The sequence below is a fragment of the Ornithorhynchus anatinus genome, chromosome 8 (genome assembly GCF_004115215.2).
Source record: "Ornithorhynchus anatinus isolate Pmale09 chromosome 8, mOrnAna1.pri.v4, whole genome shotgun sequence".
Taxonomy (NCBI): domain Eukaryota; kingdom Metazoa; phylum Chordata; class Mammalia; order Monotremata; family Ornithorhynchidae; genus Ornithorhynchus; species Ornithorhynchus anatinus.
The window spans coordinates 30,355,490-30,426,945 of NC_041735.1; the positions used below are offsets into that span (position 1 = coordinate 30,355,490).

A 71,456-nucleotide genomic window follows, 5' to 3' on the forward strand; every position below is an offset into this window, starting at 1 on the left:
TCCCCCTCTCCCTTCCCATCCCCTCAGCACCGTACTCGTCCGCTCAACTGTATATATTTTCATTACCCTATTTATTTTGTTAATGAAATGTACATCGCCTTGATTCTATTTAGTTGCCATTGTTTTTACAAGATGTTCTTTCCCTCGACTCTATTTATTGCCATTGTTCTTGTCTGTCCATCTCCCCCAATTAGACTGTAAGCCCGTCTAACAGCAGGGACTCTATCTGCTGCCGACTTGTTCATTCCAAGCGCTTAGTACAGTGCTCTGCACATAGTAAGCGCTCAATAAATACTATTGAATGAATGAATGAATCCCCAGCACTTAGAACAGTGCTTGGCACATCGTAAGCGCTTAACAAATGCTATCATTATTATTGTGTCTTGACCATCACAGTAACCAACAGGCATGATTTTACACATGACACTGAGTAAATTTCATTGATTAAGATGGGTAATACAAATTCATTCATTCATTCAATAGTATTTATTGAGCACTTACTATGTGCAGAGCATTGTATTAAGCACTTGGAATGTACAATTTGGTAACGTACAGAGACCATCCCTGCCCAATGACGGGCTCACCGTCTAAACAGAGGAGACAGACAGCAAAGCAGAACAGAACAAAACAAGACAACACCATCAAGAGCAATAGAATCAAGGAGATATAGACTTCATTAACAAAATAAATAGGGTAATAAATAATATAGACAAATGAGCACAGTGCTGAGTGGAGGGGAAGGGGAAAGAGCAGAGGGTGGGGAGGAGGGGGAGCAGAGAGAAAGGGGGAACTCAGCCTGGGAAGGGCTCCTGGAGGAGGTGAGCTCTCAATAGGGCAAATGATTAGGAAGCAGTGTGGCTCAGTGGAAAGTGCCCGGGCTTGGGAGTCAGGGTTCATGGGTTCAAATCCCAGCTCTGCAACTTGTCAGCTATGTGACTGTGGGCAAGTCACTTCACTTCTTTGTGCCTCAGTTCCCTCATCTGTAAAATGGGGATTAACTGTGAGCCTCACGTGGGACAACCTGATTACCCTGTATCTACCCCAGCGCTTAGAACAGTGCTTTGCATATATTAAGTGCTTAACAAATACCAACATTATTATTATTATTTTAAGGGAAGGGCTGAGAAAAGTGTGCGGTATAAAGTAAGCCCTCAACAGATCCGATGGACTGACTGATTGGAGACTAAGTGTAGATAAGTAGGCAGAGAGGACAAGGGAATTGGTGTCTTTTCCCCATGATCCCCTTTCAGTCCCACAGCCCCGAGGCCCAGGCTGGGGAGTGGTGGGAAGCAGGAGCCTCCGTTCCCGACTGGCCCCGCGGCGGGGCGCCAAAGAAAGAGCGGAGCGGCTGGAGAGGTCGCTGGCGCTGAGCCCCGGCCGCCAGGGGGCCCCACGGCTCCTCCGCAGCGAGGCCCCGTCTGCGGCCGCCCCATCTACCACCGAGACCGACGAAGCCTCCGGAAGCCTAGAGGGGAACCGGAAGTGTGGCTCTCCGGGGCGAAGGGGGCCCCTGGGCGGCCATGTTGGGTGTGGCTGCCACCGGTCTCCCGCACGCGATGCCTCCTTTGCGCACGGCCCTGCCGCCGGGCCCGCCGGGCTGATAGGTAAGGGAAGGCTCTGCCGGTCCTGGGCGGAGGTGGAGAGGGACGGAGGCCTCCTGCCAACCCGCTGGGCCGCCCCATCCTGGGGGGTGACATGGGGCGACTTTGGGGAGACCCCCCCCGCCCCCCCTGCCCCCGGGGGGAGGCCCCTCTTCGCCTTCCTCCCCCTCCCTGCCGTCCCTCCCCCTCCTCTCACTGCCCACCCCACCCTTCAGTTCCACCCATTTTGGTGGCTCATGAACTTTTTTTTTCTTTTTCCCGGTGGGAGAGGAGGATGGCAATAATAATAATGGTGATGATGGTAGCATTTGTTAAGCGCTATGTGCCAAGCACTGTTCTAAGCGCTGGAGAGGTTACCAGAGAAGCAGCGGGGCTCAGTGGAAAGAGTCCGGGCTTGGGAATCGGAGGTCGTGGGTTCTAATGCCGGCTCCGCCACTTGTCTGCTCTGTGACCTTGGGTAAATCACTTCTCTGTGCCTCAGTTAATAATAATGTTGGTATTTGTTAAGCGCTTACTATGTGCAAAGCACTGTTCTAAGCGCTGGGGGATACAAGGTGATCAGGTTGTCCCACGTGAGGCTCACAGTTAATCCCCATTTTACAGATGAGGTAACTGAGGCACAGAGAAGTGAAGTGACTTGCCCACAGTCACCCAGCTGACAAGTGGCAGAGCCGGGAGTCGAACCCATGACCTCTGACTCCGAAGCCCAGGCTCTTTCCACTAAGCCACGCTGATCTCATCGGTAAAATGGGGATTAAAATTGTGAGCCCCACGTGGGACAAGGTGTTTACCTTGTATCTACCCAGCGTTTAGAACAGTGCTTGGCACATAGTAGGTGCTTAACAAATACCAAAATTGTATACAAGGTGATCAAGTTGTCCTGCGTGGGGCTCACAGTCTTCACCCCCATTTTCCAGATGAGGTAACCGAGGCAGAGAGAATAATAATAATGCTGGTATTTGTTAAGCACTTACTATGTGCCAAGCACTGCTCTAAGCGCTGGGGGGGATGCAAGGTCATCAGGTTGCCCCCACGTGGGCTCATAGTCTTCATCCCCATTTTCCAGATGAGGTACCTGAGTCACAGAGAAGTGAAGCCCAAAGTCCCACAGCTGACAAGCGGCTGAACCGGAATTTGAACCCATGACTTCTCATTCCCAAGCCCGTGCTCTTTCCACTGAGCCACACTGGTAGATTCCTGGCATTTTCAGGGGCAGGGGCCCGCTGTTTGAGGAGCATCTGGGAGCCTGCAAGGTGCAGGAGAATATGCCTTGTTTTCTTTTGAATGTGGCCTTCTGTGTTTCTGTGAGAGGAACTGTGTGGTATCCATTCTAATCCCAAACCTCCTATTCCTGGGGCAAAAAGGTCTCTCTAACCATCCCATGCTTTATAGTAGTTTTTGAGAGAATCAGCATGGCATAGTGGATAGACCACGGGCTTGGGAGTCCGAATGACGTGTGTGCTAATCCTGGCCCCGCCACGTGTCTGCTGGATGACCTTGGGCAAGTCACTTAACCTTTCTGGCCTCCAGTTACCTCATATGTCCATGTGGGACAGGGAATGTGTCCCACCTAACTTGCATTAACCCCAGTTTTTAGAACACGTAGTAATGTAATGGTAGTAAGGTCTCCCCCTTTAGACTGTAAACTTGTTGTGGGTAGGAAAAGTGTCTGCCAACTCTGTTTTAGTGTACTCTCCGAAACGCTTAGTACAGTACTTTGCATTTAGTAAGCCGTCAGTAAATTCCGCTGATAGATCACTTCTTGTGTGCCTTAGTGTCCTCAGCCACAAAATTTGGATTAAATGCATGTTCTCCTTTCCCTTAAGGCTCTCATTCACTTTGCCCCCTCCTACGTTCGTTCATTCATTCAATCTTATTTATTGAGCAAAGCACTGTACTAGGCTTTTGGAAAGTACAGTTCATCAATAGAGATAATCCCTGCCCACACCAGGTTTACAGTCTAGAAGAGGGGAGACAGACATCAAAACAAGTAATTAGGCATTAATATAAATAGACTTGTAGATATGTACATATATAATAATAATAATTTTGGTGTTTAAGTGCTTACTTTGTACCAAGCACTGTTCTAAGCCTTGGGGTAGATACAAGGTAATCAGGTTGTCCCACATGGGGCTCACAGTCTTAATCCCCATTTTCCAGATGTGGTAAATGAGGCACAGAGAAGTGAATTGACTTGCCCAAAGTCACGCAGCTGTTAAGTGGCGGAGTCAGGATTAGAACCCACGACCGCTGACTCACAAGCCTGTGCTCTTTCTACTGAGCCACGCTGCTACACACAAGTGCTGTGGGGTGGGGAGAGGGTGGGAGAGCAAAGGGAGCGAGTCAGGTTGACGTGGAAGGGAGGGGAGCCGAGGAAAAGGGGGGCTGAGTCTGGGAAGGCCTTTTGGAGGAGGTGAGTCTTCAGTGGAGCTTTGAAGGGGGGAAAGTGTGATTGGTGGATTTGAGGAGGGAGGGTGTTCTAGACCATTCGTTCATTCATTCAATAGTATTTATTGAGCGCTTACTATGTGCAGATCACTGTACTAAGCGCTTGGAATGTACAAATCGGTAACAGAGACAGTCCCTGCCCTTTGACGGGCTTACAGTCTATCTGGGGGGAGACAGACAAAAACAATAACAATAAATAGAATCAAGGAGATGAACATCTCATTAAAACAATAGCAAATAAATAGAATCAAGGTGATGTACTTCTCATTAACAAAATAAATAGGGTAATGTTTATTACCCTATTATATACAGTTGAGTGGACAAGTACAGTACTGAGGGGAGGGGAAGGGAGAGGGGGAGGAGCAGAGGGAAAGGGGGGAAAAGAGGGCTTAGCTGAGGGGAGGTGAAGGGGGGTTAGCTCAGAGGGAAAAGGGGAAGCTCAGACTGGGAAGGCCTCTTGGAGGAGGTGAGCTTTAAGTAGGGTTTTGAAGAGGGGAAGAGAATCAATTTGGCGGAGGTGAGGAGGGAGGGTATTCCAGGACCACGGGGGGATGTGGCCCAGGGGTCGACGGCGGGGTAGACTAGAACGGGGGACGGTGAGGAGGTGGGCGGCAGAGGAGCGGTGTGTGCGGGATGGGGAGTAGAAAGACAGAAGGGAGGAGAGGTAGGAGGGGGCAAGGTGATGGAGAGCCTTGAAGCCTAGAGTGAGAAGTTTTTGTTTCATGCGGAGGTTGATAGGCAACCACTGAAGGTTTTTAAGAAGGGGAGTGACATGCCCAGAGCGTTTCTGCAGGAAGATGAGCCGGGCAGTGGAGTGAAGAATAGACTGCAGCGGGGAGAGATAGGAGGAAAGGAGATCAGAGAGAAGGCTGACACAGTAATCCAGCCGGGATATTATGAGAGCCTGTAACAGTAAGATAGCCATTTGGGTGGAGAGGAAAGGGCCAGACATACGACGTGGGTCAGGGGTCGACCACAGGACAGGTGAGAATGAGGCACAGTGAGAAGATTTGCTCCAGTGGAGCAGTGCTACTCTTCTAATACAACCCAGGCTGCACATTTCATTTTTCTAATGCTAACCTCCTCACTTGTACTTGACCTCAGTCTCATCTGTCGTGCCACCAACTTCATCACATCCTGCTTCTGGCCTGGAATACCCTCTCTCTTTTTATCGGTTAGACAATTACTCTCCCTAACTTCAAAGCCTTATTGAAGGTAGGTCTCCAAGCGGCCTTCCCTGATTAAGCCCTCCTTTCCTCTTCTCTCACTCCCTTCTGTGTCGTTCTGACTTGCTTGCTCCCTTTATTCTTCCCCCATCCCAATCCCACAATACTTATTTACATATCTGTAATTTATTTATCTATATTAATGTCTGCCTGTCTGCCTTCCCCTGTTGACTGTCAGCTCATTGTGGGCGGAGAATGTGTTATATTGTACTCTCCCAAGCAATTAGTAGAGTGCTCTACACACAGTAAGCACTCAGTAAATGTGATTGACTGATTGCCTGACTGACCCTTATGGAGGACAGGAACTGTGCCTGATCTGATTGTATAGTATCTGCCTCACTGTTTAATACTGTGCTTGGCACAAAGAGCTTAACAAGTACCACAATCATTATGGTAATTTCCTCTGACTTTTCTGTGGTTCTTTCCACCCCTTAGTGATCCATTTGTCTTTGGCTTCAGAGCACAGCCCTCCCCTTACCTCTCTCCTTCAGCATTGGCTCAGGTAACTTTCCCTTTTCATTAATAATAATAATAATAATAATAGTAAGAAGAAGAAGAAGAAGAAATGTCATTTACAAAGTGCTATTACTACTACTAGAGTGGATATAAGGGATAGATAGAAGATTACAGTCCCTGCTCCCCAAAGGGCTCACAATCTTTTATCCCCATTTTATAGATAAGGAAACAGGCGCAGGGGGGTTATTTGTCTTGCTCAAGGTAACCCATTAGACCAATAGAGCTGGGACTTGAACCTAGATCTTGTGATTCCCAGCCCCCTGCTCTGTTCTCTAGGCCACACATTTTCAAAGAATGCTCCAGGGTAAGACTCACCAATCACTTGAAATGAAAAATTGTGGCAGAATGAATTACAGAGATTTTCATTCTTTCTGCTAGGTGAGGCTTATGTTTTGTTCGTTTGTTTTTCCATTTTGAAACTTCTCTGGGCAACTCATGGGTTGATAAATGTGGCCCCTTTTTGTGAGCCTGTGCACTGGATTTAACTTGCCATCATCTGGATTGGCTGGCCATTCGCTTTGCTGAAATCAGTTTCTTAGCTTCCTGTTTTTCCCATATTGTAACACTGTTTTTCAGTAATACCCAAACCGTGTATTCTGAATAGGCATTAGTTTCTCTTCAGTGATCACATCCCCCATTTAATGAAAATACAGCTGATGTAAACATTTTCTCATTATTGAATCATCTTGTGGAGCAAATCTGAGAACATAGAATCAGTTTGTAAGGCAATATTGCAATGGAGGGTAGAATTATCCAGGGAAATCTGAGTTTGGGGGAGACTAGGAACATGAGGGTATGTGAGAGGCCGCAGGGAAACCTCACAGAAAAGAGGCAGGCCAGGCTTTGCCCTCTGCACAAAACTCAACCCTCTTATCCCCTTAGCTGTCTTTCACCACCAACTTCTACACCTGGATCACCCTCACAACCCACTTCCTCCACTTCTGCATTCATTTGGCTGAAGACAGTTGCCAAAAACCCACGCTGACTTTTCTCCTGCTTAAATGGACTCTGTCTTCATATAGTTTCTTTCTGCTTGGCAACTTTTCTATTCTTTACCAACTCTCATGAGCACAATCAGTCAATCTATCAGTCAAATTTATTGAGTGCTTATTGCATGCAGAGCACTATACCAAGCCCTTGGGAGAGTACAATATAACCGCATGTTTCCTGCCCACAAAGACCTTTCAGTCTCCCTAATTCCTGAATTCCTCATTACACTCACCACCTTCCTCCCTAATCCCTGATGGTACCTTCATTTATTTTGTAGGTAGAATAGGTAAGAACTTTCCAAAGTTCCTCCTCCTCCTTGCTTCTTTGCTATCTCTCTTTTTTTCCTCCTTCCCAGTTGTTTCTCAAGAGGAGGTTTCCCACCTGCTTTCTATATCTACCCTGTCTACCTCTAATAGGAGAAGTAGTATTTAAGCTCTGCTCTGGGAATAAACACATGGGAGGAAATCAGACCAGTTGGGCTCATCATCTAAGAATATAAGGCTGAGGGAGGGGACAGGCTACAGACACAAGGAGAAAGGAAGCAATAAAATACTGAAACAACATAAAGAGCAGGGACAAATCCACCAAATGCAACCACGGTACAGTAGGGTGCTGTGGCTAGAGGAACAGACCTACAGTCTCCAGCGCTTCAGAGCCCACAGCCACAGGGACCCGCTAGATTCTGTAACCTGCTATATTCTTCGTTAGGTTTTTTAAAGGCTTGCTGGGGTTGGCTTTCTCCTTCCTCCAGAGCGATGCGAGGCAGGATGGGATGGAGGCTCCAAGTTGACACACTGAGGACCTGACCCTGGTTCTCTGGGGAGGCAGCATGGCGGTCTGCCCCATTTCACTTCTATAACACTTGAAGCGCTCATCATTCATTCATTCAGTCGTATTTATTGAGCGCTTACTGCATGCAGAGTACTATACTAAGCACTTGGAAAGTACAATTTGGCAAAAAAATAGAGACAATCCCTACCAACAATGGGCTCACAGTCTAGAAGGGGGGAAAACAGTGCTCTGACACAGTGAGCGCTCAAATACTATTGATTGATTGATCCCTTCTCTCCCTTGCAACAACCTTCAGTCTCTCACTCTTGGATGCTCAAATGTGCTTACCCCTACTAAACAAAGCCTTCTCGGGATCCCACAGCCCCTCCAGTTGTCACCCCATCTCCTGCTCTCATTGCTCTCCAAACTTCTCGACTGGATTTTATGAAACTACTCTCTTCACACCTCTCAACCAACTCTTAATTTGGCCCACTACAATCAGGTTTCAACCCTGTAACTTGGAGAGGCAACACCCTCTAACTCATCAGCTACCTCCTCATAGCCAAGACCCACAGGGTCTCTGCTTATTCCCTTTTCCTTTAAATATGTGAAGCATTCTCTGTTCCTTGAAATGCTTTCAGACCTCAGTTTACTTGACAGTTACTTACCTGGTCTTTCTCCTTCCTCACTGATGACTTTCTTAGCTTTGTTCCCTGGTGATCTTTTTCTGCCTTCATTTGGGTCCTTTTCACATGCTGTCTGTCACTGCTCCTGTCAGTTCTAACTTCACAACAGCTCTAGAATTTGTCCTTTGCTCTCCCTCAAAACTGACGTGCTGAGCCAAGCACTTATCATATCCCATTTTGATTACTGCATCAGCCTCCTCATTGACCTCTATTGTCTCTTCCCCTCTAACATTCATACTTCACTTTGCTGCGCAGATCATTTTGCTAAAGAAAATGCTCAAACCACATCTTCCCAAGCCTCAAAAAATCTCCAGTGGTTGTTCATCCTTCTCCACATCAAACAGAAACTCTTTATCATTGGCTTTAAGGCACTCAGTTGGATCTCCCCCTCCATTTTTTTAAATGGTATTTAAGCACTTCACTAGTGTGTGAAGCACAAGTCTGAATGATGAGGTAGATATAAATTAATCAGGTCAAGCACAGTGCCTGTCCCACACGTGACTCACAGTCTAAGCAGGAGGGAGAGCAGATATTGAATCCCCATTTTACAGTTGTCAGGAGATGTCATTTTAAGATCCTGCTGGGACAGGTGGGGGAGTCAGAGATGGAGCAGGAAGAGGGAGGAACTGGTGGGAAGTGGGAATTTTAGGGAGATCACTCATGATGGTTTCAATTTTATCAATAATGTAAGTGATGAGGTCATTGGGGCAAGAACTGGTGGTGATGACGGGACAGGGAGTTTGAGGAGGGATTTAGTTGAATGTCTGAAAAAACTGGTGAGGGCACTGGGCATGGGAACCAATAAAGATGAGAAATAATGGTGCCAGGTGGATTGCAGGCAGAGTTAAAGCTAGCAAGGATGGATTTCAGTTGGACAAGGTTGGCCTGATATCTGGATTTCCAGTAGCAGCACTCGGTGGTTCATGCATAAGTGTGAAAGAAGCATACTGTGAAGGTGATACAGGACCTTTGGTTAGTAGTATGAGATCAGTGAAGGGGTAGGTAGTGAGTGAGGTTAGTTCAGGTGAGGAGTGGTGTTGAGAGTGTCAGTTTGGTCATCAAGGGAAGGTAGTCTTGGATGTGGAAGCTAAATGGGACACGATGACTTGAAAATTGGTTGTGGTCAAAAGATCGGTGGTCTTTGTTGGGGAACAGGACAGTTTTATGGGTAGGGAAACATAGGAGAAAAGGCAGGTGAGGAAGCTGTGGTTGGATGGAGGGATTTCAGAGCTGGTGAGGCTAGAGATGTTGAGATCATGTGTGTCTGAGTAAGTGAAAGGGTGAGGTGGGGTGGAGTGGGAGGTCAGTGGAGCTGAGGAGTGGTAGGAAGAGGGCAGCAGAAGCGTTGTTGGGAGCATCATCTTTATACCAAACTTAGTGGCCCAAAGGTGCTTTTTATGGATGAAAGAGAGTATTAGATACAAGACACTTTGGGGTGATCTTTTTGGTAGTGGTAATTGCATTGAGTAAGATCTTATCATATGTAGAGTACTATACAAAGGGCTGGGAAATAATTAACAGGGGAAATTAGGCCTGGGCTGATTGCAAACCTTTTCTAGTACACTGCTGCTTTTAGTCCAGCAAGAGCACATCTTTCTTCTTACCTAAACTCATCCTTTCCTTGCTCTTCTGTCTCTTCTTTATTCCCTCTTGTTGCTCACCCCTCTTTGTCCCTGATCTATTTCTCCTTTAGGGGTCACCTGGTGTTAAAACTGGGGTCAAGGGCCAGCCTCAGGGTGGGGGTGCCTACAGCGTATCTGCAAGCAGCAGGGGAATGTTTTTGTTTTCCCTTTGGTGTGTGGCTATAAGTCTCGATCTGGGGATATTTATCTGTGCAGAACTGTGCAAGCGTTTCAGTTCCACCTCCAGATCTCCTTACATCTGGGGGGAGAAAAAAACATCTCTCCTATTCATATCCTGTTTTCTTCAGGACATTGTGTGGTTCTTTCTGCTCCCTATCAATTGTTCCTCCTTGCTTCTGATGCACAGCTTTCTTCATTGTCCCTGCTCCTTCACCACTGGCCATCTTTTTGCAACATGGTGTAGTGGATAGAGAATGGGTCTGGGAGTTAGAAGGTCATGGGTTCTAATCCTGACTCAGCCACTTGTCTGTTGTATGACCTTGGACCACTCACTTCACTTCTCTGTGCCTCAGTTACTGCATCTGTAAAATGGGGAATGAGGCTGTAAGCCTGTCTTGAAATAGTGGTCTAAGTCCCCAGATTACTTGGATTCTGAAGTACCGTTCATGTGAGGTGGAGATGCAAAAATCATAATACCTGCAATAGGTTAAGCAAGCATTTGAACTTTGTAATATTACAGTTGCAAGAATGAAAGAGGGATTTGTTAGGATAATTGCAGTCATTTTGTATACACATAGGAGAATAGGTCATAATGATATACAAGAGGAATAATACAATAGCAGCCTCCTCCTAGTTTGAGGGATTCCCCAGATTCTCAAGTGACTCTCATACTGTTTCGGGTTGCCTGGCATCAGCTGTAACATTTCTAGACCCAAGGCTGAGGTTCAATATCGCCAAGATCTGCCCTTTCCTCTCCACCCAAACGGCTATCTTACTGGTACAGGCTCTCATAATATCCCGGCTGGATTATTGTGTCAGCCTTCTCTCTGATCTCCTTTCCTCCTATCTCTCCCCGCTGCAGTCTATTCTTCACTCCACTGCCCGGCTCATCTTCCTGCAGAAACGCTCTGGGCATGTCACTCCCCTTAAAAACCTCCAGTGGTTGCCTATCGACCTCTGCACGAAACAAAAACTTCTCACTCTAGGCTTCAAGGGTCTCCATCACCTTGCCCCCTCCTACCTCTCCTCCCTTCTGTCTTTCCAATGCCCACCTCGCACGTTCCGCTCCTCTGCCGCCCACCTCCTCACCTCCCCCGTTCTCGCCTAACCCGCCATTGAGCCCTGGGCCACGTCCTCCTGTGGTCCTGGAATGCCCTCCCTCCTCACCTCCGCCAAATTGATTCTCTTCCCCTCTTCAAAACCCTACTTAAAGCTCACGTCCTCCAAGAGGCCTTCCCAGACTGAGCTCCCCCTTTTCCCTCTTCTCCCTCTACCCCCCCTTCACCTCTCCACAGCTAAACCCTCTTCTCCCCCCTTTCCCTCTGCTCCTCCCCCTCTCCCATCCCATCCCCTCAGCACTGTACTCGTCTCCTCAACTGTATATATTTTCATTACCCTATTTATTTTGTTAATTTTGTTAACCCTAATTCTATTTATTTGCTATTGTTTTAATGAGATGTTCTTCCCCTTGATTCTATTTATTGCTATTGTAAGCAGCGTGGGTCAGTGGAAAGAGCACGGGCTTTGGAGTCAGGGCTCATGAGTTCGAATCCCAGCTCTGCCACTTGTCGGCTGTGTGACTGTGGGCAAGTCACTTAACTTCTCTGTGCCTCAATTCCCTCATCTGTAAAATGGGGATTAAGACTGTGAGCCCCACGTGGGACAACCTGATTCCCCTATGTCTACCCCAGCGCTTAGAACAGTGCTCGGCACATAGTAAGCGCTTAACAAATACCAACATTATTATTATTATTATTCTTGTCTGCCTGTCTCCCCCAGTTAGACTGTAAGCCCATCAAAGGGCAGGGACTGTCGCTATCTGTTACCGATTTGTACATTCCAAGCGCTTAGTACAGTGCTCTGCACATAGTAAGTACTCAGTTAATGCTACTGAATGAATGAATGAACTCCCTGTATCTTCGCAAGGTCTTATAGACCATTTGGCTGTCCAGCCTTCATGTGCAGCTGGGCCTCCAAGTCTTATCAGCCTGTTACCTCTCTGTGCCTCATATCAATTACTTTCTGTCCTGGGTCCATTCATCTGTCTGCAAGACTGCTCTGTGACTTTGTGTAAGACCATAAATCAAAGTGTTACATAAACTACATGTTGGGCCCCCAGAATGTGTGGTCAGCACTCAAACAGACCTCACATTCCTTTGGTTAACCCTGTGTTTTCCTCCTCAAGTACAGTGTTCTTGCACAGGGCTGACCCTGCAAACATTTCACCCATTGGCATTTACACAAAACAGAAGAGCAGTGTAAGTCTATAAAGTCTGTTATGAGCGCCCCCCCCCTCGCCGCACCTACAAGCCATATATAGTGCATTACAGATAATAGGCTAGAACTGAAATCACATTCCCAGTTTACCTGCAGAAGGAGAATTTGTTAGAACATGGCCATGAGGCCAGTCTCACCTAGTTCTTCTCTACTTAAAACTTTGCCTGGCAGCAGCAGGCAATATGAACTCCTTAGGGCTACATAAAGAACTTTCTGGTGGCAGCAGGCTGCATGGACACCCTGGTCAAAGAGAAGTCTACATACATAAAAGCAATGACCAGCAAGTTGTCCCTTCTTCCTGGCAGTGCCACTGCAGAGTGGACATCCTAATAGTAATAATAATGGTATTTGTTAGCACTTATTATGTGGCAGGAACTGTACTAAGCACTGGGGTGGATACAAGTAAATAGGGTTAGATACAGTCCCTGTCCCATGTGGGACTCACAATCTCAATCCCCATTTTACAGTCCTTGTAAAGACTCCTTTTTTCTTAGGGTGGGAAAGTGGAGGATCCATGTAACAAAACTCAAAACAACTCCCATGCAAGTGTGGAGGGAGGGATATGGGGTGGAGACTGCATGTGTGATGGTTATCTCAGAAAGGGGTGTGCTACAAAGTGCTGCCTTGAATGCCTCAACTGATGGCCACCTTGAGAGGGGTGAGAAGAACAAGGTCCACCCCCAGTGCATGCCATCCAGATGTGCCTGCTTACCTGGCTCTGTCTGAAGCCAGCCTTGATTCCTGTTGGAATCTGCTTAAGGTTGTAGAAAATTACTCTCTGATGGGGCATGAATGGTAATTCTAAGTCCCCTTTGTCTGTGTCTGTGATTTCTTTGAGGAAGTTACATTTTCTCCTCTGTGTTCCTGGAGGGAAACATCAGGAAAATGTCCAGCCATTGAGGGCAGCGAGTGGTCAACGTATACAAAACAGTCCCTAGCTGGAGTGACCCGAACCAAGGACCACAGACAATGACTGCAAAATTGAGGAGAGTTGCGGCTCTCAAGCCCCAGGTCCGGGCTCCCAAGGAGCGGGAGAGGTTTCGGGCAGCGAACGTGGAGGAGGACTGGGCCCCAAGGACCGAATCCGGCCAACATGTGAATGGAGAGTTCTGCCAGTGGAACTTCTGGCGCTTCCGCTACCAGGATGCATCCGGACCCCAGGAGGCTCTGAGCCAACTCCGCAAGCTCTGCCATCAGTGGCTGAAGCCGGAGAAACACACAAAGGAGCAGATCCTGGAAATGTTGGTGCTGGAGCAGTTCCTGACCATCTTGCCTGGAGAGATCCAGACCTGGGTGCGGATACATCAACCTCAAAGTGGAGAGGAGGCAGTGACCCTGGTGGAGGATTTGCAGAGCGATCTGGATGGACCGGACCAATTAGTAAGGGAGGACAAGTTCATATAGGAGAAACTGAAGTTTCGAAAGATTTGGTGGCATGGCTAAGGGAAGGTTAGGGGGTTACATTGCCCCACTCATCTGTTTATGACATTTATTGAGCACTTGATGTGGGTACAGCAGTGCTTGGGTGAGTATAGTACAGTATAATTGGTAGATCCAATTTCTGCCCAGTCTTACAGTCTAGAGGGAGCTTACAAATGTGCCCTTTCTGGTTGGGCTGGAGCCCTGCTTTGGGGATCAAAGGGTACTTTCCTGCTGTTAATCAAGTCCAGTGATTGGCTTTGGCTCTCCCTCTCTGGTTAATATAATTTTTCTGCCATTGGTCAAGAGGGCCTCTGGAGGAGATAGGTGCAGATGCAGGAGAAGGATAGATTAGAAGCAGGAGCAAGGGAAAATGCCAGGGAAAAGGCTCCTTGTCTTTGGTCTCCAGTCATTCCTAGTCATGTCCCTCTGCCACCTTCTCTGTCCTTCTGATCAATGAGTGAGTCTTTGGTTGTCCCTCCTGCTGATCTGGGTTTGGAATTGCTGGGTGTGATTTTTGTGTATGATTTCATACATCGAGAGACCTTTTCTCACCATCTAAGCCCTTCTGTGGTATTCTCTGCCCCCAGATTCCAGAGTGTGTGTTTGGTTGGGAAGTGCTTCCAGAAAATGCAGTTTCCATGGGAGTGGCGCAAGAATTTCCTCCTCATGTTGGCTCCTCACCAGAAGGTACAGAGTTTTGATTCCTTTCAGCTCAAGGTGTCGAAATCCACTTTATGACTAGACTGTAAGCCTGTCCCTCTAGACTCTAAGCTTGTTGTGGGCAGAGAATGTGTCTTGTTATATTGTACTCTTCCAAGTGCTTAATACAGTGCTTGCCTACAGTAAGTGTTCAGTAAATACTATTGAATGAATGGTCAATACTGGGTACAGTACCTGCTACAATGGTCTCCTGTTTGACTACTGTCTCCTATTTCGTCCCTCATTCAAAGCCAGCTGCATGTTCCATTGTCATCTCCAAATTCTCCATTTCATCCATTTAACTGGGGCAGTAATCTTCTTTTCCCCCTAATAATGGTCCTCGCATGGGAGGAAACTATCCTAATCTCTTCAATCTGTGTTTATACAGAAGCTGTGCCTTGTCCCTGAACATTTCAGGTGCCCTTCTTTGTACCCTTTTCAGATCCAATATGTCATTTCTAAAATGGGATTACGTGAACTTTCTCCAGGATTACAGGTATGGATCTAATATGGTATTTTTGAGTGGAAAAATTGTATTTTAATTTTTTTGGGTGGCATTTGAGTGTTTATCGTGTGTCAAGTACCATTCTAAGTATTGGGGTAGATTCAAGTTAATCACACTGGACACAGTTCTTCTCCCATTTAGGACTCACAGTTTAAATAGAAGGGGATGAATCCCCATTTTACAGATGAGGAAAGGGAGGCATAGAGAATCTACAGTCCCGGCCATAGCGTAGACATTCGGTTGTATTTTTTGAGCTCATAGTGTGTGCAGAGCACTGTAGTAAGTGCTTGAGAGAATTCAGGACTACAATAATCAGATGCGTTCCCTGCCCACAACGAGCTTACAGTCTATGCATAAAAAGGTTGTCCCTATAATGTACTTTTTAAACCTCCAGTGGTTGCCTATCAACCTTCACACGAAGCAAAAACTCCTCACTCTTGGCTTCAAAGCTCTCCATTACCTAGCCCCCTCCTACCTCACCTCCCTTCTCTCCTTCTACAGCCCGCCCGTACACTCCGCTCCTCTGCTGCTAACCTCCTCACTGTGCCTCGTTCTCGCCTGTCCCACCTTCGACCCCTAGCCCACGTCCTACCACTGACCTGGAATGCCCTCCCTCCTCTCACATCTGCCAAACTAACTCTCTTCCTCTCTTCAAAGCCCTATTGAGAGCTCACCTCCTTCTGGAAGCCTTCCCAGACTGAGCCCTCCTTTTCCCTCTGCCCCTCCTCCCCTCCCCATTCCCCTTACTCTCTCCCTCTGCTCTACCCCCTTCCCCTCCCCACAGCACTTGTGCATATTTGTATATATTATTTATTACTCTATTTCATTAATGATGTGTATATATCTATGATTCTATTATCTATTTTGATGGTATTGATGCCTAACTACTTGTTTTGTTTTGCTGTCTGTCTCCCCCTTTTAGACTGTGAGCCCATTGTTGGGCAGGGATTGTCTCTATCTGTTGCCGAATTGTACATTCCAAGTGCTTAGTACAGTGCTCTGCACACAGTAAGCACTCAATAAATATGATTGAATGAATGAATGAAGTGAAGTGACTTGCCCATACTCACACAGCTGACAGTTGGCAGCATTGAGATTGAAACCCAAGTCCTCTACCTTCCAGGCCCCTACTCTTTCCGTTAAGTCAAGCTGTTTCTTTATTTCTGCACTTCCTTCCCATATCCTCACTTGTGCAGGAGTTTTGTGGGGTCTGCCAGTCTACCTGCTTCTGGAAGCTCCTGTTCCCATGGGTTATTCATTTTCTCTAACTGGGAGATCACATTGGGTTTGACAAGTGGAAATCCCTGTGAAGTATTTTGTTTTTATTTGGCAAACCTTACTGACAGTAATTTATATTTAATTGGGCTATTGGCTTCTTTGACACATTGTATTGATGTATGAGGAAACAGTGTCTCAAAGTCTTTGTCCTGAGGCATAACTAATAGCACAGAATCCTCCTTCTCTCCAAGTCTTATTCTTTAGTTGCATTCTTTACACTTACTCTCCACAAACTCAGTCAGTGAGATCCCACAATTTAGCTTCTTATTTATGGTATTTATTAATCACTTACTGTGTGCTAGGCACTATCCTGAGTGCTGAAGTAGGTAGAAGATAGGTTGGACACAGTCCATGTCCCACTTGGGCGTCACCATCTTAATCCCCACTTTGCAGATGAGATGACTGAGACACAGAGAAGGTAAGTGACTTGCCCAAGATCACACAGCAGATGATCGGTGGAGCAGGGTTAAAACCCAGGTCCTTCTGACCCCTGGCCCATGCTGCATCCACTAAATCACACTGCTCCAGTGAGCAGGGATCAATAAACTTTTATCATTACTGGTCTATAAAATCAGCTTTCTCTAAATTCACCAATCAGTGGTTTATTCATTCATTTAGTCGTATTTATGAGCAAAACAATAATAATAATAATAATGTTGGTATTTGTTAAGCGCTTACTATGTGCCGAGCACTGTTCTAAGCGCTGGGGTAGACATAGGGGAAGCAGGTTGTCCCACGTGGGGCTCACAGTCTTAATCCCCATTTTACAGATGAGGGAATTGAGGCACAGAGAAGTTAAGTGACTTGCCCACAGTCACACAGCCGACAAGTGGCAGAGCTGGGATTCGAACTCATGAACCCTGACTCCAAAGCCCATGCTCTTTCCACTGAGCCACGCTGCTTCCCCAAAACACTGTACTAAATGCTTGGAAAATATAATACAGCAATAAAGAGAGACAATCCCTGCCCAAACGAGCTCACAATCTAGATGAGGGAAGAGAGGCATCTATACAAGTAAGCCGGCATTAATATAAATAAATGAAATTGTAATTATATGCATATATACACAAGTGCTGTGGGGCAGGGAGAGGTGGGAAGAGCAAAGGGGGTAAGTGGTTGGCCAAAGCCTTTCCTCACCCCCCAAATGGTATTTTTAGTATTTTCTCATTCTTACCCATCTGGACTGCTCTGCTACCATTGATGTTTTTGAGTACCACCCCCCCTTTTCATATTCTTTATGGTGGACTTGCCCTCAGACACAGATTTCTCTTGGTACTGTTAATACTTCTCTTATGACTTCCTGTATATCTGCTTCCCCTTCCTTTAGTGGGGAATGTGGAGAGTAGGGCCCAGAGGGGAGTCCAAGGTTCAGTTCTGGGTCCTCAACTTTTCTGCTTGTGCACTCACTCCCTGGAGAGCTCTTTAGCTCACATATCTCTGGTTTTTACTTCTATGCTGATGAATCCTAGACCTCTATATCTAACTCTTACCTATTTCATGTTCCTCCCTATTACTAGATTACCTTTTCTTGGTTTTCCTTCTGCTACATACAGACACATCTCGATGTGGTAGGAAATCCTAGGTCTGGTTCTCTGGGAATTCAGGATGTTGCACTAGAGGCACTCAGTGATTTTTCTTCTCTTCCCTCAGCTCTGTCTGCTCTTCCCCAAGAGGTGAGCCCACTTCACCAGGCAATGGCACCTGAACTTCAGAAAGCCAGGGCTCAGGTGAGTTCTTCCCTGGAGTTCTTATTCCTTTTGCTCAAATATGGCTTTGCCTCATTCCCTCATGGAGCTTCAGCAGACTCCCCCTGAGAAATCCCCCACCCCCGTTGCCCCACCCCCGTTGCCCCACCACACACACACCACAGCCATCTTTTCTGCCCAGGACAAACCCTATTCTGGTGTATTCCATGTTCCTATCACCACTCAACCTTTGTTTTTCTCCTTTGAGGCTCCTCACAACCTTCCTCCCCTCTCCACACTCTCCTTTCCACAGGATGGTCCCTGGTATTGCAATATACCCTCCAACTGCCTCCAGCCCTGATGCAGGCAGGTACCCCTTCTCTGCAAGTATGAATGATGGGCTGCTTCTTGGAGCACTGGGAACTGACTGGAAACTTCATGTCATTTCAGAAATCGGTGACATTTGAAGACGTGGCAGTGGCCTTCACCCACCAAGAGGGGCAGCTTCTGGACCTCACCCAGCGCATCTTGTACCGGGAAACGATGCTGGAAAATTATGGGAACCTCACTTCACTGGGTAAGTATTCAATTAGTCAATCAATGGTATTTAATCACTATCAGCATCATCAGTGGTATTTATTGACCACTTATTATGTACTGTACTAAGCAGCTGGGAGAGTCCGATACAGCAGAATTGGAAGACATGTTCCCTGCCCACAAGGAGCTCACAGTGTAGACAGGGAGGCAAACAGTAAAAGAAATTATGGATGCATACCTGAGTCATGAGGGACTGAGTGCTGTCACCATAAAAAGCACCACCATCCTTCCTGTCTCTCAAGTTTGTAACCTTGGCGTTATCCTTGATTCAGCGCTCTCATCCAACCCGCATACTCAGTCTGTCACTAAATCCTGTCGGTTCTACCTTAACAACATTACTAAAATCTGTCCATCCCCCTTAATGCAAATTGCTACAACAATGTTAATTCAATCACTTGTCCACTCCCTCCTTGATTACTGTATCAGCCTCTTTGCTTTCTTCCCTGCCTCTAGTCTCTCCCCACTCCAGTCCATGCTTCACTCTGCCGCTACAGAAATGTTCAGTCCATTTTTCCCCACTCCTCAGGAACCTCCGGTGGTTGCCCATCCACTTCCATAACAAACTGAAACCCCTTGTCGTATCTATGCCGTTGAGTCATCTCTGACCCTTAGCAACTCCATGGACACATCTCTCCCAGAACACCCCACCTCCATCTACAATGGTTCTGGTAGCCTATCCATAGTGTTTTCTTGGTAAAAATACAAAAGTGGTTTACAATTGCCTCCTTCTGTGTAGTAAACTCGAATCTCCAACTTCAACTCTCTCCCATGTCGCTGCTGCCCAGAACAGGTGAGTTTTGACTTGCAGCAGATTGTCTTCCACCTGCTAGCCACTGTGCAAGCTAGGAATGGAATGGGTATACTTCTGCTTGGCTCTCCCTCCTAAAGCCAAGACTGATGAAGTAATGGAAACTCTCCAGGTGAGATCTTGAGAAGGATCAGAAACCACTTACCATTGGCTTTAAACCACTCAATCACCTTGCCTCCTCCTACCTTACCTTGCTGCTTTCCTTCAACCCAGTCTGCACATTTTGCTCCTCTAGTACCCCATTCTCATCTATCTTACTGCTCATCTCTCGTCCATATCCTGCATCTGCCCTGGAACCTTCTCCTTCTACGTAACCAATAAGCGGTCACACATCTTTTCCCGGGGTCCTTCCCTGACGGAGCCCTCATTTCCTCTTCTCCCAATCTCTTCTGCATTGCCCTTGCATTTGGTTGCATCCTTTATTCACCCCTCCTTTGGCCCCATGCACTTATGTACATATATGTAATTGATTATTTTATGATGGTGATCGTATTTGTTAAGCACTTAATATATTAATATCTGTCTTCCCCTCTAAACTCATTGTGGGCAGAGAATGTGTTAACCAACTCTATTATATTGCACTGTTACAAGTCCTTAGTACAGTGCTTTTCATGCAGAAAATGCTCAATAAATATAATTGATTGTTTGGGGTAGGATGAATATTGAGGACTTAAAGGATACAAACCCCAGTGCATAGACAGCACAGAAGGGAGAGGGAATCAGGAAAAAGAGGGCTTAGTAGGGAAGGCCTCTTGGAAAAAGTGTGAATTTAATAAAGCTTTGAAGGTGGGGAGGGTGTGGCCTGTCATATTTGGAGGTGGAGGGAGTTCCAGGTCAGAGGGAGGATGTGGAAAGTGGTTGGCGGTGAAATAGAAGTGATGGAGGTTCATTGAGTGAGTTGGAATTAAAGAAGTAAAACTTGCAGACTGGGTTGTAGTAAGAAATCAGTGAAGTAGATTGGGGGCAGTGAGCTGAATGAGTGCTCTAAAGCCGGTGTATTCCGTCTTCATGGCCAGAGTCTTTGTGAAAAGGGATTTCATTTCACACGGGAGACAAGTTAGGCAGAGGTGTCCAGGGTGTGTTATTAGTTAAGTGTGTTATTAGATGAGCATCATACACAGAGGAATTATTTATAGTGCTAGTGACTTGATCAGCCACCTTTCAGGGCTGCAGATTAGAATGTCTGAGGTTAGACAGAGGTGTGGAGAAAGCAGATAAAGGCTGCCCCTGAGGAAAAAGGGCCTCCTCTTTCTCCTACTCTATCACTGCCACCTGCTCTGACCTTCTCTTGCTACATCCTAACCAGGCCTCAGCCTTTTGACTTTGCTGCAACCCTCCACTACCATCCCTGTGCTCCTTGTGGCCATGGTGCCAGCAAGACCTGTCACAGTACGAGAAGCAGCGTGGCTCATTGGAAAGAGCACGGGCTTTGGAGTCAGGGCTCATGAGTTCGAATCCCAGCTCTTCCACTTAGCTGTGTGACTGTGGGCAAGTCACTTAACTTCTCTGTGCCTCAGTTCCCTGATCTGTAAAATGGGGATTAAGACTGTGAGCCCCACGTGGGACAACCTGATTACCCTGTGTCTACCCCAGCGCTTAGAACAGTGCTCGGCACATAGTAAGCGCTTAACAAATACCAACATTATTATTATTATTACAGTGTTAGTGAGGTTTATTGTATTGGAGCTGTGGAAGGGAAAATGGACAGTCCAGGAGAGCATTTGTGGAGCAGGGGTGTGTGGGGTGACTCGGGATGTAGGGGAAGTTGGTTTGGGGCCCTGCAGCTGTAAAGTCTGAAAGCTGTAGATCCTCAGAAGTGGGAGGGGCAGATAAAGTCAGGGAGGGAGCTACCTTACTCAGAAGGAAAAGTTGAAGATACTACTTTAGGAACTGCTAGGCTGTGAAATTTGATCTTGGGCTCTGCAATATGCCAATATGTATTACTTTTTTATAAAAGTTTTCTGGTCTCCCAGCAGAGAGGAAAGCAGGCAGACCTATTCCAGTGGCTAAAATATCTAACTTGGGACCCATCTCCAGTTTGCTTGGGTACACATTTTTGAGTCTGCAACGAAGGGTCCCTCTGTAAACAGAGCCTCCTCTTTAAACTGGCCATTGTGAACACAAAAGTCCGGGACCAGTGATAAGCCACCAATTGACTTCTTTCCCAACATGTAGGATTTGCAAATATCAAGCCCGATATGATCTCCCAGCTAGAGGAAATGAAAAACCCGTGGGACGAGACTCTTCCACAAGAGGAGGATAGAGAGACTCCAAGAAACCCCTACACAGGTGAGTGAGTGGGAAGAGAACCTAGTCTGAAAAATCCAGGGGTGGGCAGTGTAGCCAAGATTATGTGCCATGTAGTTGTCAAAGGCTTGGTGGATCAGAATGATGTCAGGCAGGGGCTTCCAGGTGTCCTTAGTGGGATGCATTCCAAGCACCTGGGATCCTGTTCCACATGTATGAGTTAACATGACCAATTTCTAGGAAAACAGGAGTTGAATCCGCCATTGGGTTAAGCCCCTGGTTAGTGACTGCAGATTCTCATTTCATTCATTCATTCAATAGTATTTATTGAGCGCTTACTATGTGCAGAGCACTGTACTAAGCGCTTGGAATGTACAAATCGGTAACAGATAGAGACAGTCCCTGCCCTTTGACGGGCTTACAGTCTAATCGTGGGAGACAGACAGACAAGAACAATGGCAATAAATAGAATCAAGGGGAAGAACATCTCATTAAAACAATAGCAAATAAATAGAATCAAGGTGATGTACATCTCATTAACAAAATAAATAGGGTGATGAAGATATATACAGTTGAGCGAATGAGTACAGCGCTGCGGGGATGGGACGGGAGAGGGGGAGGAGCAGAAAGAAGGGGGAGAAGAGGGTTTAGCTGCAGAGAGGTGAAGGGGGGTTAGAGGGAGCAGAGGGAAAAAGGGAGCTCAGTCTGGGAAGACCTCTTGGAGGAGGTGAGCTTTAAGTAGGGTTTTGAAGAGGGGAAGAGAATTAGTTTGGCAGAGGTGAGGAGGGAGGGCATTCCAGGACCATGAGAGGACGTGGCCCAGGGGTCGACGGCAGGATAGGCGAGAACGGGGGGCGGTGAGGAGGTGGGCAGCAGAGGAGCGGAGCGTGCGGGTGGGCAGTAGAAAGAAGGGAGGAGAGGTAGGAGGGGGCAAGGTGATGGAGAGCCTTGAAGCCAGGAGTGAGAAGTTTTTGTTTTGTGCGGAGGTTGACAGGCAACCACTGGAGGTTTTTAAGAAGGGGAGTGACAAGCCCAGAGCGTTTCTGCAGGAAGGTGAGCCGGGCAGCAGAGTGAAGAATAGACTGGACTGGGGAGAGAGAGGAGGCAGGGAGATCAGAGAGCAGGCTGACACAGTAATCTAGCCGGGATATTACGAGAACCTGTAGCAGTAAGATAGCTATTTGGGTGGAGAGGAAAGGGCGGATCTTGGCGATATTATAAAGGTGAGACCAGCAGGTTTTGGTGACGGATTGGATGTGTGGGGTGAACGAGAGAGCCGAGTCAAAGATGACACCGAGGTTGCGGGCCTGAGAGACAGGAAGGATGGTCGTACCATCCACGGTGATAGGGAAGTCAGGGAGAGGACCGGGCTTGGGAGGGAAGATGAGGAGCTCAGTTTTGGTCATGTTGAGTTTTAGGTGGCGGGCAGACATCCAGGTAGAGACGTCCTGGAGGCAGGAGGAGATACGAGCCTGAAGGGAGGGGGAGAGGACAGGGGCAGAGATGTAGATCTGTGTGTCATCTGCATAGAGATGATAGTTGAAGCCGTGAGAGCAGATGAGTTCACCGAGGGAGTGGGTGTATATGGAGAACAGAAGAGGGCCAAGAACTAACCCTTGAGGAACTCCAACAGTTAGAGGATGGGAGGGGGAGGAGGAGACTGTGAAGGAGGCCGAGAATGACCGGCCAGAGAGATAACAGGAGAACCAGGAGAGGACGGAGTTCGTGAAACCAAGGTGAGATAAGGTGTGGAGGAGAAGGGGATGGTCCAAAATGTCAAAGGCAGCTGAGAGGTCAAGGAGGATTCGAATAGAGGAGGAGCCATTGGATTTGGCAAGGAGGAGGTCATGGATGACCTTAGAGAGAGCAGTCTCGGTAGAGTGGAGGGGACGGAAGCCAGATTGGAGGGGGTCCAGGAGAGAATGGGAGTTAAGGAAATCTAAGTAGCCAGTGTAGACGACTCGTTCTAGGATTTTGGAAAGGAAGGATAGTAGGGAGATAGGGCGATAACTGGAAGGGGAAGTGGGGTTGAGACAGGGTTTTTTTAGGTTGGGGGAGACATGGGCATGTTTGAAGGCAGAGGGGAAGAAGCCATTGGAGAGTGAGTGGTTAAAGATAGAAGTTAAGGAGGGGAGGAGGGCAGGGGCGATGGTTTTTCCATATTTATATTCCATATTCAAAGTAGAAACAAAGTAGCAGCCAGAACAGTCCGGTGAAGGGAAACACTTTTGTTCGGAGGATACAGTAAGCTCCTATTCCTAAAAGCACAGCACGTGTTGAAGTCCTGCAGAATTCCATTCATCCCCAGTGATGATCCTTTCACATCACTGAATTTCCAGTGAGCAGATAGTTCATATTCAAGAATCCAAAAATCCCTGTAAATTTCTGGTAATATCCAGTCTTCCTTCCAGTGAGAATTTCAACTATCCTAGGGGCTTAGAGGATCCCTCCAAGAGAGATGAGAATGGATAATCTAACTTTTGAAAGAATTGACAGTGCTCTTTCTCATCAGATTCTGAGAATTTGACTGGCTTAGGAGACATTCTTACTGCCAGGATCGGTGTCTTGAGGAGACCAGCACTTGAAATTCAAGTTTGGTCACTGTTTCACTGGACATGATCCAGCCCCTCAGCTGGACTCCAGGGCCCAAGATATTTCCCTTCATTATTGGCCTGGGGGAAATGAAAGTCAAACTGGAGTCCGTGATAGGGTATTCAAGGAAAAATTTTAGATGTAGAGAAGAAACTTTTGATGTTCACCTCTCCCCCAGCCCCATAGCACTTAGGGGAACATCCATCTGTAATTCATTTTAATGTCCATCACTCCCTCTGTTCTTTAAGCTCCTTGTGGGCAGGGATCATTTCTCCGTACTCTTCTGTATTGTATTCATTCATTCATTCAGTAGTATTTACTGAGCGCTTACTATGTGCAGAGCACTGTACTAAGCGCTTGGAATGTACAGATCGGTAACAGATAGAGACAGTCCCTGCCCTTTGACGGGCTTACAGTCTAATCGGGGGAGACAGACAGACAAGAACAGTAGCAATAAATAGAATCAAGGGGATGAACATATCATTAAAACAATAGCAAATAAATAGAATTAAGGCGATGTACATTTCATTAACAAAATAGGGCGATGAAAATATATACAGTTGTACTCTCCCAAGCAATTGGTACATTGCTCCACACACAGTATTCATTTATTCAATCATATTTATTGAGTGCTTGCTGTGTGCAGAGCACTGTACTAAGGGCTTGGGAGAATACAATATAACAATAAAGACACATTCCTTGACCACAACAAGTTTACAGTCTAGAGTAAGTGCTCAGTAAATACCATTGATTGGTGGGTTGATTAGAGGTGTTTGAAATTGCATCCTTACCCAATTTGATATCAGCCAAATGGATCTAGTAGTATTTCCCATCCCCAACCTCTTAAGTTCGTGGATTCTATTTGCATAAGATAACCATATCCTGAAGTGTTTTCTGTGAATGTTTTGCATCTTCATTGCTCAGGTGTCAGTAGATGCACTCCTTGGTGTTGGGGGATCTGTTATACAAACTTCTGTGTTGATGCAATACATTCCCTCCATGGTTATGTAGATTTCAGTTATGTTTCCCCTAAGCTTCTGTCTCTCTGGAGAATATTTTTTGGTCATTCTCTTCTTGAAGCTGTTTCATCCTCCCTTTCATCTTTTTTACCTTCTCCCTATCTTTTTCAGTCTTATGTCTTTATTAGGATCAGCCACCAGAATGCTCTGGCATATTCCACATGCAGGTGTTATATTTTAAGTAGTGACAAAACCAGACCTTTAAAAAATTCTATATGCGTTATGATGCTATCAGTGCAGAGTTGGCCATTTTGGTTTCCTCCATTCAAGGAGTTCATAATCTCCGATTTGTGAAGTTAGCTGGTTCTGAGAAAATCTTGCTCAGCAAAGACTGATTAAAGTAGTATGTATTGAGTGCCCACTTCGTGATGTATATTCTAGGCAATGGAGAAGTACAGAATAAAAGAAGTGACCCATTTCTTGCCCACAAAGAACTTGCACTTTAATGGGGGAGACAAAGTCTAAAAATATTTGGAAGTAGAAAGATTGAAATAATGTAATAAAAATACACACGAGTGCTGAGGATGGGTATAAATAAGGTTATAAATGCTGGAATTGGATGATGAGTTTTTATGGTTTTGGGTGCTGGGAAATTAATCAGAGAAGATAGGTTGGAGAAAGTTGTATTTTGGGAAGAATTTGAGTGTGGGGAGAACTGTTATTGGTCAGATTTGTGGAAGGGAGGATGTCCCAAGTCATGGGAACAGCATGAGTGAGGGAGTGGGAGAGGATGAGATGAGTGAGGTATAGCTAGAGGGCTGGCTTGGGAGGAATGAAGAGAGTAAGTCGAGAAATAGAGGGTGGAAAGAGTAGATAGGCACATTTTCAGGAGTTGGTGGAACTCTTTGGTGTTCTTATTTGAGGTACTTATTTGCTCAGAGAACAAGAGGAAGAGGTAGAAGCAGAATCAAGAGATATTGTTGAGGAATTCACAGTAGACTAAATGCAAGAGTTGAAGGATAGTGAGAATGACACAGACTGGGGTTTTGGGTTGGCGATGATGGTGGTTATCAATCGACATGGGAAAGTTAGTGGCAGAAGTGGGTTTGTGGGAAAGATGAGTTCTGCTTTAGATATCAATCAACTAATAAATTGTATTTATTGAGCACTTTGTGCAGAACACTGTACTAAGCACTTGGGAGAGTACAATACAACAGAATTAACAGAAACGTGAGAGGGAGAGTGAGCCAGGGAATAGAGGGCTTAATCAGGAAAGGCCTCTCAAAGGAGATGTGACCTTAATAATGCTTTGAAAGTGGAGGGAGTAGTGGTCTGGGTTATGGATGGGCAGGGAGTTCCAGGATATGGGTAAGACATGGGAAAGAGGTGAGATTGGGGCACAGTGAGTAATCTGGCTCTAGAGGAGCAGAGAATACCGATTCATCCTAATAAAAGTGGTAGCCAATCATATTTAATGAGAGCTTATTGTATGCAGACCACCATACTTAATGCTTGAGAGAATACAGTATAAAAGAGTTGATAAGCATGTTCCCTGACCACAAACTTATAGGCTGGCGCAGAAGAAGACAAAATAAATTAAAATAAATTATGCATATCCACATTAGTGTTGTGGAGCTGAGGGTGGGTTGCATTGAGGGTACAAATCCAAGTATCAGGGTTTTGTAGAGAGGAAAGGGATTAGAGGTACAGGGGGAAAAGAGAGCTTACTCAGAGGAGATGTAATTTTAATAAGACTTTGAAGGTACAAAGTGTGATCATCTGTCAAATATGAACTGGGAGGGAGTTCCAGGACTGAGAGAGGACTTGGCAAGGAGTCAGTAGTGAGATAAGAGATCAAGGCATAGTGAGTGATTGGCATTAGAGGAGCAAAGTGTGCAAACTGAGTTGTAATTGGAAATGTCAGTTAAGGTAGGGGGGTAAAGTGATTCAGTGATATAAAGCCAATGGAAAGGGGTTACTGTTTGATGTGGAGTTGGATGGGCATCCACCAGAGATTTTTGAAGAGTAGGGAAATATGGACTGAACATTTTTAGAAAAATGATCTTGCCAGCAGAGTGAGGTATGGTTTGAAATGGAGAGAGACAGGAGGCAAGGGGATCAGCAGGAGCCTGATACAGGAATCCAGGCGAGATAGGGTGTTTGATTATTCATTCACTCATTCAATTGTATTTATTGAGCGCTTACTGTGTGCAAAGCACTATACTAAGCGCTTGGAGAATACAACTTGGCAACAGAGACAATCCCTACCCACCAATGGGCTCACAGTCTAGAAGGGGGAGATAGACAACAAGACAAAACAAGGCATCAATAGCATCAATAAAAGTATAATTATAGATTTATACACATCATTAATAAAATAAATAGAATAATAAGTATGTACATATATACACAAGTGCTGTGGGGCAGGGTGGGGGGTAGAGTAGAGGAAAGGGGGGCTCAGTCACAGCCATCTTCAACCATTCACTCTCCAAAGGTTTCTTCCCCTCTGGTCTCAAACATGACCATGTCTCCCCTATCTTAAAAACAGCCCTCCCTTGACCCCACAGCTCCCTCCAGTTATTGCCCCACCTCCCTCCTTCCATTCCTCTCCAAACTCCTTGACCTAGTTGTCTATCTGCTATCTTAAATTTCTCTCCTCCAATTTTCTCCTTGACCCCCTCCAATCTGGCTTCTGTCCCCTTCACTCCACAGAAACCAACCACTCGGAGGTTGCCACTGATCTCCTTGCCAAATCCAGTGGCTTCTACTCCATCTTACTCCTCTTTGACCTCTCAGCTCCCTTTGTCACTGTCGACTGTCCCCAACCCCTGGCTTCACTGACACTGTCCTCCCCTGGTTCTCCTCTTATCTCTCTGGCTGTTCATTCTCAGGCTCCTTCACAGTCTCCTCCTCTGCCTTCCACCTCCTAAATGTGAGGTTCCCTCAAGGCTCTGTTCTATTCTTTGTCTACACCCACTCCCTTGGAGAACTCATTTGCTCACGTGGCTTCAATACCCCCCTATGAGACTGATTCCCAAATCTATACCTCCAGCTCTGATCTCTCTCCCTCTCTGCAAGTCTCACATTTCCTCCTGCCTTCAAGACATCTCTACTTGGATGTCTTCCCGTCACCTCAAGTTCAACATGTCCAAAACAGAACTCCTTATCTTCCCACCCAAACTTTGTCCTCCCCCTGACTTTCCCATCACTGTAGATGGCACACCATCCTACCTGTCTCACAAGCCCGTAACCTTGGCATTATTCTCAGCTCTTCTCTCTCACTCAGCCCAAACAGTCAGTCCATCACTAAATCCTGTCAGTCCCCTCTTCAAAACATCGTTAAAATCTGCCCTTTCCTCTCGATCCAAACTGCCATCACATTAATGCAATCACTCATCCTATCTTGCTTGGATATTGCATCAACCTCCTTGGTGACCTCTCTGTCTTTTCTTGCTCCCCACTCCAGTCCATACTTCACTCTGCTGCCCAAATCATTTTTCTACAAAAACATTCAGGATATGTTTCCTTTACTCCTCCAAAAACTGCAGTGGTTGCCCATCCACCTCCATATCAAACAAAAACACCTCACCATTGGTTTTAAATAACTCAATCACCTTGCCCCCTCCTACCTCACGTGGCTACTCTCCTACTATAACCCAGCCCACACACTTCACTCCTGTAATGCTAACCTTTTCACTGTGCCTCAGTCTCATCTGTCACTGCCAACCCCTCACCTACATCCTGCCTCTGGCCTGGATTGTCCTCCCTCGTCAAATCTGACAGACAATTATCCCTCCTTCAAATCCTTACTGAGGATACATATCCTCCAAGAGACCTTCACTGACTAAACCCCTCTGTCCTCTTCTCCCACTCCATCTGTTTCTCCCCACTCCCAACCCCACAGCACTTACTGCTTTAGATTAATGCCTGTCTCCCCCCCTTCTAGACTGTAAGCTCATTGTGGGCAGAGATTGTGATTGTTTATTGTTGTATTGTACTCTCCCAAGTACACAGTAAGTGCTCTGCACACAATAAGTGCTCAATAAACACAATTAATGAATGAAGCGGTCAGAGACAGGAGAGTCAGGAATGCCTTGGCAGGAATGAAGAGTGTAACTAGGGTTTAGAGAGTGTGGAGAACATTTTAGATTCTAGGCATATTCACTTTACTTACGTTTCTTGTTTCACTTTAGGCCAGAATGCCTGATTACCATAGCATTCTAAGCTCTGATGAACATTTCTTCCAGTGATTAGAGTTTCTTCCCTTCCACCTTTCTCCAGGGGAGCCAATTTTCCAGTCTTTATGAACTAGGACCTCCAAGTTCATGTTACTCTGATTTTGGTTATTCTAGTCCACGTCTCACAGTTATTCCCACATTGAGAATCGTCAGTGTTACGTCATAGGAAGGTTAGGGAAGAATGTAGAATATCTTTGGTAATTTTATCAGTACCCAGATCCTACCAAGTATGGAGGAGATAGAGCAGTCCTTTTTTCAAAATCCCTCATTTACCTAGACACATAAATCGATGAAGACTGGGGAACACAACTTTAATAATAATAATTATGGTATTTGTTAAACAATTACTATGTGCCAAGCACTGTTAGTCTTAGAAGTAGTTTTGAGCTTTCACTGGGTGCATTGCAGTGTATTTGGTGCTTGAGAAAGTCGAGAAGCACAAAAACAGGTTCCCTGCTCAAAAGGAGCTTGTAAATCTCAGAGTGAAACAGAGGGAGAGTAGTAATAAGTAACTTTGTGTGTTAGAGGTGTCTCCTGGATTGATGTCACTTGAGATGTTGGGGGTTAATTGAGGAAGACTTCTTGAAGGAGGAGGAATTTTATGAGGGCTTTGAAGGTGGGTAGAGCTGTGATCTGATAGATGAGAGGAAGTTCATGCCAGGTAAACAGTGTGAGTGAAGAAATAAAGGCTGAACTGGAGAGAAGCTGGTACAGGTAGAAGATTAGCTTAGGAGGAAGGAAGAAGTGAGCTGGGGTTCCAAGAATGAAGGGCGCTAACAATGTAAGATTGAGGCACTTGGCAGAGTGTTTTGAAACTGACTGTGACTTTTCATTTAGGCCAGGCCCAGGGTTAAGTGATCAGAGTCTGACCCTACTTCAACGTTTAGTTTTCCTCTGAAACTTCCAGAAAATTTGCCAAACACTTCCATTCTTTTGGTGTGGTCCATTTTCATTGTCCTACTTGCTGGTTTGGGAGTAAGCTGGAGGATGGAAATCCAGCTTGAAGCTGTAACAGTGCTATTCTAAAAGCTTCATGTCCAGTAATATATCTAAACCCTAACCTGGCTCATAATTCTCATATAGGAAACTTAGTGTTCCCCTCACTGGAATTCCAACACAGCCCCAACAAATAAATATGATGCCTTTCCCTCGAATCTTAGAGAATTTAATGAAGTGGCATGCAGTCTCCCTCATAAACATGATCTTTCCCTATCTGGGAAAAAAAAAAGTAATTAGGAACATAAAGTGATCCCTAGAGACAAAACTTAAATGTTTGGCTTTCTGATTACTGACCACCCTTGCCCAAGGGTCCAGCAGTTGTCTACTTTGTAGACAGTGCTTGGCACATAGTAATTGCCAAGCAAATCCAATGGCTCCAACTCTATTCTAATCCTCCTTGACCTCTCAGCTGCCTTTGACACTGTCGACCATCCCCTTCTCCTCCACACCTTATCTCACCTTGGTTTCACGGACTCCATCCTCTCCTGGTTCTCCTCTTATCTCTCTGGCCAGTCATTCTCAGTGTCCTTCACAGGCTCCTCCTCCCCTTCCCATTCTCTTAACTGTTGGAGTTCCTCAAGGGTCAGTTCTTGGCCCTCTTCTGTTCTCCATCTACACTCACTCCCTCGGTGAACTCATCTGCTCTCACGGCTTCAACTATCATCTCTATGCAGATGACACACAGATCTACATCTCTGCCCCTGTCCTCTCCCCCTCCCTTCAGGCTCGTATCTCCTCCTGCCTCCAAGATGTCTCTACCTGGATATCTGCCTGCCACCTAAAACTCAACTGAGCTCCTCATCTTCCTTCCCAAGCCCGGTCCTCTCCCTGACTTCCCTATCACCATGGATGGTACGACCATTCTTCCTGTCTCTCAGGCCTGCAACCTCGGTGTCATCTTTGACTCGGCTCTCTCGTTCACCCCACACATCAAATCCGTCACCAAAACCTGCCGGTCTCATCTTTATAATATTGCCAAGATCCGCCCTTTCCTCTCCACCCAAACAGCTACCATACTGCGACAGGCTCTTGTAATATCCCGGCTAGATTACTGTGTCAATCTGCTCTCCGATCTCCCTTCCTCCTCTCTCGCCCCACTCCAGTCTATTCTTCACTCCACTGCCCGGCTCATCTTCCTGCAGAAACGCTCTGGGCATGTCACTCCCCTTCTTAAAAACCTCCAGTGGTTGCCTATCAATCTCCACACGAAACAAAAACTTCTTACTCTAGGCTTCAAGGCTCTCCATCACCTTGCCCCTTCCTACCTCTCCTCCCTTCTCTCTTTCTACTGCCCACCCCGCACGCTCCGCTCCTCTGCTGCCCACATCCTCACCATACCCCGTTCTCGCCTATCCCGCCATCGACCCCTGGGCTACGTCCTCCCGCGGTCGTGGAACGCCCTCCCTCCTCACCTCCGCTAAACTAATTCTCTTCCCTTCTTCAAAACCCTACTTAAAGCTCATCTCCTCCAAGAGGCCTTCCCAGGCTGAGCTCCCCTTTTCCCTCTGCTCCCTCTACCCCCCCTTCACCTCTCCTCAGCTAAACCCTCTTCTCCCCTCTTTCCCTCCGCTCCTCCCCCCCGCTCCTCCCCCCGACCTTCCCATCCCCACAGCACTGTACTCATCCACTCAACTTCATTACCCTATTTATTTTGTTAATGAGATGTACATCACCTTGATTCTATTTATTTGCTATTGTTTTAATGAGATGCTCTTCCCCTTGATTCTATTTATTGCCATTGTTCTTGTCTGTCTGTCTCCCCCGATTAGACTGTAAGCCCGTCAAAGGGCAGGAACTCTCTCTATCTGTTACCGATTTGTACATTCTAAGCGCTTAGTACAGAGCTCTGCACACAGTAAGCGCTCAATGAATTCTATTGAATGAATGAATAATTGCTTAACAAATGCCATCATTATTAATTCAGCAGTATCTCTAGAAGGGTCGTTCCCGCAACTACAGTAGACTGTAGCTTCAATCCACCTTTACTGATGCTCATGCTTTGCAAACAGAGAGATGAGTGATTATTGTAAGGCTTTGTCAAAGAAGATGGTCCAGAGACTCTGGATCATTGAAGAAGATGGTCCAGAGACTCTGGATCATTGCTTAATCGTCATTTATTGGAGGCCCACACTGCCATATGCAAGCAATGGAAAAATCCACCACCGCTGGCAGGCTGACCCTAAACAGCTCTGTCATCTAGTTTCTTTCATCATTCTCTCTGCCCTGGATGTTCCTAAATTCCCTCCCCTAGATCATCCTATTCTATGCCTCCTGGTGCCACCCCTTCCCCCTTGCTAGTGCATTGTAAGAGCTAATTTCTATGTTCATCTTTTAATATCTTTCAACTGCGCATGTTCCCTCCCCTGTCAAGTTGTCACTTTAGATCACTTTATGGATCACTTTATAGTTGGGCATTTGTGGGAATTCCCCATTCATTTGAATTTCCCCCATCTTTCATTTGCTTCTAGCTGTGGTTTGTTCTTCCTTTTTTTCTTCCTAACCTGATTTGGCTATTGGGTTTTAACACCCTGCTTTGAAGTTTGCCCAGGCCGAGGTCCTACTTCATGTTGCACTCAGCTGCTTTTGCTTGAGTAAGTCTTTTGTTATCTTGGTCATTGATGTTTGTGTTGTTTTTATTCCAGATTATAAAACTGGAAGTGAGATGGAGATAATTGGCCCGAAATGTGATATGCATGAACAAATGGATTTTCATGGGCTGTCATTGGAAGGATATCAACAAAGTATTCTCATGTCTTCTATGGGAATAAAGGTATTAGAGTATGAGAACAGATTGTCAAAACAGAGAAAGGGGAAACAGAAATTTCTTATCCAGAATAATGATTTCAGAAATAATATGGAAATCCATAAGAGAACCTCCAAGCAAAGATCCTGTGATTGTGGAAAAACCCTCCAACTGGGGCCCTGCCTTATTGAACCTCAGAGAATTAATACTGGAGGGAGACCCCATAAATATAACACATGTGGGAAAGCCTTTAGTAACTCTTCCTCCATAAGGATACATATGAAAACTCAAACTGAAGACAAACTGGGCAAAAGTAATGAATGTGGGAAAGCCTTCAGTCAACCGTCAAGCTTTATTACTCATCAGAGATTTCATACTGGGGAGAGACCCTACAACTGTAATGAATTTGGGAAGGCTTTTGGGAACTCTTCAACCCTAAGTAAAGATAAGAAAGTTTATGCTGGAAAGAAACCATGCACATGTAATGAATGTGGAAAAACTTTCACTCAACGCTCATACTTGAGCATTCATCAGAGAATTCATACTGGAGAGAAACCCTACAAGTGCAGCGAATGTGGGAAGGCCTTTATTGACTCTTCATCCCTATGTAAACATAAGAAAGTTCATACTAAGAAGCCTTTCAACTGTAATGAATGTGGCAAAACCTTGAAGAATTCTTCCTCCTTAAAAATACATATGAGAACTCATACTGGAGAGAAACCGTATAAATGTAGCAAAAGTGAGAAAGCCTTCAGGCAAACTGCAAGGTTTATTGTTCATCAGACAGTTCCTACTGGGGAGAGACCCTACAATGGTACTGAATGTGGGAAGTCCTTCAACAACTCTTCAGCTCTGAAAGTACACAAGAGAATTCATACTGGAGAAAAATCCCATAAGTGCAATGAATGTGGGAAGACCTTGGCATCCTCTGCAACCCTAAGAACTCATATGAGAATTCATACAGGAGAGAAACCATACAAATGTAATGAATGTGGGAAAGCCTATAGGAAGTCTCATTCCCTAAGAGTACATATGAGAATTCATACTGGAGAGACACCACACAAATGTAATGAATGTGAGAAAGCCTTTAGGGACTCTTTCTCCCTAAAAATACATGTGAGAAATCACACTGGAGAGAAACCATACAAATGTAATGAATGTGAGAAAGCCTTTAGGGACTCTTCCTCCCTAAAAATACATGTGAGAAATCACACTGGAGATAAACCATACAAATGTAATAAATGTGGGAAAGCCTTTATTAGGTCTTCCAGATTAAGTGAACATATGAGAAGTCATAGTGGAGATAAACCGTACAAATGTAATGAATGAAATGTAATGAAGAAAAACTATACAAATGTAGTGAGTGTGGGAAAGCCTTTAAGAAGTCTTCCTCCATAAGTATACATATGAGAACTCATACTCAAGTGAAACCATACTAATGCAATGAATGTGGGAAATCCTGCCATCAACTTTCATACTTAAATGTTCATCAGAGAATTCATAATGGGGCAAGACCCTACAATTGTAGTGAATGTGGGGAGCTCTTCAATGACCCTTCATCCTTAAATGTTACATAAGGTAATTCATACTGAAGAAAATCCCATAAATAATGGATGTGGGAAGGCCTTTACAGACTCTTCACCCCTAAGAGCACACAGGAAAAATCACACTGGAGAGAAACCCAATAAATGTAGGGAATATGAGAAAGTTTTCACTCACCACCTATGCCTTAGTGAGCACAAAAGAATCCATACTAGCAAGAGTTCCTACAAATGTAGTGAATTTGGGAAAGGCTTCAAACAACACTCAAACCTTGCTCATCATCAGAGAATTCATACTTGAAGGGAAATCCAATAAGGAATATTTGAAAAGCCGCATAGCCATTTGTGCAAATTTAAGTGTGAGCAACATATTGATTTGGAATCCTATGAAAACTGGGGAAGTTGGGCTGAAAAGAAGGGAGTCAGGGATTCTGCAAATTTTGCTTAAACAGAGGCTAAGCCAGTTATTTATCAGATGATTAAATTTTGATCTGGAAACCTCAGAAATTAAGTATATGGTCTCCTTTCTGTCTTGCAGTGTTAGACCTGCCCAAATCCCTATCTTAGCCCTTCTCCCTGAAGTTACTCAGCTTTCTATTTTTCCTGCTCCCTTTAGCCTTAAGATGACTTGTGCCCCTCTATGCCCCACCCCCTTCAATATTCACTGCTGTAACTTCCATTTTCCCTTTCACAGCTCCAACACAATAGACATTGTCGTTGTAGACCTGATCAGTACCCCCACTCTCTGCAACTGCATTGTTGGCAGTGGGGAAATAGAATTCGGGTAGGAAATAGCTCTGGAGTTCTGGAATATAGGCATTTTCCTGAAAGCTGTGCATGCTTCCCTCATCTAATGCCAGTGAGTGAAATAGCCACCCTTTTATACTTGGCCCAATGTGCAAAGAGCATGACGGGATCAGGCAGAGTTCCTCAGCCGGTGAGGGGAAAGGAGCGCTAAGTATAAAAGCCACTGCTCTGGTCTCTTGGCCCCTTTATACTTCCAGAGCCAAACACCACATTTGATAGTTGCAGCCTCACCTCCCTGTGCCCTTTTGGCCTCCCCTCACCATGACTGAGCACACTGTCTGCCCCTCTCACCACCATGGGCTGGCACCGGCTTCCCTCTGCCTCATCAAGGAGACCCTATCCTGTCCTCTTTCCACCACCCAAGTGGGAATGAAAACACCTGCAGCCTGAGATCTCATACAACCTCAGAAAAGCTAGTGGCTGTGTAAACCATTGCTGTGGGCCCTGAATTTTGAAGAGAAATAGTTCTCCTTTAACCTTAGCACCCTGCTGACTTTTTTATTTTTTGTATTGCAAATTATGGATTAGCACATTTTGCACTATGACAAAGTTAATCAGGTGAAGAGTGCAGTTTGCACCTTGCACAAACAACATGTTTAATGTCCTTTGGTGTATTGCTTCCTGTGATTGCAGGCTCCAAGCAAAGACTAAATGTTGAAGACTAAATGTTGACACACCCGCAGAGGCCGGGCTAGATTACAGTGGAACTGTAATTGATAGATTAGGGCCATTATGTGGAAGAAGCTCCATATAATAGTCAACAAGCATAGTATAAAGGATGGGGGCAAACACCTTTTGCTGCTGCGCGCTCTTTTCCAAATAAAAATGATATTTGTTAAGTGCTTACTATGTGTGGAGTACTGTTCTAAGCGCTGGGGGAGATACAGAGTAATCAGGTCCATCCCATGTGAGGCTCACAGTCTTCATCCCCATTTTACAGATGAGGTCGCTGAGGCACAGAGAATAATAATGTTGGTATTTGTTAAGCGCTTACTATGTGTCGAGCACTGTTCTAAGCGCTGGGGTAGATACAGGGTAATCAGGTTGTCCCACGTGAGGCTCACAGTTAATCCCCATTTTACAGATGAGGTCACTGAAGCACAGAGAAGTGAAGTGACTTGCCCACAGTCACACAGTTGACAAGTGGCAGAGCCGGGATTCGAACTCATGACCTCTGACTCCCAAGCCCGGGCTCTTTCCACTGAGCCACGCTGTGTCAAGCACTGTTCTAAGTGCTGGGGTAGATACAAGGTTATCAGGTTCTCATGTAGGGCTCACAGTCTTAATCCCCATCTTACAGATGAGCTAACTGAGGCACAGAGGAGTTAAATGTCTTGCTCAGAGTCACACAGCAGACAAGTGGTGGAGCTGGGATTGGAGCCCACAACCTCTGACTTCCAAGCCTGTGCTTTTTCCACTAAGCCATGCTGCTTCCCCTCATGCAGAGGGATGATAGTGACAGCCCGAGTAATAGGAGACATTTTAGCCAGGGTTGCTCACTCAGGTCTCAGCCTGTACTTGGATCAAACAATGATGGAGATTAATCATCTCCCAGTAGTAGAATTCTCAATGCTCCTGGGTTGGAGGGCTTAAGCCATGTCAGAGATCTCTTCGCCCCTGGGTTGGAAGACTTAATGGAAGCAAGATCTTTTATGATTAACGTTTTGTTAATGCTAATAAGTGTTTTCTTACTGTAATACTGAATATCATAGTTCCATCAGTAAAGCTGAGTCACAAACCCTAATAGGCCTTACTGGGATATAACATCAGGTGAAATCTTTCACAATAATCTGGTAAACATATGATTCATAGCATCCCCTGATTGACTGCCTTCATAGTTCAAATTACTACATTGCCAGATCTGCCTACTGGTGGAGACACCAGGAAGAGGAGGTGGGATTTTTTATGAAACTCTGGATGAGAGGAACAAGGCTGACCACATGGGTATATGGAATGAGGGTTGTTCCATATCTGGGAGGGGCTGTGTGCATGAGGAGTGGGCTATCTACCAGAAGCGCAAATGAGCAGTTTCCTCTGCTGGTCAGCAGGGCAGACACAAACCAAAGCAGCTCTGTCCCAGCTCCTTGGGAGGGATTGTGCCCCCCTGGGGTATTTCCCTCCCTATTTTCTGGCCAAAAGGGCTGCCACATTTCCAGGGGATGGATAGGTCCCTCTCAGAGGGGCAGCAGGTCTGTCTCCAGGCACATCAGCCTGGGTTATGGAGCAGTAGCTAGAGTAGGGAAGTCCTTCTATTCCCTTCCCTCAAAAAAAGGTGGCATCTGCAGGTCAAACCCTGGCCCCCTTGGCCCCAGCCCAGAGTGTGCAGAGGAGATGAGGGTGCCAGGTTCGCCTGCCCCCTCAGGATGGGCCTTGCAAGAGAAGAAATGAGCAGCCTCGTGTATGTTTTCTATTTAAAAGAAACGGGTAAATCTGGCTTGGCTCTTCTTTTCCCTTTCCCAAACTCTTTGTAGGGGCCACTCTAGTCACATAAAGACTGGCCTCTTCACTAGTCATGTAGCCCCTGGGACAGCCAAGGTCTGGGGCAGGACCAATCCCCAGGCTGGGAGCAGAACGGAAGTGTCCTGTTCCTCCATCATGGCTGTCCATAGCTGCCCCTGTTGTGGCCAGCACTGACACCCACCCCAAAATCCACTCCAGGCTCACACCTCTATTTCCATCATGGCTGTATAAGAGGCAGGCACCAAGCAGGCTAATGTCAGATCACATCATACAGAAGGCAGATGTCAATTAGTGTTGGTAGTACCATGTTGGGTTGAAATTCAACCCAGGAATTGCCCTTCTCACAGTTTTCCCATCACTTCCTTAACACTCTGCTCCAGCTTCCTCATTCTCCTTCATTCAATAGCATTTTTTGAGCATTTACTGTGTGCGAAGCAGCGTGGCTCAGTGGAAAGAGCATGGGCTTTGGAGTCAGAGGTCATGAGTTTGAATCCCAGCTCTGCCACTTGTCAGCTGTGTGACTGTGGGCAAGTCACTTAACTTCTCTGGGCCTCAGTTACCTCATCTGTAAAATGGGGATTAAGACTGTGAGCCCCATGTGGGACAACCTGATTCCCCTGTGTCTCCCCCAGCGCTTAGAACAGTGCTCTGCACATAGTAAGTGCTTAACAAATACCAACATTATGGAGAAGCAGCGTGGCTCAGTGGAAAGAGCACAGGCTTTGGAGTCAGAGGTCATGAGTTCGAATTCCAGATCTGCCACTTGTCAGCTGTGTGACTGTGGGCAAGTCACTTAACTTCTCTGTGCCTCAATTACCTCATCTGTAAAATGGAGATTAAGACTGTGAGCCCCACGTGGGACATCCTGATTCCCCTGTGTCTACCCCAGAGCTTAGAACAGTGCTCGGCACATAGTAAGCGCTTAACAAATACCAACATTATTATTAGACACATTCCCTGCCCACAACAAGCTTACAGTATAGAGGAACGAACTTACAAGACAAGTCATAAAGTGGAGAGAGACACCTCGAAGAAAAGAGTCACAAACTCTGCTTCTTCTGGAGAGGAGCCAAAATGAGAAGGAAGTTATTGTACCACTCCCATGGACACAGCATTTTCTGGAAGCATTTCCCAACCAGACACACATTCTGAGTTGTGAGGACAAGGAATACCACAGAAGGGCTTGGATAGTGAGAAAAGGTATCTGGATGTCAAATTTAAGATATACACAAAAATCAAATGCAACAATTCCAAACCCAGATCACAAGAAGCACAACCAGAGACTCACTGGTCAGAAGGACAGAGAAGAGGGTGGCAGAGAGACATGACTAGGAATGACTGGAAACCTAAGACGAGGACTTTTTTCCTGCCCCTGTATATTTCCTTACTCTTGTGCCTAATCTATCCTTCTCCTGCTTCCACAGCTATTTCCTAATAGGCCGTTTTGACCAATGATTGAACAATGATATTAACTAGGGAAGGAGAGCTAGAGCCAATCACTGGACTTGGTTAACAGCAGGAGAGAAAGTGTCCTCTTATCCCTGCAGCGAGGACGCCGTTGCAGCCTAAGGGAGAAGAGAACCAGAGTGGCCATGTCTGTAAACTCCTTCTAGTCTGTAAGCTTCTCATGGGCAGCAATTGGGTCAACCAACTCTTTTATATTGTACTCTCCCAAGCACTTAGTACAGTGGTCTGCCCACATCAAGTGCTCAAAAAATGCCATCAATTAAATAATTAGTGGGGTAATGTAAGCCCCTAACCTTGCCTTAACCATGCCCCCACACCTTATGGAAACCTCATTTTCTATATGAGCTTTTCCTCCCTTACTAATTGTTGTGGTCCATCTGGATCGTTCTGCAAATCCTCCACAAGGGTCACCACCTCTATTCCACTCTGTGGTCAATGTATCCGCACCCAGGTCTGGATCTCTCCAGGCAGGATGGTCAGGAACTGCTCCAGGACCAACAATTCTAGGATCTGCTCCTTCTTGTATTTCTCTGGCCTCCTGTTATCCAGCAGTTTCTGAGAAAGTAACCCCAAGGAGCAAGAAGTGTAACTGAGGAAATAGATTCGTAAATGCTCCTCCCTAAGAGGTATAACTCGGCAGTTACTAATGCCTTGTATGGCATTAATTTGGAACTGAGCCAATCAGATGGAAAGATTCAGAAGGAAGAAGAGTTGCAGGAAAGGCTCAGAGTAGTGTCCTAGGAGGATTCAGGGCATGGGGAGTTGGAAGAGGGAGTAATTCCAAGATGTGATTCTGAAAGGTTTGAGTACCCCAAAGACTTATGACTCCAGAAGTTAGGACTCTGGAGGAGTGAACCTCATGCCCCTGAGCAGAAGTGGTAGAGATTTGCCCTGGCATCTGATAGACTTGGAGAGGGTGGGGACTGGAAGTGGGGTGTCCCAAGAAAAGAGGCAAAGGGACCAGAGAAATGTGAGCCCTGGAATGCCTCCAGGAAGGAAGATACTGTCATGAAGAGAAAAGTTTTGAAGCTAAGGAAAAAGAGTTTGGAATGGAATTCCCTTTGTTAACTGATTATTATTGTGCTTGGAATATGCAAGAAACCTATTAAAGTTACTGAGATCTCTGTTCTTGGGGGATACCTGCAGCTTGTGCTGGAGAAGAAGCCCTGGGTTCCAGGGAGGTGTATGGAAGTGGTAATCTAAGGGAGGATGAGGGAATTCTTCATTGTCCCTCTAGACTGTAAGCTTGTTGTGGGCAGGGAATTTATCTACTATGTCTGTTTTATTGTACTTTCCCAGGTGCTTAGTACAGTGCTCTGAACATAACAAGCACACGATAAATAGCATTAATTGATTGATTGTGTTCTTCTTTTAACCAGCCCTAAGAAGGTGATGGTAGACTAGTTCTTTGATGATGTTAAGCCTTTGGAGAGATGCTTAGATTTGAGAAAGGGGGTGGTGGAAGCCACAGTGGGGTAAGGATTTGGGGTATAGTGATTCCCAAATCTCCCTGACTGGAAAGGGAAGAACTGGGAGAATTAGAATCCAGGGGAGGCTACTGGGGTCCAAGTGCTCCTGAAGTGAATTTCGGGGCCATTACAATTGGGATTTAGGGATTAGAACTCCAAGAATGTCACAGGTTTTCTTTCAAGAGGAAATCTTATATCTGCTTTGTAAAGTCACATCTTTTATCTGTGCCTGTGAATTATCTTCCCTCTCTCCTTGTAAAATGAATTACTTGATTTTACTCTCCTCCCTTCTCTCACTTTCAATTGCAACCGCTCACTCTCCAACGGCTCATTCCCAACACCTGCAAACACACCAAATTCTTTTTGGTTTCAAAAGTAACACCCAACCACATACCCCATCCCAGTACTGTCCATGCTCCTTGCTTCCTTTCCTAGCCAAACTCCTAAATTGGGTCATTTCCACCACTGCTTTGAGTTCCTGTACCAGAGGGCCAGTGAGCCACTGGGCACACAAAAGGGTGCCAGCTGCAGAATAGTAGTAACAAGATACCAGTGGAGTGATGACAATCTGGTCATTTCTGGATATGTTCAAGGAGAAGATTCACGCATGCTAGCATCAACATAAGGATCTCTCATGGAAAGGGTTTGTGCATCCTGTCATTAAAAGGTAGAGGAATCAGTGCTATTTAGATTATCCCAAGAGTAATTTCCACTGTGAAAGTGTTCCCACATACTATCAACTAAAGAAAGGGGGAACTTGCTCAGCATAGAGTTCTCTCTGATGGACTGGGAACCAAAGGAAGGAATTTGGGAAGCATTTGGAAGTTTGGATTTCTTTACCTATAAAAGGCACAAGTCTTTGCTGCCAAAGATGTGTCTACCTGATTATGCTGGGATTATGCGCCCTGTCCTGTGGGGCCCGTGGGCCATTTAATAAAAAGGATCTCTCCTGAGATATATATGATTCTAGTGTGTGGTTCCTTTATAATTGTTTCTAGTGGGACAGTTGTGTTACCCAAGCAGGTCAGTGATCACATCGTCTTCAATGCTCACCAACCTTCCACCGTTTGGATCTTGACACTTTCACTCCATTGATACTGCTCTAAGTTCACCTAAGGGCTATACTCCATTCTGGCTCTCCTTGACCTTTCTGCTACTTTTGACACCATGGAGCACTTCTCTTCCCCTATCATGGGTTGAGGCAGTAGAAAGACAAAACAAATACTGAAAACAAAATGGCCAAAATTTGTGCTGAAATGAATCTCAAATGGCCAGACACACTTGCTCTAGCTTTTAAGAACATGAGAGCCAGTGGCAACAGGAAAACAGATATGAGCCTACATGAAATGCTTATGGGATGCCCCTCGGGAACCCATGCCTCCCCTCCACTGCCAATCTTGCAAAATATACACCTTGTAGATCACTAATTAAATGCATTTGGAGTTTTCACCCCCAGGTCTAGGAGGCCCTCCCAGAGTAACTTGACTCACCCTGCCATTCACAATCAGTGGATCTGGTACATGTCAAGATCCAAAGTGTTACTCTCCAGTTCATGACTAGACAGTAATAACAATAATAGTAATAATAATAATGATATTTGTTAAGTGCTTGCAATGCACAAGCATTGGGGTGGATATAAGTAAATCGGGTTAGACACAGTTCCTGTCCCACATGGAACTCACAGACTCAATCCCCAATTGAAAGATGAGGTAATTGAGGCACATAGAAGTGAAGTGATTTCCCCAAGGTAACACAGCAGACAAGTCCCAGAGCCAGGATTAGAACCTTCTGACTCCCAGACCTGGGCTCTATCCACTATGCCATGCTGCTTCAAGCTCGGCTCTTTAGACTGTAAATTTGCTGTGGGCAGGGAGTATGGTCAGGAGTTTTTACTTTCATTTTCACCTTCTCATCTGAACAAGTTTCTCTCATGATCTTTCTTTCCTCAGCTTCCTGCAGATACAAGCTCAAGTTGGAAGATCGCATCCTGCTTGGGAATTAGAAATGTTGCTCATAGGCAAGGAAATTCAATGAAGCCAATTGTACTAAGGACACAGAGATCCCACAGAACTCAGTCTTGGCTCCTGTGTCATCAGAGGCTGATTGCAAGATGCAGTCAATGTCCATAAAGGACAGGGATTGGTGCCCAGAGGGAGAATCATGGGAACTTTTATATCAAACTTGTAAATCTATTCCCAGGCAAACTGAGGAAGGTCCAGGAGTGGGCACTTGAGCTACAAACAACAATTATCTTGCCTACTCTTTTTTCCTGCTGAGAGGATGGGACACATTTATGGTATCGTACGGGAATAGGACCCGATCTCTTCCTGGGATTTAAGACACAGAAAAAATAAAGGAAAACACAAGTACATTGATGAGAACAGAGTTCAATAGTATCAGATTATGTCCTCTTAATTCCCCAAGGAGCAGAGGAGGTGGGGGAAAGTAAGAAGTATACTGTATTGGCCCAGAATTTGTGGGAGGATTTGGGAGATGAAGATTAATTTGTTTGGGTGGGTGTATTTTTCATTCCACTGCGTGAATCATCTTCCTACAGAAACGCTCTGCGCATGTCACTCCCCTCCTTAAAAACCTCCAGTGGTTGCCTATCAACCTTCACACGAAACAGAAACTCCTCACTCCTGGCTTCAAATCTGTCCATCACCTTGCCCCCTCATTCCTCATCTCCCTTCTCTCTTTCTACTGCCCACCCCGTACACTCCGCTCCTCTGCCGCTCACCTCCTCACTGTCCCCTGTTCATGCTTATCCTGCTGTTGACCTCTGGCCCATGTCCTACCGCTGTCCTGGAATGCCCTCCCTCCTCACGTCTGCCAAACTAACTCTCTTCCTCTCTTTAAAGCCCTACTGAGAGCTCACTTCCTCCAAGAGGCCTTCCCAGACCGAGCTACCCCCTTTTCCCTCTGCTCCCCCTCCACCCTTTGCTCCTCCCCCTTCCCCCTTCATCTTCCCTCAGCTGAGACCCCTTTCCCTCTGCTCCTCCCCCACTCTTCCCTCCCCTCCACACTGTGCTCATTTGTATATATTGTTTATTACCGTATTTATTTTATTAATGAGGTGTACATTCCCTTGATTCTATTTATTGTGATAATGTCTTGTTTTTGTTTCATTCTGTTTTGCTCTGCCTTCTGTCTCCCACGATTAAACTGGACTGTGAACCCGTCACTGGGCAGAGATTGTCTCTATCTGTTGCTGAATTGTACATTTCAAGTGCTTAGTACAGTGCTCTGCACATAGTAAGCGCTCAATAAATACGAATTAATGAATGAATGAATGAATGAATGATGTTAAAGGTTGGGATTTTAAAGTTAGTAAAAGGGTTGGGGAGAGTGTGGGCAGGGCACGGGGAAAGAGGTTCATTGGAAGGATGTTTGCCTTCCAGATTATGCCACAAGAGATGAATCTTGGCATTTGGGACATCAGCAGGGTGCTTCTTTAACAATGTTAAAGCTGCACACTGGAGTGTATGTGGATCATTCCTTCAGGACCTATTGCCCTCTTTGAATTATGGGTTGGGATACTAGGTGGGGAGAGTGGTAACAATGGGGTGGTGTTACTTTAGAATTTACTTATATGAATGAGAAATAAAATTCAAGATAAGATTTGATAGAATATGGCGGCCATCAACAAGAATTTTTAGACTGATAATGTCCTATTTGTGGTGAGCAAGAGTGAATTCATCTTGTAAAGCAGAAGCCATTCATAAGAGGCTGTCCTTTGACCCAGAAGTGGCAATATCAAAAGAGGAATTTGAGGAGAAACTGAATTGTCCTGCCCAGATGTTTGAGGAGGACTTGAATTGCTGAGGAATTTGAGGAGAAATGTAATTGTCTTGCAGAGGAGTTTGAAGAGAATCTGAATTGCCTTGCTGTTGAGCAGGAGAAAGATGGCTAGATGCTTCTTGCAAAGATAGCCAATGGGTTGGTCATGGCGGAAGGGGTAGCCATTTCCCTGGCTTAACCCGGTAATGAGCTTGACACAAGCAGACAATCGGAGCAGTGCTCAAGATCCCTGCTGTGACCGCCCTCCCCATCCCCCCACCCAGCAGAAACAACTGCCATGAGTGGATAAAAGGAGAAAAGAACCGGCCCCGGGTGGGGATGACAAAACCATCCAAAAAATGCACTGGGATGCCTAGAGTAGCCACTGGGAAATACCTAAGACTTGAGCCAGTATGTCGTGATGCAGGCAGCCAGATTCTTAGGACTAATCTGACATGCGATCATTTTCACTATCTTGGCGCAAACAATCTGATGGTAGCTCTGTTTACACTAATAAAGTAATAGAGTGTGTGTATGAGTATGCATTTACCCCTTCTAATTAGACTAAGCATGGAATAAAGCTTTCAGCTGTATACAGCTGAAGCAGCATGGGAAGCAGCGTGACTCAGTGGAAAGAGCCCGGGCTTGGGAGTTAGAGGTCATGGGTTCGCATCCCAACTCTGCCACTTGTCAGCTGTGTGACCGTGGGCAAGTCACTTATCGGTGCCTCAGTTACCTCATCTGTAAAATAGGGATTAAGACTGTGAGCCTCACGTGGGACAATCTGATTACTCTGTATCTCCCCCAGCGCTTAGAACAGTGCCCTGCATATAGTAAGTGCTTAACAAATACCAACATTATTATTATATTATTATTATTACAGTGGTGATTTGGTTTCACTTTGAACTTGTCAGCAAATGCTTGACCCAGTAGGAGCTCCTGGTTAATTAGGCTGCCCAGTGGATGAGGTGCACACAAGGATTTCATCTCAGGATAATGCGGTTGAGGTGAATCTAAGGATCTCGCCCTAGGATATAAAAAATCTAGGTGAGGTGCATCCAGGGATTTCATTCCAGGGAAATCTGGGTGAGGGGCATCCAAGGATCTTCTCCAAAGGGAGCAGAACTCTAGGTGAAATCTCGTCCTAAAGATGAGAGCCTGGGGAGCCTGGGGAGGCCAAGAAGGGCAAAGATCTCAGTCGGGGCTCATGAGAATGAGTAGGTTAGCATTAGAAGAGTGAAGTGTGTGGGATGGGTTTTAGTAGGAGAGTGGTAAAGTGAGGTAAGAGGAGGGGGCAAGGTGATTGAGTGCTTTAAAGGCTGATGCAGTAATTGAGGTAGGAGAGGATAAGTGATTGGATTAAGGTAATAGTTTAGATGGAGAGAAAAGGGCAGATTTTAGCGATGTTGTGAAGGTCAAACTGATAGGATTTAGTGATGGATTGTATATGTGGGTTGAATGAGAGAGAGAGGATTCAAGGATAACACCAAAGTTATAGGCTTGTGAGACAAGAAGGATGGTTGTGCCATCTACAGTGATGGGAAAGTCAGAGGAAGGACAGGGTTTGGGTGGGAAGATAAAAAGATCTGGTTTGAGGTGGTAAAAGGGGGAGACCGATAGCAAAATAAAACAAGTAGACAGGCGTCAATATCATCAAAATAGATAGTCATAAATATAATAATGTTGGTATTTCTTAAGCACTTACTATGTGCAGAGCACTGTTCTAAGCGCTGGGGTAGATACAGGGTAATCAGGTTGTCCCACGTGAGGCTCACAGTCTTAATCCCCATTTTACAGATGAGGGAACTGAGGCACAGAGAAGTTCAGTGACTTGCCCAGATTCACACAGCTGACAAGTGGCAGAGCTTGGATTCAAACCCCTGACCTCTGACTCCCAAGCCTGGGTTCTTTCCACTGAGTCACGCTGCTTCCCATGCTGCTTCAGCTGTATACAGCTGAAAGCTTTATTCCATGCTTAGTCTAATTAGAAGGGGTAAATGCATACTCACACACACACTCTATTACTTTATTAGTGTAAACAGAGCTACCATCAGATTGTTTGCACCAAGATGGTGAAAATGATCGCATGTCAGATTAGTCCTAAGAATCTGGCTGCCTGCATCACGACATACTGGCTCAAGTCTTAGGTATTCCCCAGTGGCCACTGTAGGCATCCCGGTGCATTTTTTTGATGGTTTTGTCATCCCCACCCGGGGCCGGTTCTTTTCTCCTTTTATCCACTCATGGCAGTTGTTTCTGCTGGGGGTGGGGATGGGGGGAGGGGGCGTGACCTATGACTCCCAAGCTCAGGCTCATTCCACTGAGCCACATATATACACATTATTAATACAATAGAGTAATAAATAATATATACAAATATGCACAAGTGCTGTGGGTAGGGGAAGGGGGAAGAACAGAGGGAGGAAGTAGGGAGAATGGGGAGGTGAGGAGGGGCAGAGGGAAAGGGAGGGCTCAGTCTGGGAAGGCCTCCTGGAAGTAGGGCTTTGAAGAGGGGAAGAGAGTTAGTTTGGCGGATGTGAGGAGGGAGGGCATTCCAGGTCAGTGGTAGGATGTGGGCCAGGGATCGACAGTGGGACAGGCGAGAACGAGGCAAAGTGAGGAGGTTAGCGGCAGAGGAGCAGAGTGTGTGGGTTAGGCTGTAGAAGGAGAGAAGGGAGGTGAGGTAGCAGTGGGCAAGGTGAAGGAGAGCTTTGAAGCCAAGAGTGAGGAGTTTTTGCCTCATACAAAGGTTGATAGGCAGCTATTGGAGGTTTTTGAAGAAGGGAGTGACATGTTCAGAGCGTTTCTGTAGAAAGATAATTTGGGCAGCTGAGTGAAGTATAAACTGAAGCAGGGAGAGACAGGAGGATGGGAGATCAGAAAGGAGACTGATGCAATAACTAGTTGGGATATTATTAGAGATTGTAACAGCAAGTTAGCAGTTTGGATGGAGAGGAAAGGGTGGATGTTAGCAATATTGTGAAGGTGAGACTAACAGGGTTTGGTGACAGATTGGATGTGTGGGGTGAATGAGAGAGCAGAGTCAAGGATGACACCAAGGTTGTGGACTTGTGAGATGGGAAGGATGGTTGTGCTGTCCACAGTGATGGGAAAGTCAGATAGATGACAGGGTTTGGGAGGGAAGATAAGGAGCTCAGTCTTGGACATATTGAGTTTTAGGTGGTGAGCGGACATCCAAGTGGAGATGTCCTGAAGGCAGGAGATACAAGCCTGGAGTGAGGGGGGAGAACAGGGGAGGAGATGTAGATTTGGGTGTCATCTGCAAAGAGATAATAGTTGAAGCCGTGGAAGCGAATGAGTTCACCAAGGGAGTGAGTACAGATGGAGAACAGAAGGGGACCAAGAAATGACCCTTGAGGAACCCCTATGGTTAGTGAATAGAGGGGGAGGAAGACTCCACGAAGGAGACCAAGAATGAACAGCCAGAGAGATAAGAGGAGAACCAGGAGAAGACTGAGTCCGTGAAGCCAAGGTTGGATAATGTGTTGAGAAGAAGGGGATGTCAACGGGTCAAAGGCAGCTGAGAGGTCAAGGAGGATCAGGATAGAGTAGGAGCCATTGGATTTGGCATGAAGTAGGTCACTGATGACCTTCAAGAGGGCAGTTTTGGTGGAGTGGAAGGGATGGAAGCCAGATTGGAAGGGATCCAGGAGAGAGTTGGAGTTGAGGAATTTGAGCCAGCAATTGCAGATGACTCATTCTAGGAGCGTGGAAAGGAAGGGTAGGAGGGAGATAGGGCAATAACTGGAAGAGGGCAGTGGGTCAAGAGAGGGTTCTTTTAGGATGGGAAGAAATGGGTGTGTTTGAAGGCAGAGGGGAAGAAGCTGTTGGAAAGTGAGTGGTTAAAGATGGAAGTTAAGGAGGGGAGTATCTGTCACTATGAGTGGCCTCAGCGGGCGTTGGGGCACAGTACTCTGGCCTGGGGGTGGTCTGCCACTGTAAATGGCCTCAGCGGATCTTGGGGAACCAACCCCCAGCCCAAAGGAAATCTGTCAATGTGAGAGAACTCAGCAGGCCCAAAGGCACTATCCTCCAGCTGTGGGGGAGTCTTTTGCTGTGAATGGCCTGAGAAGACCTAGGGCCACCATCCCCCAGCCTAGGGAGTGTCTCCTGCTGTGAATGCCTCAATGGGCCTAGGGGGACTGGATCTTAACCTAATGAGAGTCTCTTTCTGTAAGTGGCCTCAGCTGACCTAGGAGCACCATCTGCTAATGAAGGAGGAGTCTGCAACTGTGAGTCATCTAGGTGGGTTTAGGAGCACCATCTCTAGCCTAAAGTCTTCCAATGTGAGTGGCCTCAGCAGGTGGAGAGGCCCTGTCCTCAGCCTAAGGAAAGTTTGTTGCTGTGAGTAAGCTCAGTGGGACTAATAGTAATATTAATAATTATGGTATTTGTTAAGCACTTACTCTGTGCTATTAAACTATTCTAAGGGCAGGGGTAATCAGGTTGTGCCTTCATCAGTTCATTCAATTGTATTTATTTAGTGCTTACTGTGTGCAGAGCACTGTACTAAGCACTTAGGAAAGTACAGTGCGGCAATAAAGACAATCCCTGCCCACAATGAGCTCACAGTCTGGAAGGGAGACATACATCAATACAAATAAACAGACATCAATATTAATAAATAAAATTATAGATATATACATAAGAGCTTTGGGGTGGGGAGAAGGCAAAGACCAAAGGGAACAATTCAGGGCAACACAGAAGGGAATGAGAGATGAGGAAAAGTGGGACTTAGTCTGGGAAGGCCTCTTGGAGGAGATGTGCCTTCAGTAGGACTTTGAAGATGGGGAGAGTAACTGTTTGATGGATTTGAGAAGGGATGGCATCCAATCCAGAGGTAGGACATAGGCCAGAGGTTGGCAGCGATATAAGCAAGTTTGCAGCAGTGAGAAAGTTAGCATAAGAGGAGCGAAGTGTGTGGGCTGGGTTGGAGAAGGAGAGAAGTGAAGTGAGATAGAAGTGTGAGGAGTTTTTGTTTATAATAATAATAATAATGTTGGTATTTGTTAAGCGCTTACTATGTGCAGAGCACTGTTCTAAGTGCTGGGGTAGATACAAGGTCATCAGCTTGTCCCACGTGAGGCTCACAGTCTTCATCCCCATTTTACAGATGAGGTAACTGAGGCCCAGAGAAGTGAATAATAATGTTGGTATTTGTTAAGCACTTACTATGTGCCGAGCACTGTTCTAAGCGCTGGGGTAGACACAGGGCAATCAGGTTGTCCCATGTGGGGCTCACAGTCTTAATCCCCATTTTACAGATGAGGTAACTGAGGCACAGACAAGTTAAGTGACTCGCCCACAGTCACACGGCTGACAAGTGGCAGAGCCGGGAGTCAAACTCATGACCTCTGACTCCAAAGCCCAGGCTCTTTCCACTGAGCCACGCCCACAGTCACACAGCTGACAAGTGGCAGAGCTGGGATTTTGTTTGATATGGAGGTGGGTAGGCAACCACTGGAGATATTTGGGCGGGGGAGGGGGTGCCATGTCCTGAACATTTCTGTAGAAAGATTGTTCCATGTGGGACTCGCAGTCTTAATTCCCATTTTACACTCTACCTCCAGTGGAGGTAACTGAGGCACAAAGAAGTTAAGTGGCTTACCCAAGGTCATACAGCAGAAAAGTGGACTAACTGCAAAGTCCCCCAGCCTGGGGAAGTCTGCAGCTGTGAGTGGCCACAATTGGCCTAGGGTCACCATACCCCAGCCTAGTGGGGATCTGTTGCTCTGAGTGGGCTAAGCAGGTCTAAGTACAATATCCCTCAGCTTAAGTGGAGTCTAGTGCTGTGAGTGGCTGCAGCAGGCCTAGGGACATTGTCCCCCAGCCTAGGGAGAATCTGCCTCTGTGAGCAGACTCAATGGGCCTAAAAGCAAGGTTCTCCAGCCTAGTGGGATTCTGCCACTGTGAGAGGCCTCAGAAGGACTAGTGGCACCATCACTAGTGGCACCAGTGACTAGGGGGAGTTAGCCCCTATGAGTGGTCTAAATGGGTCTTGAACTACTATCCCCAAGCCAAGGGAAAGTCTGCCTCTCTGTTCATCTTCAGAATGCTTATGGGCACCACCCTATGGGTGTCTGCTGTTGTGAGTGGCTTCAGGGAGCCTAGGGACACCATTCCCCAGTGAAGGGAGAGTCTGCTGGCAGGAATGGCCTCAGCGAGCCGTGGGGGAGTTTGTCACTGTGAGCAGCTTCAGAAGGTCTAGGGATACCATCCACCAGCTTCAAGGGAGTCTGCCACTGTGAGTGACCACAGGCAGGCCTAGAGACACCCTCCTCCACCAAAAAGGAGTCAGTCACTGTGAATGGCTTCAGGAAACCTAGGAACAGCCTCCCTCAGCCTAATGGGAGTCTGCCATTGTGCCTTGCTTAGGGGCAACTTTCTCCAGTTTAAGGACAGTCTGCTGTTGTGAGAGGTCACTGAGAGCCTCTGTGCACCATCTCCAAGCCTAGGTGGAGTCTTCTACTGTGATTAGCCTCAGTAGTCCCCCAGGCTAAGGGTAGTCTGCTGCTCTCATTAGCATCATGTGCCTAAAAGGAACTGTCCTCCAGCATAGGAGGAGTCTGTTGCTGTGAGCTGCCTCAAGGGCCTTAGGGACACTCTCCCACAGTCAAGCAGAGGTCTGCCATTGTAAGCAGCCTCCATGGACCTAGGGGGACCTCCACCTTAAGGACCTAGGGGAAGTCTGCCTCTTCGAGCAGCCTCAGTGGGACTAATGGTACTGTCCTCCAGCCTAGCGGGAGGTTTGTTTTTTTTAGTATTTGTTAAGCACTCACTATGTTCCAGGCACTGTATTAAGTGCTGGGGTGGATATATGCAAATCGGGTTGGACACAGTCCCTGTCCCACAAGGGGCTCACAGTCTGAATCTTCATTTTACAGATGAGGTAAATGAGGCACAGAGAAGTGAAGTGATTTGCCCAAGGTCACATAGCAGACAAGTGGCGAAGCCAGGATTAGAACCCATGATCTTCTGACTCCCAGGCCGATGTTCTATCCACTTAGCCATACTGCTTCTTTAACTGACAGTTTGCTGCTGTCAGTGGCTTCAGCGGGTCCAGGGGCATCATTGTCTACCTAAGGGGAGACTGCCACTGTGAGCAGCCTAAACGGGCCTAGGGGTGTTTTCCCCAAGCCTCGAGGGGTCTTTTTTTGTGAACAACCTCAGTGAGCCTAAAGACACCCTCCCCAAGCCAAGGAGAAGACTGCCCCTGTGCATGGCCTCAGCAGACCTAGGGGCACCATTCTCCGGTCTATGGGAAATGGTCACAGTGAGCAGCCTAAGCTTGTCTAGGGGTAATTCCCCAGCCTATGAGAGTCTGCCCATTTGGGCACCCTTAGAGAAACTGGGGATACTGTCCCATAGCCTAGGGGGACTCTGCCGCTATGAGAGGCCCCACTGAGCCCAAGGCTACTGTCCCTCAGGATAGGAGATGTTTGCCACTCTGAGAGGTTCAGCGGACCTAAAGACACCTTCACCTGGCCTAAGGGGAGTCTACACTGCGAGCAACCTAAGTAGGCCAAGAAGTACCTTCCGACAGCTTAGGGAGAGTCCCACAGTTTAGGGAGAGTTTGCCACTGTGAGTAGTCTCAGCAGGCCTAGAGGCACCATCCTCCAATCTGGGGGGAGTTTGCCACTGTGAGCAACTGCAGTGGACCTCATGGCACCATTCTGCAGCCTAAGGGGAGTCTGCCATTGTGAGCAACCTCAGGGGGCCTAGGGACACAGTCCCTCAGCCTCATGGTTGTCTGCTGCCAGGCAAGTCTGTCACTGTGAATGGCCTCAGAGGGCCTAGTCATCAGTCAGTCGATCAATCATATTTATTGTACACTTACTGTGTACAGAACACTGTACTAACTGCTGGGGAGAGTACAATATAAAAATTAACAGACATATTCCCTGCCCACAATGAATTTATAGTCTAGAGGGGGAGACAGACATTAATATTACTAGGCAAATTACAGATATGTACATAAGTGCTATGGGACTGGGAAGGGGGATGAATAAAGGGAGCAAGCCAGGATGACGCAGAAGGGAGTGGGAGAAGAGGAAAGGAAGGGTTGGTCAAGGAAGCCTCTTGGAGGAGATTTGCCTTCAATAAGACTTTGAAGTGGGGGAGAGTAATTGTCCAATAGATACGAGGAGGGAAGGTATTCCAGGCCAGAAGCAGGATATGGTAGTAAGATAGATGAGATTGAGGTATGGTCTCAGTGGGCCTAGGGGAAATATTCCCAGTACAGGGAGATTCTGCCCCTGTGAGTGGCCTCAACAGCCCTAAAGGACACCATCCCTCATCCTAGGGGGAGTCTGCTCCCGTGAGCAGTGTCAGTGGGCCCAGGGGCACCATTGCCCAGTATAGGAGGAAACTCCTGCTGTGAGTCGCCACAGTGGGCCTAGTGGCACTATCCCCTGGCCTAGAGGGAGTCTGCTGCTTAGTGGTCGCAGCTGGTTTAGGAGTACATCCTGAAACCTAGGGTAAATCTACCATTTTGAGCTGCCTCAGCAGGTCTAGGAGCATCTGCCACCTTAATGGTGTACACTACTTAGAGTAGCCTCAGTGTTTCTTGGGAGACACCCTAGCTGAGGGGGAGTTTGCCACTGTGAGCTACTTCAGCAGGCCTAGGGGCATCATCCCTCAGCCTGGGGCACCCTGCCACTGTGAGTACTCTAAGAGGGCCTTGGGGCACGGTCTTACCCCTAAGGGGAATCTGCAATTGTTTAATTATAATAATGATGATGATGATATTTGTTAAGCGCTTACTATGTGCCACCCACTGTTCTAAGTGCTAGGGTAGATACAAGATAATCAGGTTGTCCCCCGTGGGGCTCTTAGTCTTAATCCCCATTTTACAGATGAGGTAACTGAGGCACAGAGAAGTTAAGTGACTTGCAAAAAGTCACACAGCTGACAAGTGGCAGAACTGGGATTAGAACCCACAACCTCTTCACTCCGCTGCCCGGTTCATCTTCCTGCAAAAACGTTCTGGGCATGTCACTCCAGTGATTGCCTATCAACCTCCGCTCAAAACAAAAACTCCTCAGTCTAGGCTTCAAGGCTCTCCATCATCTTGCCCCTTCATACCTCTCCTCCCTTCTCTCTTTCTACTGCCCACCCTGCACACTCCGCTCCTCTGCTGCCCACCACCTCACTGTCCCTCCGCCTCACCTATCCCTCCGTCGACCCCTGGGCCACGTCCTCCCGCAGTCCTGGAATGCCCTCCCTCCTCACCTCCGTCAATCTAATTCTCTTCCCCTCTTCAAATCCCTACTTAAAGCTCACCTCCTCCAAGAGGCCTTCCCAGACTGAGCTCCCCTCTTTTTCCCTCTGCTTCCTCAACACCCCCTTCACCTCTCCGCAGCTAAACCCTCTTCTCCCCCCTTTCCCTCTCCTCCCCCACCTCTCCCATCCCACCCCCTCAGCACTGTACTTGTCCACTTAACTGTACATATCTTCATCACCCTATTTATTTTGTTTAATGAGATGTACATCATCCTGATTCTATTTATTTGCCATTGTTTTTATGAGCTGTGCTTCCCCTTGACTCTATTTATTGCCATTGTTCTTGTCTGCCTGTCTCCCCCGATTAGACTGTAAGCCCATCAAAGGGCAGGGACTGTCTCTATCTGTTGCCAATTTGTACATTCCAAGCGCTTAGTACAGTGCTCTGCACATAGTAAGCGCTCAATAAATAGTATTGAATGAATGAACCTCTGACTCCCAAACCCGTGCTTTTTCCACTAAAACATGCTGCTTCTCTTGTTTACAGCCTCAGCAGTCCTAGGGTCACTGTACCCCAGCCTAGGGGAACATTGCAGCTATGAGCAGCCTCAGCAGGACAGTCTATAATATTATTAATAAGCGGGTGATGCCCACAATCAAATGTTGACGCCCATGGGTCTATCAAATCAAAATCAAAAGGCCAGCAGCAAGGAGAGTCCTGAGGCTCAAGGCCCAGATGCCTCTGAGGCTGTGGAGGGAGCCTTGTGGATGGCCGATTTGGAGAAGGGTGGAGCTGTTATGGGGGACAGAGGAGAGGAAACTCCTGGGGATAGGAGTAGATAACCAAGCAACATGGGCTGGGTGAGTAGGTGCGAGTGCAGGTAGCAGCTAAAGGTAACACAGTGATAAAAGGGCATTGATGCCCGGGGAGGGGGGTGGGCGGTGGGGGGAATCATTCACCTCTAGTCAGAGCACAGGGAAGGAAGGAGTGGGGACCAAAGGATGGCCGCTTCTGGGAGGTGGGGGGCAGTTGGGGATGTAGTGTCCCATGGCCTTGGGGGTGGGGGAGAGCTGGGGAACACAATGTCCCACAGATCGGTGGGTGATGGGCTGAGGAGCACAACGTCCTAAGGCCCGGGGGTGGGGGAGGAGGAGGGGAGCACAATGTCCCATGGTCCTGGGGTTCGGGGAGGCGGCTGGGGAATACAGTGTCTCACGGTCCGGGTTGGCTACCTGGACGGGCTTCGAGGGGGTGCTAGATCAGGGGAGTTGGAAGGTCAACAGAGAGATGGGGGAATGGGGGATGGTCTGGGAGGTACACGAGGTTGTGGGGGCTGTGGGGTCTGTTGGGGGGGTGGTCCTCGGTGTTGGCGCCCTCTGATGGGCGTGCAGATGTCCGGGAAGGGAAGTTAACCATGAGCCCGGAGGCAAGTCATTGAAGTCTGATAGAGCGGGCTTCTCAGGAAGAGAAATCTGGGCGCATCCGTGTCGGCATCCAGAGGAGAAAGATTCAACTGGAAATAAGGGGACCGGTGGTCCAGGGTGCGGCTCCAAGGGAAAAGAAGTCCCGGGCCCACGTGGTGGTGTTCAGAGGAGAAAGCTCCTCCCGGGAACAAGGAGGGGCGGCTGTCTGGGGCACGGCTCCAAGGGAGAGGAGGTCCTGGGCCCACGCAATGGCGTCCAGAGGAGAAAGATGGAGATTAAGAGTGTGAACCCCATGTGGGACAGTTAGGACACAGTCCAGCACTTAGAACAGTGCTTGGCACATAGTAAGTGCTTAACAAGTACTATTATTATTATTATTATTATATTCTCCATTTACACTCACTCCCTCGGTGAACTCATTCGCTCTCACGGCTTTGACTACCATCTCTACACAGATGACACGCAGATCTACATCTCCGCCCCTGTCCTCTCCCCCTCGCTTCAGGCTTGCATCTCCTCCTGCCTCTGGGACGTCTCCACCTGGATGTCGGCCCACCACCTAAAACTCAACATGAGCAAGACCGAGCTCCTCATCTTCCCTCCCAAACCCGGTCCTCTCCCAGACTTCTCTATCACCGTGGATGGCACGACCATCCTTCCCGTCTCTCAGGCCCGCGATCTTGGTGTCATCCTTGACTCGTCTCTCTCATTCACCCCACACATCCTATCCGTTACCAAGACCTGCCGGTTGCACCTCTACAATATCGCCAAGATCCGCCCTTTCCTCTCCACCCAAACGGCTACCTTACTGCTACAGGCTCTCGTTATATCCCGGCTAGACTACTGTGTCAGCCTTCTCTCTGACCTCCCTTCCTCCTCTCTCGCCCCGCTCCAGTCTATTCTTCACTCCGCTGCCCGGCTCATCTTCCTGCAGAAACGATCTGGGCATGTCACTCCCCTTCTTAAACAACTCCAGTGGTTGCCTATCAACCTCCGCTCCAAACAAAAACTCCTCACTCTAGGCTTCAAGGCTCTCCATCACCTTGCCCCTTCCTACCTCTCCTCCCTTCTCTCTTTCTACCACCCACCCCGCACGCTCCGCTCCTCTGCCGCCCACCTCCTCACCGTCCCTTGATCTCGCCTATCCCACCGTCGACCCCTGGGCTACGTCCTCCCACGGTCCTGGAACGCCCTCCCTCCTCACCTCTGCCAAACTGATTCTCTTCCCCTCTTCAAAACCCTACTTAAAACTCACCTTCTCCAAGAAGCCTTCCCAGACTGAGCTCCTCTTCTCCCTCTACTCCCTCTGCCACCCCCTTTGATGTTCTTCCCCTTGACTCTATTTATTGCCATTGTTCTTGTCTGTCCGTCTCCCCCGATTAGACTGTAAGCCCGTCAAACGGCAGGGACTGTCTCTATCTGTTGCCGACTTGTTCATTCCAAGCGCTTAGTACAGTGCTCTGCACATAGTAAGCGCTCAATAAATACTATTGAATTATTATTATTTCCACTGAGAGCGGCCTCAGCAAGTCTAGGGACACCCGCCCCCTGCCAAAGGGGAGTCTGCCTCTGTCAACAGTTTCAACAGGTCTAGGGGTACATGCTCTGAGCCTAGAGAGCTGCTGCAGCAGACCTAGTAATGCCATCCTCAAGTCAAGGCAGACTCTTCCACTATTAGCAGCCTCAGCAGACCTTGGGACACCCTCCCACAGGTAAGAGGGAGTCTGCTGCTATCAACGCTCTCAGCAGGCCTAGGGAAACATCCCACCAGCCAAGGCAGAGTCTGCCACTCTGAGTCAACTCCGGGAGCCTGGGGATACCGTCGCCCAGCCTAAGGGGAGTCTACAGCTGTATGAGCTATGAGCACTTCAGTGGGCCTAGGGGGACTCTACCGCTGTGAACAACCTCAGTGAGTCAAGGGGTTCCATCCCCAAGCCCATAAGTAGTCTTCGCTATAAGTGGCCTTACTGATTTTAGAGACACCCTCTCCCAGCCTAGAAGTGGTGTGGCCCAGTGAAAAGAGCATGTTGCCTGGGAGTCAGAGGATCTGGGTCCTAATCCCATTCCACCACTTGTCTGCTGTGTGACCTTGGGCAAGTCACTTCACTTCTCTGTTCCTCAATTACATCATCTGTAAATTGGGGATTAAGATTATGAGCCTTATGTGGGACAGAGACTGGGTAAGATCCGTTTACCTTGTATCTACTCCAGTGCTTAATACAGTGCCTGGCACATAATAAGAGCTTGACAAATCCCACAATTATTATAATTATCATTGTAATTAGGAAGGGTTTGCCTCTGTGAGTGGCATTGGGTGGAGCGAAGGAAATCAACTCCTCCCCTTTTCCCAGTGAATCAGGGGGGAGTGAGGGAGTGGGTGAAGGTGAGCCCTCCTCTAAAGAAAGAGCAGATGTTAATATAAACACTCATCCTATATATCTTGGATTACCACGGTATGGGATTACTGCATCAGCCTCCTTGCTGATCTCCCAACCTCTTGTCTCTCCCCACTCCAGGCTATACTTCACTCTGCTGCCTGAATCATTTTTCTACAAAAACGTTCAGGACATGTTTCCTCAAACATCTAGTGGTTGCCCATCCACCTCTGCATCAAACAAAAACTCCTCACCATTGGCTTTAAAACACTCAATCACCTTTCCCATTCGTAGCTCACCTTGCTACTCTCCTACGGTCCAGCCTGCACACTTCACTTTCTTTATGGTAATCTTAATGTGCCTCGACCTTGTCTATCTCGCTGCCAGACCTCGCCCACCTTCTGCCTCTGGCCTGGAACACCCTCCCTCCTTGAAACTGATAGACAATTACTCTCCTCCCTTCAAAGCCTTATTGAAGGCACATCTCCAAGAGACCTTCCCTAATTTCCCTGACCTTCCCTCTTTCCTCATCTCTCACTCCCTTCTGTGTCACCCCGTACATCCCCCATCCCAGACCCACAGGACTTCTGTACATACCTGTAATTTATTCATTTAAATTGACATTTATAATGATGTTTGTCTCCTTCCTCTAAACTGTAAACTCGTTGTGGGCAGGGAATGGGTCTGTTTATTTTTGTATTGTACTCATCCCAGTAACTTAGTATAGTGTTCTGTACACATTAAGCACTCAATAAATATAATAATAATATAATAATGTTGGTATTTGTTAAGTGCTTACTAAGTGCAGAGCACTGTTCTAAGCGCTGGGGTAGATACAGGGGAATGAGGTTGTCCCATGTGAGGCTCACAGTCTTCATCCCCATTTTACAGATGAGGGAACTGAGGCACAGAGAAGTGAAGTGACTTGCCTATAGTCACACAGCTGACAAGGGGCCGATCCGGAATTCAAACCCATAACTTCTGCCTCCCGAGCCCGGGCTCTTTCCACTGAGCCAAGCTGCTTCTCGCTATGACTGAACGAACTGAATAAATGGGTCATCTGAGTAGAGCCAGGTTTCAGAAATGGTGAGGAGGAGCATTGATTGGGTCAGGAACAGGTTAATGATGAAGGGAAGCTTCCCCATGGTGGTGTTGGGGTTCCACAGGCTGCACTTGACTGAGACTGGGGTGGTAGCTTCTAGGGGAGGGGATGTCACGAGGTGTGTGGCAGGGTTAGATGAGACTGAGTTGACAGGGGCCCGAGCAGGGGGAGAGGGAATAAGGATGGTGTTGGGATAGGATGACAGGAATAGGGTAGAGGTAAGGGGTAGGGAGGGGATGGATGGAGGAGGGGGGTGGGGGGGAGGTGTGTTGGGAGGAGAGGACTGGGATAGGCTCACTGGAGGGTGGGCTTGAGACGGCATGATGGGGTCAGAGAAGTTTAAACTTTGTAGGTGAGTTAATAATTGATAGCTACTTAATCCGCTAATTCCCTGAGGAGATTGTTGAATTGTTGAATTGTTGAATTGTTTACAGGTCCTTGGGTCCTTGAGAGTGAAGAGGCCAGTTTTTAGGAGAAAACAGTGGCTGGGTTGTTAAGGTAGGCACTGGTTGATATGTCAAAATGTCAAAACCTGGATTGTTGTCACTTGGGGGTGTTACAGATACGGATTTTTATCAGAGAAACGACTCTGATCTCACAATTGCAGGAAAGGGTTTCGTGACCTTGATGTACAAATGAACTAACTCAAGAGAGGGAGCCAAGAGAGCAGGAAAGGGGAGAAAGTGGCTGCCGCCCGGACACCCCACGGGGTACAAGTGACGAACAGCCACGAGCCCTCCCGAACCCGGTACCTTTATTTACAAGCATTTCCTCATTCCAGTGCACACCCCAAATCCCACCCAACCCCCTTGCATTGGCCAAAACTCCACCCTCCATTCAGAACCAGTTCTTAGTAGTGGTAATGTAATTGACACATCGTTACCCAAATTCAACTGATCTTCCACAGGAAGGAGATTAAATGGAGGCAGGATGTCTAGCACAATATTGGAAGGAGATAGAATGGAGACAGGGTGGTCAATTGCCTAGTACAATATGGGAAGGAGACAGAACAGAGACAGGATGGTAAATCGTCCAGTAGAGGGGTTAAGCAGCCAGCCACCTTGGTCTGTGTTCTCCACTACTGAATCAGCCCTGACTGCAAGGGAGCTGCAAGTGGGCCTAGTGGCACTGGAAGCAAAATGACTTAGTGGAAAGAGCCCGGGCTTTGGAGTCAGAGGACATGGGTTCTAATGCCGGCTCTGCCACTTGTCTGCTGTGTGACCTTGGGAAAGTCACTTAACTTCTCTGTGCTTCAGTTACCTCATCTGTAAAATGGGGATTAAAACTGTGAGCCCCCCGTGGGACAACCTGATTACCTTGTATCCACCGCAGCACTTAGATCAGTGCTCGGCACATAGTAAGCGCTTAATAAATACCATAATTAAAATGCCATAATTAACTGTCCCCTAGACTAGGAGTAGTCTGCTATTATGAACAACTTCATTCATTCATTCAATGAGATTTATTGAGTGTGTTCAGAGAGTACAATATAACAATAAAGAGACCCATTCCCTGCTCACGATGAGCTTACTGTCTACAGGTGGGAAGACAGACATTAATATTAAAAAAACAACCAGATATGTACATAAGTGCTACGGGACTGGGAGGGGGGAAGATCAGAGTGAACAAGAAGGGAGTGGGACAAGGGTGGGGGGGTTTAGTCAGGGAAGGCTTCCTGGAGGAGCTGTGACTTCAAGGCTTTGAAGGAGGGGAGAGTAACTTTGTGTCCAATTTGAGGAGGGAGGGCGTTCCAGACCAGAGGCAGGACGTGGGCGATGGGTCGGCAATGAGATAGGCCAGATTGAGGCACAGTGAGAAGGTCAGCATTAGAAGAGAGAAGTGTGCAGATTGGGTTGCAGTAGGAGAGAAATGAGGTAGGTGGGGGCAAGGTGGTGGAGTACTTTAAAGCCAATGTTGAATTTTGTTTGATGCAGAGTTGGATGGGCAATCACTGGAGTTTTTTGAGGAGTGGGGTGACATGTCCTGAACGTTTTTGTAGAAAAATGATCCTAGCAGCATAGTGAAGTATGGACTGGATTGGGGAAAGGCAGGAATCTGGGAGGTCAGCAAGGAGGCTGATGGAGTAATCCAAGCAGGATAGAATGAGTGATTGTATTAACACGGTATAAGTTTGTATGGAGAGGAAAGGGTGGAGTCTAACAATGTTGTGAAGATGGGACCGAGAGGATTTAGTGATGGATTGAATATGTGGGTTTGAATGAGAGAGAGGAGTCAAGGATAACACCAAGGTTATGGGCTTGTGAGACAGGAAGGATGGTTGGCCATCTACAGTGATGGGAAAGTCAGGGGGAGGACAGGATTTGGGTGGGAAGATAAGGAGTTCTTTTTTGGACATGTTAAACTTGAGGTGATGGGAGGACACCAAAATAGGGATATCCTGAAGGCAAGAGGAAATACGAGACTGCAGAGAGGGAGGGGGATCAGGGCTGGAGATGTAGGTTTGGGCATCATACACACAGAGGTGGTAATTGAAGCCATGGAGCGAACGAGATCTCCAAAGGAGTGGGTGTAGATGGAGAATCAAAGGGGACCCAGAACTGAACCTTGAGGGAACCTCACAGTTAGGGAGTGGGAGGCAGAGGACAAGCCCCTGAAGGAGACTGAGAATGACTGGCCAGAGAGATAAGAAGAGAACCAGGAGAAGACAGAGACAGTGAGTCAACTTCAGGGGGTCTAAGGTGAGTGTGAGCAGCCTCAGCGGTCACAGGGGCACCTTCTCCCAGCCAAAGGGGAATTTGGCCCTGTAAATTGCATCAGTGGGCCCTAGGCCACTCTCTGTCAGCTGAGGAGACTCTTTGTGAGTGGCCACAGCAGACCTGGGGAGAATCTCCCCCAACTAAGGAGAAGTCTGTTGCTGGGAGGAGTCCCAGCAGGCCTGGAGATGCATTCCTCAATCCTAGGAGGAATCTGGAGCTTTAAGGTGTTTCAGTGACCTCAGCAAGCCAACGGACACTGTTCCCCTGGCTAGAAGGAGTATGTCACTGTGAGTGGCCTCAGGAGGCCTAGTGGCACCTCCACCTGTCCAGAGGGAGTCTGTCCCTTTAAGGGGTCTAAATGGGCCTAGAGTGACTTCCCCAAACTTAGGGAGAGTCTGATACTCTGAGCAGCCTCAGCAGGCCTAGGAATACCTGCCCCCAGTCTTGGGGAGTGTGCTACTGTGAGTCACATCAGCAGGCCTAGGGACATTGTTACCCAACCTAGGGAGAGTTTGATGCTCCGATCAGCCTCAAAGGGCCTAGGTGCATGGTCCCCCACCATAGGTGGAGTATGCTAACATGAGTGGCCTCAGGGGACCTAAGTACACCCTCTCCCAGCCGAAGGGAAGTCTGCCACTGTGAGCAGGCAAAGCGGGCCTAGGGTTATTGTGCCACAGTCTAGTGAGAATTTGGCTCTACAAGTGGCTTGAGTGTGCTCAGAGGCCCCATTCCTTGCCAAGGGGGAGGCTGACACTGTGAGCGTCCTTATTGGGCTTAAAGGCACCCATCCCCTATCAGAAGGGGAGTCTGTCTCTGTGTGTGTTTTCAGTGGGCCTAGGGATACCATCCCCAAGCTTAGGGTAAGTCTGCCTCAGCTGGTCTAGGGGCATGGTCCCCCAGCCTCGGGGGAGTAATGTTGGGATTTGTTAAGCGCTTACTATGTGCCGAGCACTGTTCTAAGCGCCGGGGTAGACACAGGGGAATCAGGTTGTCCCATGTGGGGCTCACAGTCTTAATCCCCATTTTACAGATGAGTCACACAGCTGACAAGTGGCAGAGCTGGGATTTGAACCCATGACCTCTGACTCCCAAGCCCGTGCTCTTTCCACTGAGCCACGCTGCTTCTCTAAGTAGCGTGTAGAGTATTCCATGTGTGGCCTCAGGGGGCCTAGGGACACCGTTCCCCTTGCTGATGTGCAGTCTTCTGCTATGAGCGGCCTCAGCAGGCCAAGGAACACCCTTTAGCAGCCTAAGGGAGCTGTCTGGAATGAGCAGACTCAGTAGGCCTAGGGAAACTGCTCCCCAACCTAGGGGAATCTGCCACTGTGAGCAACCTTAGTGGGCCTAGGTGAACTGTCCCCTGACTAGGGGGAATCGGCCCCTGTGAGCACTCTAAGCTTGGGGTAACATTCCTAAAACTAGGGGGAGTCTGTCACTGTGAGCCACTTCAGCGGACCTTCTGCCACAGGTGATTCTGTCACTGTGAGTGGCCTCAGAGATCCTAGCAGACTGATCCTCAGGCTAGGGAGAGTCTGCCATTCATTCATTCAATAGTATTTATTGAGTGCTTACTATGTACAGAGCACTGTATTTAGTGCTTGGAATGTACAAATCGGTAACAGATAGAGACAGTCCCTGCCCTTTGACGGGCTTACAGTTTAATCGGGGGGAGACAGACAGACAAGAACAATGGCAATAAATAAAGGCCTCAGCCCTCCTAGGGAAACTGTCCTCTGCCTAAGGGAAATCTGGTACTGTGAGCAGCACCAGTGAGACTAAGTGCAACATCCCCCAGCTTGGGTGAGTCTGCCACTTTGAACAGCCTAAGTGGGCCTAGTGGCACGATTCCTTAGTTCAGGCAAACTCTTCTTTTAGCGGCTGCAGAGGACCTGGAGCACCCTCAGCCATTCTAGGCGGAGTCTGAAACTGTGAATGGAGAAGCACTGTGGCCTAGTGGATAAAGTACAGACCTGGGAGTCAGAAAAACCTGGGTTCTCATCCTGCCTCTGCTATTTGTCTGCTGTATGACTTTGGGCAAGTTACTTCATTTCTCTGGGTCACATCTGTAAAATGGGGATTACGACTGTGAGGCTCTTATGAGACAGGGACTATGTCCAACCCAGTTGGCTTGTATACAACCAACCCTTTAGTGCAGTGCCTGACACATAGTAAGTGCTTATCAAATACTACAGTTATTATCACTATTATTATTAGGGACCCTGTGTTGCATTCTAAGGGGAGTCTACCACACTGATAGGCCTCAGTGGGCCTAGGGGTATTGTCCCCCAGCATAGAGGAAGCCTGCTTCTGTGAGAAACACAGGGGGCCTGGTGCCTAGCTGCCGGTCAGTCTCACCATGAGTGGATGCAGTGGGCTTACTGATACCCTGCCACAGCCAAGGCGGAGTCGGCCACTGTGAGCAGCCTCAGTGAGTCTAATGGCACCATCCCCTGCCTAGATGGAGTCTGCCCTTGTGAGTGGCCTAAACAGACTTTGAGTAATATCCCCAAGCCTAAAGGAAATCTGCCTATGTGAACAACCTCAATGGGCCAAGGGACATCGTCCCCCAACTTGGGGAGGGTCTGCCATGGTGTGTGGCCTCAGTGGGCCTAGAGGCACTATCCCCCAGACAAAGGGGTGCCTGCTGCTCTTGTGCCCAGCTTCAGCAGGCCTAGGAACACTGTCTCTCAGCCGTGCCAGTCTGCCACTGTGAGCAGCTGCATTCGGCCTAGGGGCACCGATTCCCAGCCAAAGGGGGCTCTGCAGGTGTAATCAGCCTCAAAGGGACTAGCGGTACCATCACTCAACATAAAGGGAGTCTGATGCTGTGAGCAGCTTCAGCAGATCTGGGGACATGACCCCCAGTCTCAGGAGAGTCTGCTGTTGTGAGGAGGCTTAGGGAAACTTCCCTCAGCCTAGGGGTCATCTGCCACTGTGAGAGGCCTCAGCAGGGCTAAGTTAGCCTCCCTCAGGCAAGAGGGAGTTTACCACTGTGCATGGCCTAAGGGCATCATCCACCAAGACCAGAGAATGTTGGCAGCTGTGTGTGGAAAAGTCCACAGTTTAGAGGTAGTCCGTGGCTCCGAACAGCCTCTGCTGGCTTAGGGAGAACATTCCCTAGGCTAGTGAGATTCTGCTGCTCTGAATGGCCTCAGCGGGTCTTGGGGCCCCATCCCCCAGCATAGTGTGAGTCTGCCACGCTGAGTACCCTCAGGAGGCTAGCTGCACCATTCCCTAGCCTAGGGGTAGTGTGCCAGTGTAAGCAGACACAGCAGATCAAGCTACACCATCCTCCATTATGTAGGAACCAGACACTGTGAGTGTCTTTGGGGGGCCTAGGGACACCATCTCCCAGCCCAGGGGGAGAGTGTTGCTGTGAGTAACCTCAGTGGGTTTAGGGGCATCCTCCCCCTTCTGAGGGGGAGTCTGATGTTGTGAGTGGCTTCAGCAGACCTAGGGACACCCACCCCCAGGCTAGAGGGAGTATGCCATTCTTATTGCCCTTAGAGTGCCCCCGGGTACCCACCCCTTCTGAGAGGGAGTCCATCACTCTGAGTGACCTCAGGGGGCCTTAGGGACACTAGGCCTCAACCTAGAGGACATCTACTGCTGTGAGTTGCCTCACTGGGCGTAGAGGCTTTCTGTACCTTAGAAGGAATCTGCCACTGCAAGCGGCTTAAGTATATGGTCCCCTAGCCTAGGAGGAATCTGCCATTTTGAGCATGATCAGCAGGCTTAGGGGCACCTTCCCCCAGATTAGTGACACTCTGCCACTGTGGGTGGTCTCAATGAGCCAAAGGACACCTTTGTCCGACCTGTGGAGAGTCTGGAACTATGAGCAGTCACAACAGGCCTCGAGGCACCATCCCCCAGCCTAAGGTAAGTCTACCACTGGCAGTGGCTGCAATAGACCAAGAGGCACTGATTCCCAGCCTCGGGGAAGTTTGACACTCTGCGCAGTGTCACAGGTCCTAGGGGCTCAATCTTCCAGATTAGAGGTAATCTGCCACAGTGAGCAGCCTGACTTGGCCAGAAGACACCTTACCCCCTCCGAGGGGGAGTTTGCCACTGTGAGCAGGCTAGGCGGGATCAGGGGCACTGACCCTCAGCCTAGGGATAGTCTGCCACCATGAGCGGCATCAGTGGTCCTAATAATAATAATAATGTTGGTATTTGTTAAGCGCTTACTATGTGCCGAGCACTTTTCTAAGTGCTGGGGTAGACACAGGGGAATCAGGTTGTCCCACGTGGGGCTCACAGTCTTAATCCTCATTTTACAGATGAGGTAACTGAGGCACCGAGAAGTGAAGTGACTTGCCCAGTCCTCCAACCTAATGGGTGTCTGCCACTGTGATTGGCCTCAGTGAACCTAGGGACACCCTCTCCCAGCTGAGGAGGAGTCTACTACTGTGAGCAGCCACAGCAGGCCTCGGCACACTCTCCCCTAACCTAGGGAGATTCTGTTGCTGTGAGTGACCTCAGCCAGTCTAGGGATCATGTCCCCTGACTAAGGAGAATGTGCAGCTCAGATTGGCCTCAGAGGACCTCAGGGCATAGTTCTTTCAGTGTAGGGGGATTCTGCCACTCTGAGTGGCCACAGGGGTCTATCACTCAATCAGTCATTGGTATTTATTCAGCACTAATTGGGTGGTGCAGAGCACTATACTATGCACTTGGGAGAGTACAATTCAACAGAAGGAGAATGATTGAGCAGATAGAGTATGGGCCTGGGGGAAGGTCATCGATCCTAATCCCGGCTCAACCACTTCTTTCCTCTGCGACCTTGGGCAAGTGACTTCACATCCCTGTGCCTTGAATACTTCATCTGTAAAATGGGGATTGAGACTGTGAGCCTCAAGTGGGAACAGGGATTGTGTCCAACCCAATTGGCTTGTATCCACCCCAGCACTTAGTACAGTGCCTGGCACATAGGAAGCATTTAACATATACCATAATAGTAATTATTATTATTAGATGAGTTCTCTGCACACAAAGAGTTTACACTCTAGAAGGGCCTAGGGGTGGGTCTGCCCCTTTGAGCAGTCTCCAGGGCCTAGTGACAGGGTCCACTGCCTGGGGTGCTCTGCCACTATGAAAAGCCTCAGTGGGCCTACTGCACAGTCCCCAAGCCTAGGGGGAGTCTGCCACTTTGTGTGGCCTAAATGGGCTTTTGGACACTCTCTCCAAGCCTAGGGGGAGTCTGCTGCTATGAGCAGGTTCAATGGGCCTAGTGGCACTGAACCCTAGACTAGCAGAAGTCTGCAGCTGTAAGTGGCCTCAGGAGGCTTGGGCACACCATCCCACAGCCTAGGAAGAGTCTGCCAGTGTGAGTGGCCTCACTGACTACTTCTTCAACTTTTCCATATTTCCCAGCATTATCTCTAGAGGAGGTCTCCTATCTTCTCTCAAAATCCATCCCCACCACCTGCGCATCTGACTCCATTACTTTGCACCTAATCAAAACACTCATATCCTCCCTTTTTCCCTCCCTAATCGCCATCTTCAGCTGTTCACTCACAGATAGGCTTTTCCTATCTGCTTTCAAACATGACCATATCTTCCCGTTCAAAAAAACCCTCATATGACCCCATGGCTCCCTCCAGTTATTGTCCCCGTCCTACTATTCCGGTCCCAATTCCTTGGGTGAGTTGTCTACACCTGCTCTTCCTCTCTTCCAATTATCTCCTTGATACCTTCTAATCTGGCTTCTGTCCCCTTCACTCCACAGAAACCTCCATCTCAAAGGTCTCCAATGGTTTCCTTCTTGCCAAATACAGTGGTCTCTACTCCATCCTAATCCCCCTCGACCACTCAACTACCTTCGACACTGTAGACCCTTCTTCAGGAAACATTATCCAACTTCGGCTTCACTGACACTGTCCTCTCTCGATTTTCCTCCTATCTCTCAGGTCGCTCATTCTAAGTTCCTTTTGTGAGTTCCTCCTCTGCCTCCCCCCACCTCACTAAATCTTGTCAATTTGATCTTCACAACATCACAAAAATCTGTCCTTACCTCTCCACCCAAACTGCTACCATGTTAACCTAAGAATTTGTCCTACCCCGTCTTGATTACTATATAAGCCTCCTTGCTGACTTCCCTGACTACTGACTCTCCTCACTCCAATCCATACTTCACTCTGCTGCCTGGTTCGTTTTTCTACAAAAGCATTCAGGCTATGTTTCCCTACTCATCAACAAACTCCAGTGGTTACCCATCCATCTCTGCATCAAACAGAATCTCCTCAACACTGTCTTTAAAGCAGTCAATCACCTTGCCCCCTCCTACCTCATCTTATTACTCGACTATTACAACCCAGCCCACACATTTCGCTCCTCTAATGCTAACCTTCTTATTGTACCTCAGTCTCATCTATCTTGCCACTGACTTCTCGCCCACATCCTCCTTCTGGCCTGGAATGCCCTTCCAGACAATTACTCTCCCGTTTCAAAGCCTTATTGAAGGCACATCTCCTCCAAGAGGCATTCCCTAACTAAGCCCTCCTTTCCTCTTCTCCCATTCCCTTCTGCATCACTCTGACTTGTTCTCTTTAATCATCCCTCCTCTCAGTCCCACAGCACTAATGTAAAATCTGTAATTTATTTATTTACTTATATTAAAGTCTTTCTCCCCCTCTAGATTATAAACTCATTGTGGGAAGGGAATGTGTCTATTGTTATATTTCACTCTCTCAAGTGCTTAGTATAGTGCTCTGTGCACAGTATGCACTCAGGTCTGTGCTCCCCAAAGTCACCCCTCCCCCTTCTCCATTCCCCCAGCTCTCGCCCCCCTCCTCTACCTTCCCATCCTTCCCAGCAGTATCTTCAGAAGAGATCTCCTCCCTCCTCTCAAGTGCCTCCCCCTCCACTTGTGCTTTGGACCCCATTCCCCCTCACTTTATAAAAACTCTCACCCCTTCCTTCTTCCCCTCCTTAACTTCCATCCTCAACCTCTCACTCTCCAACGACTTCTTCCTCTCTGCCTTCAAACATGCCCATGTCTCCCCATCCTAAAAAAATCCTTTCTTGACCCCACTGCTCCCTCCAGTTATTGCCCCATCTCACACCTACCCTTCCTTTCCAAACACCTACAGTGAGTCGTCTACACTCGCTGCCTCAAATTATTCAACTCCAACTCTCTCCTGGATCCCCTCCAATCTGGCTTCCATCCCCCCCGACTCCACTGAAACTGCCCTCACAAAGGTCACCCATGACCTCCTTCTTGCTAAATCCAATGGCTCTATCCTAATCCTCCTCGACCTCTCAGCCGCATTTGACACTATCGACGATCCTCTTCTCCTCAACAGGTTATCCAACCTTGGCTTCATGGAGTCCCTCCTCTCCTGGTTCTCCTCTTATCTCTCTGGCCATTCATTCTTCGGTCTCCTTTTCGGGCTCTTGCTTCCCCTCCCATCCCCTAACTATAGAGATTCCTCAAGGGTCAATTCTTCAGCCCCTTCTGTTCTCCATCTATACTCACTCCCTTGGTGAACTCATTCTCTCCCACGGCTTCAACTGTCATCTCTATGCAGATGACACCCAAATCTACATCTCCTCCCCTGTTCTATTCTACATCTCCTCCCCTGTTCTCTCTCCCTCCCTCCAGGCTTGTATCCTCTCCTGCCTTCAGGACATCTCCACCTGGATGTCTGCCTGCCACCTTATCTTCCCTAGAAAACCCTATCCTCTTCCTGACTTTCCCATCACTGTGGATGGCACTACCTTCCTTCCTGTCTCACAAGCCTGCAACCTTGGTGTCATTCTTGACTCTTCTCTCTCATTCACCCCACATATCCAATCTGTCACCAAAACCTGCCAGTCTCACCTTCACAACATCGCCAAGATCTGCCCTTTCCTCTCCATCCAAACAGCTACCTTGTTGGTACAATCTCTCATCATATCCCGACTAGATTACTGTATCAGCCTCCTTTCTGATCACCCATCCTCCTGTCTCTCCCCACTTCAGTCTATACTTAATAATAATAATGCTGGTATTTGTTAAGCGCTTACTATGTGCAGAGCACTGTTCTAAGCACTGGGGTAGACATAGGGGAATCAGCTTGTCCCACGTGGGGCTCACAGTCTTCATCCCCATTTTACAGATGAGATAACTGAGGCACAGAGAAGTTTAGTGACTTGCCCACAGTCACACAGCTGACAAGTGGCAGAGCCGGGATTCGAACCCATGACCTCTGACTCCAAAGCCCGTGCTCTTTCCACTGAGCCATGCTGCTTCTCTCTGCTGCCTGGATTATCTTTCTACAGAAATACTCTGGGCATGTCACCCCCCCTCCTCAAAAATCTCCAGTGGTTGCTTATCAATCTTAGAATGAAGCAAAAACTCCTCACTTCTGACTTCAGAGTTCTCCATCACCTTCACCCCTCCTACCTCTCCTCCTGTCTCTCCTTCTACAGCCCAGCCTACCCACTCCACTTCTCTGTTGCTAACCTCCTCACTCTGCCTCGTTCTCACCTGTCCTGCTGTTGACCCCGGCCCATGTCCTACCTCTGGCCTGGAATGCCCTCCCTCCTCACATCCACCAAACTAGCTCTCTTCTTAATAATAATAATAATAATAATGTTGGTATTTGTTAAGCGCTTACTATGTGCCGAGCACTGTTTTAAGCGCTGGGGTAGACACAGGGCAATCAGGTTGTCCCACATGGGGCTCACAGTCTTCATCCCCATTTTACAGACGAGGTAACTGAGGCACCGAGAAGTGAAGTGACTTGCCCAAAGTCACACAGCTGACAAGTGGCAGAGCCGGGGTTCGAACCCATGACCTCTGACTCCAAAGCCCGTGCTCTTTTCCACTGAGCCACGCTGCTTCTTCCTTTCCAAGCCCTACTGAGAGCTCACCTCCACCAGGGATTAGACTGTAAGCCCGTCAAACGGCAGGGACTGTCTCTATCTGTTGCCGACTTGTTCATCCCAAGCGCTTAGTACAGTGCTCTGCACATAGTAAGCGCTCAATAAATACTATTGAATGAAAGGTGACTTTCCCAGACTGAGCCCCTCTTTTTCTCTGCTCCTCCTCCCCTCCTCATTGCCTCTACTCCCTCCTTCTGCTCTACGCCCTTCCCCCTCCATAGCACTTCTGTATATTTGTACATATTTATTATTCTATTTATTTTATTAATGATGTGTATATAATCTATAATTCTATTTATCTATGTTGATGCTATTGATGCCTCTCTACTTGTTTTGTTTTGTTGTCTGTCTCCCCCTTCTAGACTGTGAGCCCATTGTTGGGTAGGGATTGTCTCTATCTGTGGCTGAGTTGTACTTTCCAAGTGCTTAGTACAGTGCTCCGCACACAGTAAGCATTCAATGAATATGATTTATTGAATGAATGAATGAATGAATAAACGCACTTGACTGATTGATTGACTGACTGGGCCTAGGGACACTCTTCCCCATCTAAGGGGGAGTCTGCTATTGTCAGCAACCCCAATAGGCCTCACAGAACCATCCTCCAGACTAGTTGGTCTGCTGCTGTGAGCAGCCTCAGTGGTTCTAGCTGCACACTCCCAGTCCTAGGGGGAATTTGCCACTGTGAATGGTCTAAGTGGGCCTTGGGACACCTTCTTCATGGTTAGGAGGAGTCTGTCATTGTGAATGGCCTCACTAGGTCAAGCAACACCATCCTCTGCCTAGAGGGAGTCCGCTTCTGTGAACCAACTCAGCAGGCCTAGGAGCCCTGTGCCCCTACTGAGCAGGAGTCTATCATTGTGAGTGGCCTCAGAGAGCTTAGGAACAGTGTCCCTCAGTCAAGGGTAGTTTGCCATTGTGAGTGAACTCAGTAGATGAGTGACTCCATTTTGAGCACAATCAGATCAAACAGCACAAACAGCAGATCCCAATATAGGAACTAAGAACATCTGCCTTACTATAGATGGCCTGTGCTGGTCTAGAAAAGCAGCATGGCTCAGTGGAAAAAGCATGGGCTTGGGAGTCAGAGGTAATAGGTTCGAATCCTGGCT

The 71,456-nt window shown here is 47.4% G+C and overlaps 1 protein-coding gene across 4 annotated transcripts; it reads left to right on the forward strand.

Moving 5' to 3' along the window:
• The first annotated feature begins 1,524 nt into the window (after positions 1 to 1,524).
• Positions 1,525 to 36,279, forward strand: LOC100080149 (zinc finger protein 2 homolog). Of its 4 annotated transcripts, none has more exons than XM_029070700.2 (7): positions 1,525 to 1,604; positions 13,188 to 13,697; positions 14,327 to 14,426; positions 17,872 to 17,948; positions 18,357 to 18,483; positions 21,487 to 21,600; positions 32,989 to 36,279. In XM_029070700.2, exons 2-7 carry the CDS (start codon positions 13,287 to 13,289, stop codon positions 34,416 to 34,418), a joined length of 2,259 nt encoding a protein of 752 aa, XP_028926533.1. In that variant the 5' UTR covers positions 1,525 to 1,604; positions 13,188 to 13,286; the 3' UTR covers positions 34,419 to 36,279. The 4 variants fall into 4 exon arrangements, with proteins under 4 accessions (XP_028926533.1, XP_028926534.1, XP_028926531.1 ...); XM_029070698.2 differs by having other exon boundaries at positions 1,535 to 1,604; positions 13,156 to 13,697; XM_029070699.2 differs by having other exon boundaries at positions 1,550 to 1,604; positions 13,160 to 13,697.
• The last annotated feature ends 35,177 nt before the right edge of the window (positions 36,280 to 71,456 follow it).

What these genes read in the sequence shown, in the direction of transcription:
- LOC100080149 (XM_029070700.2), top strand. Translation starts at nt 13,287, where the DNA reads ATGACTGCAAAATTGAGGAGAGTTGCGGCTCTCAAGCCCCAGGTCCGG. An exon ending in TGGATGGACCGGACCAATTA is followed by an intron (nt 13,698 to 14,326) that starts GTAAGGGAGGAC and finishes CTCTGCCCCCAG; the next exon opens with ATTCCAGAGTGTGTGTTTGG. An exon ending in TCCAAGAAACCCCTACACAG is followed by an intron (nt 21,601 to 32,988) that starts GTGAGTGAGTGG and finishes TTTTTATTCCAG; the next exon opens with ATTATAAAACTGGAAGTGAG.